Genomic DNA, 69,925 nt, shown 5'->3' with positions numbered 1-69,925 from the left:
GACGCGGAGCGGAGCGGAGCTCCCGGGCTCGCGTAGTCTGTGCGGGCGAGGGGCCCTTCCCCGGGGGAGAGCGGGCCCGGCCGTGGCGCTGTCACGGTTCCATGCAGGCCTGGGGAGGGGTGCGCTGCGTTCGGCCCGGCCGGATGCGGCCCTCGGGCGGGCGCAGCTCGGGCCTGGCTCTGCCCTTGACGCCGTGGCATCAGCTGTGGCCCGAGGTGGGGCTTCCACCGGCAGGTTCGGGAGCCGCGCTCCACCCAGGCAGGAGCTCCTGCCCCCTCCCCGCTGCCTCCAGCACCCAGCCCAAGCGGGAGTTTGCCAGGAGCCCCGATGCTCAACTTTGGACCCCGGCAGTAGTTTCTGGTGCAGCGCAGGCGGCAGGCTATGTTGGGCCCACAGCTGAGGCCACCAACGCCTGCCTGGCACGGCACAATCTCCTGCCTTCACCCACAGCTGAGCATCGGCGCTTCCGGCAAACTACAGCTTCAGCCTGGTTCTGGAGGGAGAGACGGACAGACAGAGGGGAAGGGAAGGGAAGACACTGAGCCAAAATAATTGCCCACCCCGGACCTAAAGGCTGCCGGCCAGTTGTTTCCACAGAGCAGGGAATATGTGATCAAGCTGTAGCCTTTGATGCCCAGTGGGAAATAGCTCCAACTTTTGGGGCAAGCAGCAGCTGCTACTTACTCCATGTTTCCCAGCTGCTCCATAGGCAAAGAAGACTAAAGGTTGTGCGCAATGAGACGTGTAGACTGCAGGTGCAACAGAAGCCCACATTGTGAGTACTCAGTGTTTATATACAAGAATTGATCATCTAAATAATAAATCATGGAATCACAGAAAATGAGGGTTGTAAGGGACCTCAGGAGGTCACATCTAGTCCAACCCTCTGCTCAAAACCCCAATTACATCATCCCAGTGGAAGCTTTGTCTAGCCAGGTCTTAAACACCTACGAGGATGGAAACTCCACCACCTCTGGGGAGCCTGTCCCAGTGCTTCACCACCCTCATGAGAAAGTTTTCCCTAATACCCAACCTCAACTTCCCTTCCTGCAGCTTGAGCCCATTGCTCCTTGTCCTGCCATCTGCCACCACTGGGAACAGTTCAGCTCCATCCTCTTTGCAGCCCCCCTGCAGGGAGGTGAAGGATGCTATCAAATCCCCACTCAGTTCTCTCTTCTCTAGACTAAATTAGCCCTGTTGCCTCACAAGTCTTGTGCCCCAGCCCCTTAACCATTTCTGTTGCCTTCCACTGGACTCTATCCAATGTGTCCACATCTTTTCTGCAGTGGGGGGCCCAAAATTGGGCACAGGATTCCTGATGTGGCATCATCGCTGCCCTAGATCTTCTGGCAACACTCCTGTTAATACAGACTACTATACTGTTAGCCTTCATCACAACAAGGGCACATTGTTTGCTTGTATTCATCTTATTGTCTACTGTAACCCCCAGCTTACAGTCAAACCATAAGCAGTAGTTTGGGAAAACAGCACAATCTGTTTATCAGAGTCATCAATATTAGGCTGAGTCAAGAGCAAGTGAACTGATTTCTGGAAAGCACTCAATAGCAGGGACAAGTGATGTTTGGTTTAATAGGACCTGAATGTATACGTTCAGCTGGAATCTGATTGAAAGAATCCTGTGTCTTTGTGAACTGAATATGGAAAGGCCAGAATTTGAATTATATGTAGAAGACATGATTTAAAGTGGGATTTAAAGGTGCTCAGGGTCTGTACACCCAGAAACAGGGAAAGGAAAATTGGTATCTGCGGTAGATTCCACCTGCTGCACCTGCTGTCAGTGTTGGCCACTGTCAAGGAGCTTATGCTAAGCTGCAGAAATGTGACTAAAGCAGACCGCAAAGCCTGTTTCAGAGTGAACCTTTGCAGCTGTTACAACTGGTCTAGCCAGCAAGGGAAAAGAAACAACATGACCAGCAGCAGTCCCAAATGGTGAAAGAAAGAGACAAGCCCTCTCAGACCTGTAATTGTTAGAAGGACACAGATTCCAGAGAATTGGCATCTTCCACTTGCAGATTCTGTCTCAGTCCAGCTCTCAAAGTCTCTGTGAAATGAAGAAATAGGATTAAAACCAATCACAGAATCCATAATAAAATAAAATGCATGGGATTAATGAAGGGATTGTGGGGGGTGGGGGAAGGGGGGGACAGCTGTGCACAGCAGAGCAGGCCACCCTTGTCCTCTGCCACAATCTGCTAATTTTTTAACGAGAATGTGGTGAGAGACAGTGTCAAAGGCCTTCCTAAAGTCCAGAAAGACTACGTCCACCACAACACCTGAAGATTGGAAGAGGGCCAATGTGGTGCCCGTCTTCAAGAAAGGGAGGAAAGAAGACCCAGGAAATTACATATTTGTACCACTGATCAGCAGATAGTGCTTAGGGATCGTTAAAGCACAATTAACCCTTAAATGGAATGTGAAATACGAACACAGACAACTCAGTGTCCTAAAATCAAAGTGTAACTTTATTAATACAACTAGTATTATCTCAGCAATTTTTATATTCAGAGAGAGAAAAAGAGTACAATAATCTCATCCAATTCCAGATGTTACTTTGCTTCACAGAAAAGATGGCCATTCAGTTTCTGAAGCAAAGGGTGTGTCGTTGGCTGGGATGATCCAGAGAGGTGTTGAAAGCTGGATTCATGATGTAAATGATGATGATGATGATGACTGATATGTAGGGAGTTGGAAAAGAAGCAAGGGTAACATTGGACCCCTGCTGAACCAAACAGAACAGCTGATAACCGACACTCAGGAAAAGGCCAATCTGCTCAATGGGTACTTCGCGTTGGTCTTTCATCAGTCCAATGGGACCGCCCTGCCTAGTAAGACGTGGGATGGCCAGGGTGAGGGCGTATTTATACCCAGCATCAGTGTTGATCTACTAAAGGATCACCTTGAGAGGCTGGACACCTTCAAGTCAGCTGGTCCTGACAGATTACACCCTAGAGTACTCAAGGAGTTAGCAGGTGTCATAGCCCAACCATTGGCAAAAATATTCAAAAATTCATGGCGCTCAGCTGAAGTACCTGAGGACTGGAAGAAGGCCAGTGTGGTACTCATCTTCAAGAAAGGGCGGAAAGTTGATCCCAGGAATTACAGCCCAATCAGCTTGACCTCAATCTCCAGTAAGATTCTGGAGAAAATTATCAAGGTGACTGTGCCCGTCTGGCCTCGAACATTCGGTCTCGTGCTGCTGTGGCCCGGATGTTCGGTGGTGTTCGCCTGTCAGTCCCAGGTATGCCGTTGAGTGGGTATTTACCTCTGGCGTAGTCTTCCCCAATCTTACCTGCCATGACTTTGAATCTTACTTCAGCGGAGAGTCCGACCACTGGGAGTCTCTCGACGACGGGACGTTTGTCTAGCTGTCTTCTGCGAGACTCCACCTCCCCTCTACCTGGCCCTGACGCCCAGCCTTGACGGGTCAACGATATTCTCTTGGCCCAATCCTCGACTGTTGAGTGCCTGAATGCGTTTGCCTGGGTGGTCCTCTCTGCCTACGTGTAAACCGCCCACGATATCCTAACTGTGGCCCGAGGCCATCTCCTCTTCCCTGAGGCTACCCCCCTACCTAAAGGCTCAATTAACAATCAGGCTCCATGAGCCCTGCTCGTCAACTCCTCCGACCATGGGAAACATAAAATACAAAAAAAAGATCGCTGATAGACTCAGAGGGGCCCAGCTGCCCCTTTTTCCCCTGTCTCCCCTGACCTAGTCACTAATACCCGCCCTCAGATACTAGTGGCCTATGTTAGGCCCTATATGTGTCCATGGTAGCCTACGGGCTACTACACACTTCTTGTTCCTCGTCACCCAGCTTTCGGTTACGCTGGACCCGCTGTGGTCCTCCAGCGGACATTTGTCCCCATGTCACCTGCTGGGTTGGCTCTATGCCCCTGAGGGCTGGATTTCGCAGACCTGCATGCTGCTCTTGCCTCCCGTCTCCCACCTGGTGCACCTCTTTGGTTCTCCCACTGCCCTCAACAGTCCCGTCTGGTCTGACGTCTCGAGATGGGCGGGCCTCTCCAAATCCTCTGTGGTGGCCACTGGCATTGGGATCCTCTTGCTCCCCTCTACTCCTTCGTCCAGGTCCCTGGTCTACACCTAGATCAGGGGTGTCCAACCTTTTTGAACATGGGGCCGGAGCACAAACTTTTTATCACCCAGTGGACAGGCGAGCCATATTCAAAGACCTCACAGGAAGTGGTATCACATCAGGAAGTGATGTCACATGACCTTTGACACCAATGAAGTTGCAGGAAGTGACAATGAAATGGGTCTGGAAATGTGGTTTAAAATCCAAAATAAAAGCAATATAAAAGCAAGAATGAAATAATACCAAACACTTGACTAAAATAAACACTTTCACTTCTACTCATTTCTCAATGAATGAAAGAAGCTTAATGTAAGTCGACAGATCAAATGTGGAAAAGATATCAGCCAGAGTAGAAACTAATCAAAGCAACAAAATATAGGCATTTTTGAGAATAATCTTCAAGAAGATTTACTTTTATTGAATTAATAACTTGTTAGTAACACATTTTTAACAAGTAGTAACAAGTTGAACCCCCAATCCCGCACAAAGAGAAATAGTATTAAACACAATCCAAACACTAGACAGTATTTTTACAAAGATTTTTCCCTGCTCCAAATTTACGATGGAGCCCAGATGCTCTATTCTTGAACATATTGTTCAGTCTTAAACAAGCATACAGCACAGTGTCGGAGAAATTATTCGCTTAAGCTCCCATCCTGGTAAGGGAACACCTGCGAATACTCCTGACCCCAACGGGGCTCGTTTCCTAGCTGAGACTCAGATAAGCAGGAGACAAGGGTGTGGTCTTTCCAGTTTATTCGGCCGAAGGTCCCCCCACCTCAGAAAGGCAGAGGGGCCCTGGTTGCACTCTCACACACGTATTTATATTCTCTGGTTACATGAGATTTTCGCATGCGCAAAGCTTTAGCGGAAAATTACTAGTATTGCATGACTCTTCTTCAACCTACGGGGGTAAGCTCCAATCACAATACAATTTTAAACAATTTTACCAAATAAGGTACAGGTCTGCCATTAAGCTTATTGATCATGCTTAGTTACTATGGGGGAAGTTGTGGGCATCTGAAGGTGCAGGCTGTGCTTCCTGTGTTGCTAGAGAAGGAACCCCTCTTCTCTGCGCACAATTTCTAACAACAGTTAACCAGTGAAGGTTGTAATTGGGGACATTCTGTTACAACAGGAACTATCCAGGCAAAAAAAGAGACAGGTGGCAATACAACTGTTGTAAAGTCTCAAGAAAACAAGCAGGCTCCAATCCACACTGTAAGTGTACAAAAACAGTGTAAAAACAATGTGTACAAGTCTACTCTTATTAACTTTCTGAAAACTACAATGAACACTGATTTCTTTAGTGTGATACCTGGCATTGTTTTTGCTTGCACAAGTTACTAATATCTGCTGGCACACTTGATGTGGCAATGCGGAGTATTCCAGATAAATGTCCGTCTGTCAAAAGTGATCTTGATTTTGTTTTTATGTTCTTCATTCTTGAGAAAAGCTGTTCACAGCAATACGTGCTGCCAAACAGTGCAATGAACTGATGTGCATGATTCAATAGATTTGGGAAAGAGTGCCGTGTAACATATTGACTATAAAATGTCAGTAGGTCATGTTCTGCAAAAGCTGTCTTCAAGGCACCGTTATTTTGGAAGTCAATTAGTTCCATTTGGAACGTGTCAGGAGCATCGGTGGCATTTGTTCCAAATGGATCTGCAAACAGCTTCAGCTTATCACTGTGTTCCCTGAAATCCACAAATCTTTGTTTGAATTCATCCAGCAGATGGCCGATCAGTGCAGAATACTTGTCATATTGAATGAAATAGTTTGAATCTTTGTAATAGTTGCCCATTAGCCAGTTTAGGAAGAAGACAAGATTCATCTTCTTATCTAGGCCATTGTTTTGGTCTACGTGTGGAAGGTCCTAGCTTTGCTCAAAGTCTTAACTCTTGAATTTTATCTTTAGAGGCTTTTAACAAAGTTAACCTAAAAATGACCCTTAAGCAAACATCCCGAGAGATCAAACTCTAGGGCCTTTGAAAAAATTGGAAAGAAAAGGTCACTTTCAGTGGTATGGAAGTTCTGCAAAGTAATTAAAATGGTCAAGAAAAGAAACTGATTACCAAGCAAAAGAATCTGTTGAGTAAGATCCGAGCCCAAATTTGGGAGTAGTGACAGGTTTGGGTAGGAGGGGCCGAAGACGGCAACTCACTCAATAAAAACTGTAACCTACTGTCCCAATTTGGAGGTAACCTCACTTGCAGAACAGCGAAGGAAGAATCGCAAGTGTAGGCTGGATCAGACTGATCACCTGAACCACCCTCTCCGTGAACACAAATTTCTTAGTTCACGCTGAGGCTGCGGAGTGCCCGAAAGAGACTGAAGGAAGGGGACTCAGTCCTATCAGTATTGAGGCGAGCCCATTGAACTGTATTGCTGAGGCGAGCCCATTGAACAATACTACTGAGGCCAACCCATTAAATTGTACTACTGAGGAATGAAACCATATCTAGGTGTTTGGCTTCTCAGAATTCTAGGATTGTAAGTATATCATGAAAATAATAGTATTGATTCAAATTTAACTTTTAGTTGTAATTGTAGTTGTTTTTGTAATACAAATTCTTATAGCATTGTTTGAGAAGGAAGTGCATTTGGAGCCTTGTTTCTGATATATGTCGTTATTGTGTTCTTAATGTTTGTGATATTTCTTAAAGCTAAGCAGTGTTATATGCGTAACAAAGAATTTTAAAATAAAATTGTGTTGTATGAATTAAGTGTGTAATCATTGTGAAATCGTGCAAGTAGCTAACAATTTCCCCAGCCAGTGCATCAAACGAATCAGTAAGTTGTGTGGGATCTTCTCTATTCCATAACCCACTAGAGACACTTGTCAGGGGTCACAGTCTCAGCACATCTTGTTAATAGTATTGTGAAACAGGTGACATTCTTTTTATTCAACTGTTTCTGAAACAATTCCAGCTTATGAATGAAGGATTGGATGTGTTCATACAGTCTGTTGACAAATTGATCCTTCCCTTGTAGTTTTATATTGAAATCTGCAAGATACTTGGTGATGTCAACTAGGAATGCCAAGTCATTCAGCCATGCATCATCGTCCACGAAGATAACATCTTTTCCATTGTTTGTCATGTAGGTTTTAATTTCGTCAAGCAGTGACCAGAATCTGGCTAGTGTGGCTGCCCTGCTGAGCCAACGAACTTGGCAGAAGTAAATAATGTCATCATGGTCTGATCCTATCTCAGCAAGAAATGCTTGGGACTGTCTATGATTAAGCCCCTTTGACCTTATGAAATTGTCTGTAGAAACAACCTTTTCCATCACGTTTCATCTCCAGGGCCTTTGCACACAGTTGTTCCTGGTGAATAATGCAGTGATGTGTGATGACATCCTGAGGCACTGACTTGATCAGTAAACTGACAAATCCATTGTGCTTGCCTATCATCACAGGGGCTCCATCAGTTGTTAGATCACAGAGTTTGTCCTGTGGAAGATTGAATTTCAACAAGACACGTTTCCCTTCATTGAAAATGTCCTGTCCTGTTGTTTTGCCTTTCATTGGGCAGAAGTGAAGCAGTTCTCAGCAACATGGAATTGTTTGGTTACTCCTTGTACAAAGATTGCTAGTTGAGCTGTATCACTCACATCTGTGCTTTCATCAACACCCAAGCTGTAAAACTGACAGGCACCGAGTCTTTTTATCAGTGAATCTTCAGTGTTTGATGCCATGTCGTCAACTCTTCTAGCAACTGTCTGATGTGAAAGGCTGATATTCTCCACTATTGACTGTTTAGCAGGGAATACCTCAGATGTAAATATGCCCAAGCAATCTTTCACAAATTCTCCATCAGACAATTGTTTCCCTCTCTTAGCTATTGCCTCAGATATCGAGAAACTGATCTTGGTTGCTGCCTCAGAATTCTGCCTTGTAGCTTTGAAAAAAGACAGTTGCCCGTTTATGCTCTGTTTTAGAGAGTTCACCTAATCACTTCTAATCTGACGCACCAGGCTGTCAAATTTCTTTGCATGTTTTGTAGAATAATGTCGCTTCACATTGTACTCCTTGCAGACAGCTACTTTCTCTTGGCGAATCAGATACAGGATGTTCCTGTTTTGTTCAATAACAAAAAAATCAGAGGTCCAACTATGTTTGAAAACTCGACATTCAGCATCAATTTTTCGTTTTCTCTGATTTTCCATTTTTTGAGCGTAGCGTAGGCCCTGTAGCTAATAGAGCCAAAATTAATTGTAGTCATAGAAAAACTAGTTTGGTAGAGACAGGTGAAGTTAAAAACAACTCACTAGTTCAACATCACCATTTTATTACTATGTAATAACACTGTGGTATCAATATGGACCCCTCCACCCATCAGGTATAGTATAATATATAAGGTACAGCCTCACATGTGCAGGTGCTGCCATCATATGCCAAGTGCAACCTCAAATGCCGATGGGGAGTCAGGGCAAGACTAGGACTTTTGTCTCCTGGTGCCAGTCCCGGTGTCTCTGTCTCATGGCTGGGGCAGCCCAGCCATCACTGGGTTTGGGTCCCATATGGGCAGCGCTGTCAGCTAGCACCACAGGCCAGTCAGTTATTATAAACCAAGGCAAACACCCCTTTACACCCTCTGCCCTGGGCCAGAGAGACTCTGCCTGTGCAGCCCTACTGCAAGGTTCATGGTAGCTGCTGGTGTATTTCATAGAGTTTATTTCATAGACATTTGGGCTGGAAGGGACCCCGGAGGATCATCGAGTCCAGCCTCCTGCCCCAGGGGCAGGAAGTCAGCAGGGATCATAGGATCCCAGCAAGATAAGCATCCAAATGTGTTTTGAAGGCGTTCAAAGTGGGTGCCTGAACCGCCTGCAGCAGCAGTCTGTTCCAAACCTCGGGGGCTTGGACAGTGAAGAAGTTCTTTCTTATGTCCAGCCTGAATCAGACGCGGTGGAGTTTGTGGCCGTTCGATCTTGTCATCCCTTGGGGTGCTCTGGTGAACAGACGTTCCCCCAGATCCTGGTGAGTACCCCTGATAAACTTAAAGGTGGCCATCAGATCACCCCTGAACCTGCACTTTTCCAGGCTGAAGAGCCTCATGGCTCTCACCCTCTCATCATAAGGTCTGTTTTCCTGACCTCTGATCATGCACGTGGCTCTTCTCCGTACCCTCTCAAGCTTCTCCACATCCTTTTTGAATTGTGGAGCCCAAAACTGGACGCAGTACTCCAGCTGCGGCCTCACCAAGGCTGAGTACAACGGGAGAATGTTCCACACTTGTTCTTTCATGTTTCCAGGAGCTGTTGTGTGTGTATCTTTGCAGGTCATGCTGTGTGTACGGTGGTTACTGTGATACATCACGTTTTGAGTGCCTGTGACTATCCAGCTCCGGGAGGCCGCAGACAAGCCTTTGAGAGCTCGGGTAGCGAGTAGGGGGGCTGGATGTGTGTGCTGGAGGGTGGGAGAGGAGCTTTCCCTGTCTATTACTTTGTGCCCTTGCATCCCCTCTTTGGGATGACAATATTTCTGTTCTTTTTTCAGAAGCCTGTATGCATCTTGTGGGGCAAGAGGTATGCAGGGAGTTCTGTGCCATGCTGGTGGAAGAGGAAGGAAAACAATGCTTAAAGGTGGGTGTGGTTGGAGCGTATGGGGGGGTGGTGAGCATTGTTTGCCCTGGGCTTTTTTGGGTGGGGGGGGGAACCCCTAATGTCTGATAGATAGTGTCTTGAGCTTCTTGTTTCCAGCAGGGTTTTGGCCTCCTGGGTTGCCCCAGAGCTGGGTGGTGTAAGCCTGGGTTGGGTTTAGGCTGCCTGCGAGTCCTTGTTCTTTTGTAAAGGCTGAAAATAGTCTTTAAGTATATAGGTGGTTTCAGGGTTTGCCCCTGGTATGTGGGTGCAGATCTTGGCCTTGTGTGCTGAGGCAGAGGAGCGGGTGCTTGTGTCCCTGCCTGTGCTGCCACTGGCCTCCTTTCAGTTCTGGGAACTGCACTTTGTTCTGTCTCTCTGGGTTTGTCACTGGTGTTTCTTTCTAGTTTGATTTTTAAAATCACTGCAGCACTTTTTATTCTTCCTTTGCTTTTCCCAGATCTGGAAAGAGGGCCATGTTGGCACCTAAATTGATGCCCTGCTTTGGGGAGGGGCTTGACTGCACCCTGCCTGCCTTGTTTGAGGGGGGTTGGCAGTGTGCTGCTTCTGGAGCCCTGGGCTGGGGGGGGGGGGAAGGGAGGGGTCTTCACTTCACTACAATGAGAGATGAGTACTCTTCCATGTAATAACTGCTTGTTGTTTTGGGGCGATGCTAACGTTTGGACCGTGAGCGGAGGCGAGGTGAGGTAGAGGTAAAGCGACCTAGAGCCACAACGTTTTGGGAGGTGGAGGACACAGGGGACTGCGCACCGATGGTGACTTCTGGGTCACCTGGAAGGAGGCCTCTGCCCTTTTGCTGGAGTTGTGTGCATGAGCAGAGCGTGTGGTGAGTAAGATGTTACTTGGATCGGTGTGGGATTGTGTTCCAGTGGGGCAGTTGTTTGTCCTTTGCCCTTCTGTTTGGGAGTGAAGTTAGCTCTGTGCCCTCAGGAGGTGCCTGTGTACCCTGTGCAGAGAGGAAGGCAATTGGGGATGAGGCTGGGCTGGAGAAGGAGCAGAAATATGGCAGGTTGGGTGAGTGTTGTCTCTAAGGGCTGAGGCTTCTGTCATGGCTGGAGGGGTGTGTCTTGGCCAGGCACCGCTTGGGGAGCTTTGAGCTGGGTGGGTGGGGTGGGAATTGTACCTGACAGTCCCTGCTTTTGTTCACTTGTGCCCTTTGGGGTGAACTGCCTGTTCTGTCCCTCGTAGGATCCTGCCCCGCGTGGAGGGAAATGAATGCAGGTTCAGGGAGTGGAGCCAAGCAGTGCCCATGGAGGTGGAAGCAGGAGGAATTGAATGCTGTGACGTGTGTTGGCGCCCAGTCCCTAACCCAAACCCAGTCCCGGATTCATTTGTGCACCCTTTACCTAACCCAAACCAGTACTCATTGGCAAACCTGTTCCCTAACCCTAACCCTTTGCCTCACCTTAACCTGGACCCGGATTAATTTGTGGACCCATTCCGTACACCGAACCGACACCGGACTCATTTCTGAACCCATTCCTTAACAGTAACCTGGTCCCAGATTCATTTAAGAACCCATTTTGTAATGCTAACTGGTTCCCTAACCATAATCCAGACCCAGACTCATGTCTGGAGCTGTTCTCTAACTGTAACCCTTTGCCTGACCCTAACCCAAACCTGAGCTTATTTCTAGACCCATTCTCTAACCCTAACTGACGGCCCGATCCAGTTGTGGATCCATTCCCTAACTAACATGCACCCCAACCCTAACCAACACTAAGATACATACGTGGACCCATTGTCTGACCCTAAAGCACACCTGGACCCGGATTTGTTTGTGGACCCATTCTGTACCCCTAGTACTTGGCCTAAGCATAACTAGCCCTAGATTCCTTTCTGAATCTGTTCCCTAACCCTAGCACTTGGCCTAACCCTAACTGGCCCTGGATTAATTTGTGGACATGTTCCCTAACCCTAACACTTGACGCAAGCCTAACAAACCCTGGATTTGTTTATGAGTCTGTTCCCTAACCCTGGCACTCAGCGTAACCCTAACTGGCCCCAGATTCAGTTCTGCATCTGTGTTGTAACCGTAGGATTCGGTGTAACCGTAAGTGTACTCGAATTCATTTCAATCTGTTCCCTAACCCTAGCCCTTTGCCTTGACTTGGATTCATTTGCGGACCTGTTCTGTCCCACTAACCTTCGGCCTAACCCTAACTGGCTCTGGACTTATATGTGGACCTGTTCTGTGCCCCTAGCTCTTCGCCTAACCCTAACTGGCCCCGAATTAATTTCTGAATCTGTTTCCTAATCCTAGCACTTGGCGTAACCCTAACTGGGCCTGAATTAATTTCTGAAACTGTTCCCTGACCCTAGCACTCGGCCTGACCCTAACTGGCCCCGGATTCATTTGTGGACCTGTTCCCTAAACGTAGCGCTTGGCCTAACCCTAATGGGGCCTGGATTGATCTTGGAATCCGTTCCCTAACCCTAGCACTTGGTATAACCGTAACTGGCTCCGAAGTAATTTCTGAATCCGTTCCCTAACCCTAGCATTTGGCGTAACCCTAGCTCGATCTGGATTAATTTCTGAATATGTTCCCTAACTGTAGCACTCGGTGTAACCATAACTGGGCCCAGATTTGTTTCTGAATGTGTTCACTAACCATTGCACTCATCGTAACGGTAACTAGACTTGGATTTGTTTCTGAATCTGTTGTCTACCCCTAGCACTTGGCCTAACCCTAACTGGCCCGAAATTCATTTCTGAATCTGTTCCCTAACCCTAGCAATTGGCCTAACCCTAAGTGGCCCCAAATTCGTTTCTGAATCCGTTCCCTAACCCTACCACTTGGCCTAACTCTAACGGGGTGCAGATTCATTTTTTAATCCATTCCCTAACACTTGGTGTAACCCTAACTCGATCTGGATTCATTTCTGAATATGTTCCCTAACCCTAGCACTCGGTGTAACCGTAACCTGGCCCAGATTCATTTCTGACTCCATTCCCTAACCCTAGCACTCGGCATAACCCTAACTGGCCCTGGATTCATTTGTGAATATGTTGCCTAACCCTAGCACTTGGCCTAACACTAAATGGACTCGGATTCACTTGTGGACCCATTCTGTCCCCCTAGCACTCAGCCTTAGCCTAACTGGCCCTGGATGTATTTGTGGCTCTGTTCTGTCTCCCTAGCACTTGGCCTAACCCTAACTGGCCTTGGATTCATTTCTGAATCCGTGGCCTAACTGTAGCACTTGCCCTAACCCTAACTGGCCCCAGGTTCATTTCTGAATCCGTTCCCTAACCCCAGCACTCGGCGTAAGCCTAACTGGACTCGGATTTATTTGTGAATCTGTTCCCTATCTCTAGCACTCGATGTAACCCTAACTGGGCCTGCATTCATTTCTGAATATGTTCCCTAACGCTAGTAGTCTGCGTAACCGTAACTGGCCCCGGATTTGTTTGTGGACCCGTTCTGTCCCCGCTAGCACTCGGCGTAACCCCAACTGGGCCTGGATTCATTTCTGAATCTGTTCCCCAACCCTACCACTCAGCGTAACCCTAACTGGCCCCGGATTTGTTTCTGAATCCATTCCCCAACCCTAGCATTTGGCGTAAGACTAACTGGATGTGGATTCCTTTGTGGACCTGTTCCGTAACCATAGCACGCAGCGTAACCCTAAGTGGACCTGGATTCATTTGTGGACTTGTGCTGTCCCCCTAGGACTTGGTGCTGTTGGAGAAGAAAACCCCAGGCCTTAATATGTTTGTAAGGAGTGTTTAGTGGAATGTTCCTTAACCACTGAGCAGACCTATGTTGTCAATAGGTCAACCCATAATTTTCCCAGGTTTGCAGTTTGCCGCATTTGCAGGTTCTTTGGTCCAACTAGTTCTTTGTTCAACTTAGTATATCTTTTGTCATGTGACCTGCAATTGAAACGTATAAAAGGTTTGCTTTGATGGTATGTGGGGGACAGGCTCAGTGCCTCCCTCCTGCAGCTGCTTGTAAAGAAAGGTCTCTGACAACTTTGTGAGTAAAGAACAGTGACGTTTGTTTTTTCCGCTATTCTTGGTGCTGTGAGTCGGATGGCAATGCCTGGCTGTGAGTACCGAGATCCTTGTGGACCGTTCCCCTCTGAATCCCCAGTCACCAAATCATGGTAAGAGCCCTTTTGAAATATCTAAAGGGGTTATTGGTGGAGGACTGCCTGTGCGGGTCGGGAAACCAGCTCGAGCTTACGTCTTCTTAACTTCTGAAACAATCTTTAGACTGCCTGCCTTGTTTGTATGTATGAAAGTGGTTTAAAATTAAAAGGGTAACAAGAAAGTCTAGAGTAAGGAATATAGAAAGCTGGGGAATAGTGTGGGTGTTTTCCCTGGTATTGCTGACCAAGGCTGGGACTAAATAAATATTGTTGAGTGCTGTGCCTTAGTGCAAAAGTTCCTTTGTGTGAACGAATATGAGTCGCTGACCAGGTCTGAGACTAAGGTTGGGTCTAGCCGCCCCAAGGCTGTCTAGAAAGGCAGACTTGAAAGCAAGGGGGCCCAAGTGGAACCTTGTGACCCAGTGGACAGGTTTATCCTTTCCCCATCCATGGTAATTGTCCAGGTAAGTGGTGGTTTGTGTTCCATACCTCCTGAGATTAACATCCATTTAGCTGATGATCTTGCGTTATAGTATTGTCAAGCATTACTGAAGTGTGTCAGGTCTGTTCATTCGCAGGTCCAAGAAGCTTTACGTCAACCACCAGATGTTCCCTGTCACAACCTCAAACCAGGTGATTGGGTGTATGTAAAGGTCCATCATCTGAAAAATGTGCTTGAGCTGACATGGAACGAACTGTTCCAGGTGTTTTGGACTACTAACACTGCTGTTTGTTGCCAAGGTCACTAGATGTGGACTTGCACTGTAAAAAGGTATCACCTCTATTGGACCCTGAAACAGTTGAATTGCAACCTGGGCTAAGACCTTTCTCTGAGGCCAAGGACAAAGAGAGTCAAGACCTCAGTCCGGCAAATGAGGAGCATCAGGGTGCAAGTGCTAGTAACCTCTCCCCTGAACCCAACACTTCAGCCTGGCCAGATTCACCAGTTGGCGATCGAAGATATCATCTCTGACCCCAATGAATAATATCCAGACTTGATACGTGTATATACCAGATGCTTCTAGCGCTATTGAGAACCCGGCCGAAATTATTGAGAAAGAAGCCGCTAAACTTCATCAAACTGATCAATGGAGTGTTTGCGACTGGTTTGGCACATTTGGGGCCAAATTATTTTATAGTGCAATCATGGTCCTGGGGTTTATTCTTTTTCTACAAGTGTTCCTCTTGTTGCTATGGAATTGGCACCTTAGTACATCCCACCAAAGGTGCAACAGTTGTGTCTAATGTGATACTGGGTCAATTGAGATTAGTCTGTCAATTGTTCTGAAGGGAGCATTGAAAGATACTCTAGCTAAGAACAAGTGTCACTGTGCCTCGCAGGATGCATAAATCAGAATGTTCTCACATTGGCCCATTTTGCAGTTTGTCAGCCAACACATGGTTACAAATCTTATCAGTTGTACTATAAGTACAAAAACGGGGCAATGTAAAAGAAAACCCCAGGCCTTAATATGGTCTAAGAAGTGCTGTGTGGAATTTTCCATAACGACTGAGCAGACCTATGAGGTTAGTGGGTCAACCCATAATTTTCCTGCGTTTCCAGGTTCTCGATTCCAGCTAGTTCTCTGTTCTCCTTTATTATATCGTTTGTCAAGTGATATGACATTGAAACGTATAAAAGGTTTGCTTTGATTTTCTGTGGTGGAGATGTTCACTGCCTCCCTGCTACAGCTGCTTGTGAACAAAGGTGTCTGACAACTTTGTGACTAAATAACAGAGTGATGCTTGTTTCTTCCACAGCGTTACCCCTAACTGGACCTGGATTCATTTCTGAATTTGTTCTGTAATCCTAGCACTCGGCCTAACCCTAAATGGGCCTGGATTCATTTCTCAATCTGTGGTGTCACCCAGCAGTTGGCATACCTCCTAAGTGGACCCGGATTCATTTGTGGACTTGTGCTGTCCCCCTAGAACTTGGTGTAACCCTAAGTGTCTGTGGATTCATTAGTGGCCCCATTGTGTCCCCCTAGCACTTGGCCTAACTCTAACTGGCCCGGGATTCATTTCTGCACCTGTGGTATAACCCAGGAGTTGGTGTTAACCTGAATGGGCCTCGGATTTATTTCAGAATCTGTTCCCTAACCCTAGTACTTGGTGTAACCCTAACTGGGCCCGGAGTCATTTGTGAACCCATTCTGACCCTCTAGCACTTGGCATAAACCTAACTGGACCCGGATTCATTTGTCGACCCGTTCCCTAACCCATAGCACTTGGTGTAACCCTAACTGGCCCTGGATTCATTTGTGGGCAGGTTCTGTCTGTGTCGCACTTGGCCTACCCCTAACGGAGCCTGGAATCATTTCTGAATCTATTCCCCCACCCTAGCAGTTGGTGTAATGCTAAGTGGGCTGGATTCATTTGTGAATCTGTGTCCTAAGCCAAGCACTTGGTGTAACCATACGTGGAGCTGGATTCATTTGTGGACCCTTGCTGTCCACCTAGCACTCGGTGTAACCCTAACTGGCCCTGGATTCCTTTGTGAATTCGGTCCCTCACCCTAGCACTTAGCGCAACCCTAAGTGGCCCTGGATTCGTTTCTGAATCTGTTCTCTAACCCTAGCACTCGGCCTAACCGTAACTGGCCCCGGATTCACTGGTGCACCTGTTCTGTGTGCTTAGCATGTGGCGTAACCCTAAGTGGCTCTGGATGTATTTCTGAATCTGTTCCCTAACCCTAGCACTCGGTGTAACCCTAACTGGACTTGGATACATTTTTGTACCTGTCCTGTCCCCTTAACACTCGGCCTAAGCCTAACTGGGCCCAGATTCGTTTGTGGACCCATTCCCTAACCGTAGCATTCTGTGTAACCCAAACTGGCCCTGGATTCATTTGTGGACCTGTTCTGTCTCCCTAGCACTTAGTGTAATGATAACTGCGCCTGGATTCATTTCTGAATCTGTTTCCTAACCCAAGCACTTGGTGTAACCCTATGTGGACCTGGATTCATTTGTGGACCCTTGCTGTCCACCTAGCACTTGGTGTAACCCTAACCGGCCCTGGATTCATTTGTACATCCGGTCCCTCACCCTAGCAGTTCGCGTAACCCTAAGTGGCTCTGGATTCATTGGTGCACCTGTTCTGTCTGCCTAGCACTTCGCGTAACCCTAAGTGGCCCTGGATGCATTTCTGAATGTGTTCCCTAACCTCAGCACTCGGTGTAACTCCAACTGGACTTGGATACATTTGTGGACCCGTTCTGTCCCCCAAGCACTTCGTGTAACCCTAACTGGGCCTGTATTCATTTCTGAATCCGTTCCCTAACCCTAGAACTCGGTCTAACCCTAATTGGGCCTGGATTCATTTGTGGACCTGTTCACTAACCCTAGCACTTCGCCTAACCCTAACTGGGCCCGGATAAATTTCTGAATACGTTCCCTAACCCTAGAATTTGGTGTAACCCTACCTGTATCCGGATTCATTTCTGAATCTGTTCCCTAACCCTAGCACTCGGCCTAACCCTAAATGGGCCTGGATTTGTTTCTGGACCCATTTCCTAACCCTCGTACTCGGCGTAACCCTAACTGGGCCCGGATTAATTTCTGAATCTGTTCCCTAACCATAGAATTTGGTGTAACCCTAACTGTATCTCGATTCATTTCTGAATCCATTCCCTAACTCTAGCACTCAGCGTAACCCTAACTGGACCCAGATTTGTTTGTGGACCCGTTCTGTAACCCTAGCACTTCCTGTAACCCTACCTGGCCCTGGATTCATTTGTGGACCTGTTCTGTGTGCCTAGCACTTGGCCTAACGCTAACTGAGCCTGGATTTATTTCTGAATCTGTTCTCCCACCCTAGCAGTTGGTGTAAAGCTAACTGGGCCTGGATTCATTTGTGAATCTGTGTCCTAACCCAAGCACTTGGTGTAACCGTACGTGGAGCTGGATTCATTTCTGGACCCTTGCTGTCCACCTAGCACTTGTTGTAACCCTAATTGGCCCCAGATTCATTTGTGAATCCGATCTGTCACCCTAGCACTTAGCGCAACCCTAAGTGGCCCTGGATTCGTTTTTGAATCTGTTTCCTAACCCTAGCACTCAGCCTAACTGTAACTGGCCCCGGATTCATTGGTGCACCTGTTCTGTCTGACTAGCATATGGAATAACCCTAAGTGGCCCTGGATGCATTTCTGCATCTGTTCCCTAACTGTAGCACTCGGTGTAACCCTAACTGGACTTGGATACAATTGTGGACCTGTTCTGTCCCCCTAGCACTCGGCCTAGCCCTAACTGGGCCCGGACTCATTTCTGAATACGTTCCCTAACTGTAACAATCAGTGTAACCGTAACTACACTTGGATACGTTTCTGAATCTGTTCCCCAACTCTAGCACTCGGCCTAAGCCTAACTGGGTGCGGATTCGTCTGTGGACCTGTTCCCTAACCCTAGCACTCGGTGTAACCCTACCTGGCCCTGGATTCATTTGTTGGACCTCTTCTGTCTCCCTTGCACTTGGCCTAACCCTAACTACGCCTGGATTCATTTCTGAATGTTTCGTAACCCAAGCACTTGGTGTAACCCTACGTGGACCTGGATTCATTTGTGGACCCTTGCTGACTACCTAGCACTTGGTGTAACCCTAAGCGGCCCCAGACTCATGTGTGAAACTGGTACGTAACTGTAGCGCTTAGCGCAACCCTAAGTGGCCCTGGATTCATTGGTGCACCTGTTCTGTCTGCCTAGCACTTGGCATAACCCTAAGTGGCCCTGGATGCATTTCTGAATGTGTTCCCTAACCTTAGCACTTGGTGTAACCGTAAATGGACTTGCATACATTTCTGGACCCGTTCTGTCCCCCTAGCACTTGGCCGAACTCTAACTGGCCCTGGATTCATTTCTGAATCCGTTCCCTAACCCTAGCACTTGGCCTAACCCTAACAGGGCCCAGATTAATTTCTGAATAAGTTCCCTAACCCCAGAATTTGGCGTAACCCTACCTGTATCCGGATTCATTTCTGAATCTGTTCCCTAACCCTAGCATTTGGCCTAACCATAATTGGGCCTGGATTTGTTTATGCAACCGTTCCCTAACTCTAGCACTTGGCGTAACCCTAACTGGCCCTGGATTCATTTCTGAATCTGTTCCCTAACCCTACCAGTTGGTGTAACCCTAACTGGACTTGGATACATTGTCCCCCTAGCACTTGCGCTAACCCTAACTGGGCCTGGATTGCTTTTGAATACGTTCCCTAACCCTAGAATTTGGTGTAACCCTAACTGTATCTCGATTCATTTCTGAATCTATTCCCTAACTCTAGCACTTGGCCTAACCCTAACTGGACCCGGATGTGTTTGTGGACCCATTCTGTAACCCTAGCAATCGGTGTAACCCTAACTGGCCCTGGATTCATTTGTGGGCCTGTTCTGTCTGCGTAGCACTTGGCCTAAATCTAACTGAGCCTGGATTCATTTCTGAATCCGTTTCCCCACCCTAGCAGTTGGTGTAAAGCTAACTGGGTGTGGATTGATTTCTAAATCTGTTTCCTAACCCAAGCATTTGGTGTAAGCCTATGTGGAGCTGGAATTGATTTGTGGACCCTTGCTGTCCACCTAGCACTTGGCCTTATCGTAACTGGCCTTGGATTCATGGGTCTACCTGTACTGTCCGCCTAGCACTTGGTCTAGCCCTAACTGGGCTGGATTCATTTCTGAGTCTGTTCCGTAACCCTAGCACTCGGTCTAAGCCTAACTGGACTTGGATTCATTTGTGGACCTGTTCTGTCCGCGCAGCACTGGGCGTAACCCTAACTGGGGCTGGATTCATTTCTGAATATGTTCCCTAACTGTAGCAGTTGGTGTAACCGTAATTGTACCTGGATTCCATTCTGAATCTGTTCTTCAAGTCTTGCACTTGGCCTAACCCTAAGTGGTCTTGGAGTCATTTGTGGACCTGTTCCCTAACCCTAGCATTTGATCTAACTGTAATTGTGGTGTGCATTTGTATGTTTCTAGCTTCCATCTGCTGCCTGTTTGCAGCTGCTGTGGTTAGGGTTGTGGTGCTGGAAAATTCTCCAGCTTGGAGCACCTACTGCTGTAATGCGTAACTTTTGTAGGTGGTGCAGAGCCATCGTGTGTCTTTTCCATACCCAGAGCTCCTGGTTAAGAGACAGATTTTCCCTTAGTCCCAGTGTCCATGTGAAGCAGGTACCTTTTCAGTTGTGCTGTAGCTCTGGTTGTAGTTGCTTGCTCTGTGCTGGGGTGCTTTCCTGTTCTGTAGGCTTTGGGCATTGCCTTTTAAGTAATTGAGATCAATTAAGCCGTCATAACTGGTTAGCCTCAGTTGTTCAGACTAGGGAGCTCTAGTTTACCAGTTCTATTCTGCATGCTAGTGAGTTTAAGTTGTTGCACTTGTACTGTCTTACCTTTACTTTTTCCAGGTATCCCATGTACAGCAAGCACATACATATCATGATACTGAACTTACATACATACCACTTACGTACAGATAGGAACATACATAGATGCAGATCAGTTGGTTTAGAGTCCAGGTCCCAGAGACACTTAATCTGAAGTGTAACAAAAGCCTGTAAGTGTTGGTGTTGTTTGAATCTGAAAGAGTAACCTGAGTGTTGTCTCAGACGGCCGGAGCCGACTTGAGGAGGATCGCTGATTACTCAGCCGTCAGGCGGGCTGGTGGATGGAGAGGCGGGACACAGCGTATTGGTTGCAAAATAACTTTTACTTTAACTTTACTTACGCTGCTGGTGGTCGCGACGCAGGTGGTAAGGTTGCTTACGTAGTTACAGGTAACGAGTTGCTTGCGTAGTTACTGGTAACTGGCAACAGAATGAGCCGGCGAGTTTGTAGGCAGAAACGAGCATGCAGGATACGTCGGGAACAGACAGTGATGGGGAGATGTTGGTGGGTGATCAGTCCGCCAGCTTTTCTCTGCCACGTGGCAAAGTTCTCCGTACTCTACCACGTGCTCAGAGCTCTCCAACCTGGGCGGAAGCTGCACGGATTTTTATACATTTAGAGTAGCCAATAACAGGCTGCCAGGTAGGAATAGCTAACGAGGCAGAACGTACCAAATTTGAAAGTGACTGCGGTTATTCAGGGCAGTTCTATTGTGACAGGGGCACTCAACTCATTTGGTTATGACAAGTGTGAGCTGTTAATAGTTGTCCTTACTGGGACTTGAACTTGTAATATTACTTGTGTTGTGGACCCTAACCCTAAGTGAAATCCTGGTGCTAAGGCTTCCTGTCTATGACAGTTGGAAAAGGTGTTATTGTGTTTTGCTGAGGGAAAGTTTGATGTTTTTAGGGTTGTGTTTTGGGTATGAGTTGTTGTTTGGTTTGTAGGCTGGCTTCTAAGGGGCAGAGGGAAGGTGGAGTAGGAGTTTGGGTGGATGTGTGTTGGGCTGAGTGTGGCAGCTAGGTGGATAGTTCAAGTCAGGGCAAAGGGCAGGGGTTGGGTGTCAGGGTTAGGGTGTTGTGTTAGGGTTGGGTCAGGGTTAGGGTTCTTAGTAGTGTTATTGGGCAGGAAACAGATCATTTTGTTGTTTTTTTTCTTTATTCCTGGTGTTTATTGGTCCTTTGAAATACTCATATACCCTCTAATACTTTACAAAACTAATTGCTAGTTGCATATTTTTGTGTGTAGGTCCACAAGCACAGAATGTAGCATTAAAAAGGTAGGACGAGAGCATAGAGCTTACTAAGCTTTAGTAAAAGCATGCCAAATGAGTGATTTGGGAGAAAACCATGAGAACAGAGAGTCTGTTCTGGGTGCAAGCAATGATGTTAAATTGAGTTTAAACCTTTTCATGGGGGGAAAGAAACAAGAATTGCTTTTAGAAGTGACGTGCATTGAATTTAGTGTCAGATGCATAAAAAAGTGCCTGTTTTTAGCAGTAAATTACTTTGTTCTGTTTCATGTTAGGTGTCCAGACTTGGCTTACAAGTTCTCTGCAAAAAGTAATGCACACTGTATAAAGCTTATTAAAAATAGAGCTTGAAAAATAAAAGTACGGATAAGTGAAAACATGTATTGTGCAACAAGATAATGTCCGCTTCTTGTAAACAGTGTGCACTGAATGAAGTTATCTTTGCATGCAAGTGTGTTTCACTACATCGTGAAATGAACATATAGAGCTAGGGCCCAGTAGAAACAGATCTGAGTTTGTTTCTGCTGTATGAATTATTAAAGCAATTCAGGAGGAGATACAGTTAATGTGAACAACATGGTTGTATATCATTAACATTAGTGGGTATTGCATGCATCTATTTCAGGGTCATAGTTTCAAGACATTTGAACTAGGCCAACTAGAAAAATCCTTGAACTGCGATTGTTTCACAGAAAAGTCAGAGTTACAAGACCAGATCTTCAAGTATTTAATGGACTCTGTACCAGCTCTCACCCGTCGAGAGTCTGGCTAGTAGTGTGCGCTATTGCAACCATTAATTTAATTTTTTTTAAGTGAAGTTATTTTTTTTCCAGTTTAAATGTGTGTATACATAATGAGAAGGAATATAGTAAGAAATAACCATTAAAAATATAGTGGAGCAAAGTATATTGGACAAACACTGTTTTCTCTCTGCAGATTTCCTGTTCCTCAATTCCAACTGTAGCATCAAGCTCTGGTAGCAGTAGTTCTTTGTCACCTGTTGGGCCCCTTTGAAGGCAGAGACCATTAACAAATGGTGCGTTGTGTTCTGAGTCTAGCCCATCAGGTGTTTCCTCACCAACTTCTAACTATCCGAAAGCACCAGGCTTTGAACGAGAGGATCAGGTATGTAGAAGTACAAATAAAATCTTAAATAAATTAGATTCTTTAGCAGATCCGTTTGTTATATGTCTGAGATAAGTTTTGATTAGTTAATATCAAGCATGTCAAGATGACTTCTCTGCTAACAGCCATGTTTTTGAGCTAAACAGCTCTTCATAGAAGAGGTTAACATATTAAAAAGGACAATTCCAGATGTAAAAGCTGAAACATTTTCCAAGCCCATTTGCCTTTAAAAATGCAGAAAAATATTATCCAACTAAGAGTTCATAGGATTGAATTTTATCTTTATTCTAAATTTCATACTACTAGAATTATTCAGTAATAGCAAGGAAGGTAGATTTTTAGTGTAGAAGCTGTCAGGTTGGTTATAAAGTTAAAACACAGATGTGTTAAATGTGATGACAACCAATGTCATATGTAAAAACATATAATGCATTCAAGTAATATTTGATTTATTCCACCATCAGACTTGTGTAAAAATTACTTTGTAGGCTTTAAAATATTCAACATGTTTTTTATTTAAGATTAATTTTTTAAAAATCCTTGTTCATTTTGTTTAATTTTATCCTTGCTACAAAGTATTACTAAAGATAGTGTCTTTAGCACATACTAGTCCTCAGTATACAACCCTGAACAAGGTAATATTTTAAGTGAAAATATCTGGTAGGTCAACTTATTTCAAATGATTGAAGTGTTAGGGAAAAAGGCTGTTTCTTCAATGGAACAGGAAAGGAGAAACTCGCAACATAGAAACTGTTGGCATTGCTAATAGGAGACTTTGCTGCTGTGTGACTGCCATTTATTGGTACACGGGGAAACCACTCCGGCATTCAAGCACATTGATTCTAAATGAAGTCTGCAATGAATACCAGGAGTTTGTCCCATTTGAGTGTATGTGATGTCTGCCATGGACCTTACCAACTCTCCTTTTGTAAAACGACAGACATGATTAGTGTGCCTGTGGCTGCCCTCCTCTTCCTTACTTTTGATCCTTACTTTTAAGCTAGCTGCAAGAACCACAGCAACAAACACTGCTGGTCAATTTTGTGTTTATTAAATAATGCTCATTTTGAACTGTCAGATGTTTTGTTTCCTATGACCATCTCTTTATTCATTCTTACTCCTTATTACTTTACCTTAGCCCTTGTCTGAGGTTTGAAGCAGCTAAAACGCACAATTTTTCTCCCTCCTCTACTTTGTTAACCACTGAATCTCTAGTTCTCCGCCCCCTCCCAGCTTAGCACAGCATGTCCTTCTTGCCTCAGCTTTCACCACACTTGAGTTTTTTAATATCGATTCCTGGGTTACTTCTTGAGGAAGTCCTGCGACTTCTTTTTGGTTATGGGGCTCCTTTTGAAATTACTTTTAAGCCTCATGCTTTTGTACGATGCTCGATGCTCGTTTTATGCCACAAGGAAAATGTAACTTTCAAAATCAGCCTTGCTTCTTATACTTCACTTAAGTTGCAGTAGCGAAAAGCTCATGATAACAATATTAATAATGGAAAAAAATGTATAGGTTGCAGCCAAACTATTTCCTATCTTAACTGAGATTGGTATACAGACAAATGCAGATTACAAACAGGCTGAATAGGAGAGAGAGGAAGGAAAACTGCTTTGGCTTGGGCATGGGCATGTGCAGGTAGGTGGTAGCATGCTTGTCACTTCTGGCCAAAGTTGGCGCACTTTCTTAGCCAGATAGTAATGCTCTCCTCTCCAAATATATTTAGTCCAACATTAAGGCCATGGAGGTAGGTGCAGGGTGAAGGTTTCCTCTCCCGACATTAGAATTGGCTAAGGCAACAGCATATGAGAAGGCAAGGTCAAAATCAGGGTAAAGATAGCTCTGGTATAACTCCCTTTGTAGGATTAAAATGACAGAACTATGAACATCCTCTTCCAGCTGTAAAGATCAGACTGGTGCTGGACCTGCTCCCAGTAAGTAGTTACTGACACCATCTGCTTATTAAGATTATATTTTACCAAAGTTTTTCTTTGTTTCAGGCAAAACAGAAAAGCCTGCCAGGTGAGAGTCATCCAAAAATAAGTGAACAGGACAGTAAGCAGGTAAGGTCAATGAAACACCATTATAGATATGTTGGCTTTCCTATAGCATCAGAGTCATGTTTATAGAAGTAATTGCAGTCTAAGATGGAAGTAGAACCCATGGGAATCTACTATGGGGAATGTCTGGTGCAAGGAAGAGAACTGAGACAGCAGTGTGCCTTGATCATGCTGCTGACTAGGTAGTTCCTGGGTTTGGGAGTTGGAAGTTGTTGTTAGAATTAAGGTTGGCCTTAGCCTTGTTGATAGGGAGGAAGACAAGGAACTCCCGAGCTTCTTATATGTGTGGGGCAGTGTGGGGAATGAGAAAAAGGAGCCCTCCAGCTGTGTGTCTATAGTGGGTTATGGAATAGAGAAAATCCCACACAATTTACTGATTCATTTTGATGCACTGGCTGGGGGAGTAGTTAGCTGATTGCACAATTTCACAATGATTACACACTTAATTTATACAACACAATTTTATTTTAAAACTCTTTGCTACGTATATAACACTGCTTAGCTTTAAGAAACAACACAAACATTAAAACACAATAATTACATATATCAGAAACAATGCTCCGAATGCACTTCCTTCCCAAATAATGCTATAAGAATTAGTATTACAAAAACAACTACAATTACAACTAAAAGTTAAATTTGAACCAATACTATTATTTTTCATATTAAACTTACAATCCTAGAATTCCGAGAAGCTAAATACCAAAAAATGGTTTCATTCCTCAGTAGTACAATTTAATGGGTTGGCCTCAGTAGTACAGTTTAATGGGCTCGCCTCAGCAATACAATTCAATAGGCTGGCCTCAGCAGTGATAGGACTAAGTCCCCTTCCTTCAGTCCCTTTCGGGCGCTCTGCAGCTTCAGCGTGAACTAAGAGATTCGTGTTCATGGAGAGGTTGGTTCAGGTGATCAGTCTGATCCGGCCTACACTTGCGATTCTTCCTTCGTTGTTCTGCAACTGAAGTCACCTCCAAATTGGGACAGTAAGTTACAGTTTTTATTGAGCGAGCTGCCGTCAATGGGCTCCTCCTACTCAAGCCTGTCACTACTCCCAAATTTGGGCTCGGATCTTACTCAACAGATTCTTTTGCCTTGTTGAGCATTTTAAATTACCTTTGGGAAACTTCCATATCACTGCAAATGCCCTTTTCTTACCAATCTGGTCAAAAGCCCTTAGGGTTTGATCTCTCGGAACTCAGAATATTTGCTCTCTTTGTAAAAGACTTCTAAAGATAAAATTTAAATTAAGACTTTAAACAAAGTCAGGACCTTTTGCACGTAGTCCCAAAACAATGAGCTAGATAAGGAGATAAATCTTATCTTCTTCCTGAAACTGGCTAATGGGCAACCTTTACAAACATTCAAACTATTTCATTCAATATGACACTGTGAACATAATAGTAAGGGTTATAATGTCCGAAGGAACCATTCTTAGGCCTCTAAATGCTGGAAGCTGTAAGATTCATAGATTCATAGATGTTAGGGTCGGAAGGGACCTCAATAGATCATCGAGTCCGACCCCCTGCATAGGCAGGAAAGAGTGCTGGGTCTAGATGACCCCAGCTAGATGCCTATCTAACCTCCTCTTGAAGACCCCCAGGGTAGGGGAGAGCACCACCTCCCTTGGGAGCCCCTTCCAGACCTTGGCTACTCGAACTGTGAAGAAGTTCTTCCTAATGTCCAATCTAAATCTGCTCTCTGCTAGCTTGTGGCCATTATTTCTTGTAACCCCCGGGGGCGCCTTGGTGAATAAATACTCACCAATTCCCTTCTGTGCCCCCGTGATGAACTTATAGGCGGCCACAAGGTCGCCTCTCAACCTTCTCTGGCGGAGGCTGAAAAGATCCAGTTTCTCTAGTCTCTCCTCGTAGGGCTTGGACTGCAGGCCCTTAACCATACGGGTGGCCCTTCTCTGGACCCTCTCCAGGTTATCTGCATCCCTCTTGAATTGCGGAGCCCAGAATTGCACGCAGTACTCCAACTGCGGTCTGACCAGCGCCCGATAGAGGGGAAGTATCACCTCCTTGGACCTATTGGTCATGCATCTGCTGATGCACGATAAAGTGCCATTGGCTTTTTTGATGGCTTCGTCACACTGCCGACCCATCTACCACGACTCTCTGGGTGTGACCCTCCAGCCAATTCGCCACCCACCGGACTGTGTAGTCATCCAAGTCACAGCCTCTTAGCTTGTTCACCAGTATGGGGTGGGATACCGTATCGAAGGCCTTCCTGAAGTCTAAGTATACGACATCCACCCCAACTCCTGTGTCCAGGCGTTTCGTAACCTGGTCATAAAAAGAGACTAGATTACTCAGGCATGATCTGCCTGCTACGAACCCGTGCTGGTTTCCCCTCAGCATAACTTGTCCTGCCGGGCTCTCGCAAATGTGAGCCTTTATAATTTTTTCAAAGACTTTGCCCAGGATGGAGGTGAGACTGACTGGCCTATAGTTGCCCGGGTCCTCCTTCCTCCCCTTCTTGAAAATGGGGACCACGTTGGCCCTTTTCCGGTCCTCCGGGACTTGGCCCGTGTGCCGCGAGCGTTCGAATATTCCCGCCGGTGGCTGTGCAATGACGTCGGCCAGTGCCTTCAGCACCCTCGGATGGAGCTCATCCAGGCCTGCCGACTTAAAGGCATCCAGTTCTTCCAAGTGACTCTGCACCATCTCAGGGTCTACGCATGGTAGTCTGGCACCTTGCTGCTGCCTCTCTACAACCCCCATGAGAGACTTGTCGTGCCCCTCACTTAGGAACACTGAGGCAAAGAACTCGTTGAGGAGTTCAGCCTTGTCCCCCCTGTCTGTCACCAATTGTTTCTGCCCATTTAGCAGGGGTCCTATTCCTCCCTGGGCCTTCCTTTTACTCACAATATATCTAAAAAACAGTTTCTTGTTGTCTTTTACTTGGGTTGCCATCCTCAGCTCCATGGTAGCTTTGGCCCGCCTAACTGCCTCCCTACAAGCACGTGCAGAGGAGGTATATTCATCTTTGGTGATCTCTCCCTGTTTCCACTTTTTATGTGCTCCCCTTTTGGCCCTTAGACTGCCCTGGATTTCTCTGGTCAGCCATGGAAGCCTCCTGGCCCCTTTCCCTTTTTTGTCTCGCTCGGGGATCGTCTTGCTTTGTGCCTGAAGGATCGTTTCCTTAAGGCACAGCCACCCTTCTTGGGCTACCATCCCTTCAAAACTCCAGATGGAGTTATAGATACTGCGGAAGGTAGGATCCAGAAGGACTTGGACAAACCATTGAAATATTCCAAAATCAGTCTGATGAAATTCAAAAGGAACAAGTGGAAAGTCTACTGTACCTGAGCCAGAATAATTGCATGCACAGATACAGACTGAGGAGAGACTGCCTAGGCTGTGCTATTGCTGAGTGGGACCTGGTGGATTATAGTGGACTATAAAATGAAAATCAGCCAACAGTGTGTTCTTGTTGCAAATAAAGCCAACAGTATGATGGGTTGTATTAACAGGAGTGTTACCTGTAAATCGAGAAAAATGGTTCTCCCTCTCTGTTTGAAGCTGGTGAGGCCTCACCTGGAGTATTATGTCCAGTCTTGGACCCCAGACTTCAAGGAAGATGAGGACAGATTGTAAAGAGTCCAATGGAGATCAACCAAAATGATTAGAGGCTTGGGAAGCATTATTTATGAGGAAAGACTGAAAGAGCTAGGATTATTAAATCTGGAGAAGAAAAGATTCGGAGGGTGGGGGTTGATAACAGTCTTCATATACCTGAATTGTGGTTATAAAAGGGTGAAGATGGACTTTTCTCTTTGCTGTAAGAGACAGGACTAGAAGCAATGGCCTCAAACTGCAGCAGAGGCAATTTAGATTGGAGATTAGGAAGAACTTTCTGACTATAAAGTTGCTAAATTTTAGAATTGGCTACCTAGAGAAATTGTGTGACCTTCATCCCTGGAAATCTTTAAGTGCAGGTTAGATAGATACTTATCTGGGATGGTTTATTCAGGCATGCCTTGAGCATGGGGCTGGATTAGTAGATGATCTTTTGAAATTCCCTCCAACCTTATTTTCATACAGTCCTAAAATCTTCAGTAAAGTAATGTATTGGGGGGTTCCTAACTTTATCCTTTCAGCTGTATCCTTATACTGTATGCACCTGTCGACAGTTATCTCCAACTTTCTTTAGTTCTTTGGCAGGGGGGATACAAAGTCACAAGGGAGGGGCCATAAAAGAATTTACTTTAAACTTATAAATAGTTAAGTATTACAGAATCACTAACGTTGTTGTTTACAAAAACCAAAAATGTGCTAGTAGGTGGTTAGCAAGCAGTAAATAAAGAGTTTAAGTAGTCAGTGTACAAGTGTGGATGTTAAAATGCAATGATATTAGAATGATAGAGCAAGGAAGATTAGTTTCTGTTAGTTAATTCCATGTGTGTGGATTAGATTTTTAACATTGATTTTTAACACATTTTCTATTAACACGTTTGCTATTGTCTGTTCCGTTAACAGTTCTTTGACAGATACCTTCAGTAGTTTTTTGTGTAGTTTGTGGCGGGCCAGTAGGGGGCGCTCCTGCGTTGAGCCGCCCACCTTCCAGGCTCCGAGTGCCTCCCACGCTCGGACTTGACGAGCGTGAAGCTGATGCTGGTCCTGACTCGCCGGTACACAAGAGTTTAATCAGCTCATCCTTCTTTAGCCTTCCCTTCCCTCTCTGTTTTGCCAGTTCTTTCAGTTCGGGCACAGTCATCCGGACATACTCGTCCGCCATCCTGACTCTCTACCCTATCCAGTCAACCTGATGCCAAATTAGAAATTGTTTGCTCAAGGGATTTCAGTGGCTCTATTCCTTTCCCCAAATTATGCCTCAATACAGCAGGGTATTTGGATCCCACTGCTACCACCATGTGTGGCGGGCCAGTAGGGGGCACTCCTGCGTTGAGCTGCCCACCTCCCTGCACCCGACCGCCTTCCAGGCTCCGAGTGCCTCCCTTGGGGTGCCTCCCGTCCGGCCGACCCCTTCCCTGGAGCACACCCGCTAGCCTGGGGTCCCGCTGCCACCATCCAAGGCTCTGGACTCACTTCTGGCTCTGCGCACCTTGGAGAACACAGGCCTGATTGTCCAATGGGTCCTAGACCCAATACCAGCACTTGGGGCATTTCCCCAAGTCAGGGGCTGATTAGGGAAGCCTCCCTTAGTCCACAGACCTAAGGGGCCTCCTAGGCATAATTTAGACCCACCCCTCAATAAGTCTCCCACACCGGTCACAAGGAGAACTTTATGGATTACAGGGGGTAGGGCGGAAACAGGGTAAAAGGTAGAGCAATATCATAGAAATATCAGAGGAATTCCATACAGCAAACTAGAATGGCTGATGGTAGCCGTTTAAACACGCATCTGAGTTACTGTAAGCTAAATATCTAATCGGATCTCAAGCAGCTTACTCACACTCATCGTCCAGAGGTGGTTGGAGTTTCCCTCTGGAGGCAGGGCACTCTTGGAGCATGCGGTGATGAGGAGAGAGCCCGGTTCAGATTCACCTGGATGACTGCATGGCTAATGGCTGCCTTCTTCCTGGCCCGGGCCTTTTTATAACCTCTCTGACCTCAGCAGCCCGGTCCAATCGAAGCTGCCCATACTGGCCACTAGCACTGGCCAATCTACAAAGCATCCCTGGCTACCTGGGCCCACGCGCAGGGCCGGGCTTTTCCCCCCTGCCCAGGTGACCAGAGCATTTGTCATGCAGACCAGGGAGGGAGATCCCCGCCCTGAGGGATTCAACACCAGCCTCTCACGCTGGCAGAGACAGGTCTCTTGAGAGGGGCACAGATGGTGGCATTTCTGCCACATAGTTGTCCGGTCATATTCTGCTTCTGATAGCTATGCACGGGAGACTCTTCTTGGGCTGGCAGTGCCCTCTGGGACCATGTTTGTACCTTCCATGTTCTCTGGTGCTCTCTGGTCATGAGCATAAAGGACAGAGAAACTACAACCATTCCTGTTCCTTACTGCTTGAGAATGCAAACCAGAACACATTTGGTAATCGCATCTCTATGCGTGTGCAATGTATTGGATAGTTGTCAGTGAGTTAGTTATTACCTTTAGACTATTGTCATAAAACAAGCACCATTCTGTATTACATTTGAAGATGTCTGAATCTACAGCACCTATAATATCAAGACCTCCCTGGACATGGCAGAGTCCAAGTCTCAAAGACTCTTCCTCTTGCAAAGGAGCTGATCCTATTATCAACAGTGGGCACTAAGTGCCTTTAAATTCCTTGGTGAAATTTGTATGGCGCCTTGGTGTGTTATGCATGACTCACCTCAGAAACAAAGTAGAAATCCAAAGAGAGGTCCTTTGTAGCACTTCCTCCTCAAGAGCTCCCTCCTTAGTACTGGAAGGCAAGAAATCTGCTATGGACCAGTCTACCACTTTCATAGTTTCATAGTCTGTAGGTTTGGAAGGGACCTAAGTAGATCATCAAGTCTGACCCCATGCCATGGCAGGAAAGAGTACTGGGGTCAAATGACCCCGGTGAGGTGTTTGCCCAGCCTCCTCTTAAAGACCCCCAGGGTAGGAGCCAGCACCACGTCTCTCGGAAGTTGGTTCCAGATCCTAGCCGCCCTGACAGTGAAGTAGCACCTCCTGATGTCTAGTCTGAATCTACCCTCTGCCAGCTTGATACCGGTATTTCTAGTCACTCCTGGCAGTGCTTGGGGGAACAGGGACTCCCCCAATGCCTGTTAGTCCCCCCTGACTAGTTTGTAAATGGCCACTGGATCCCCCTCAGCCTTCTCTTGTGGAGGCTGAACAGGTTCAGGTCCCGTAGCCTCTCCTCGTAGGGCCTGCCCTGCTGCCCCCTGACCATGCGGGTGGCCTCCTCTGGACCCTCTCAATGCTGTCCACATCCCTCCTGAAATGCGGCGCCCAGACCTGGACGCAGTACTCCACCTGCGGCCTGACCAGTGCCGCGTAGAGGGGGAGGATCACCTCCTTGGCCCTGCTCGAGATGCATCTGTGGATGCACGACAAGGTGCGGTTGGCCTTCCTGACCGCGTCCCCACACTGTCGGCCCATGTTCATTTTGGCATCAGTAATGACTCCAAGATCCTTTTCTGCCTCTGCACTGACGAGAAGGGAGTTCCCCACCTGTAGGTCTGCTGCTGGTTCTTCCTCCCCAGGTGCAGCACCTTGCACTGGTCAGTGTTGAAACCCATCCTGTTTTCATCTGCCCATCCCTGTAACCTGTCCTGGTCCAATTGCAGCCTATTCCTCCCTTCTAGTGTGCCCACATCCCCCCACATCTTAGTGTCATCTGCAAATTTGAACAAGGTGCTTTTTACCCCCTCGTCCAAGTAGCTGATGAAGAGGTTGAACAGTGCGGGCCCGAGGACCGAGCCCTGGGGGACCCCACTGCCCACAGCCCTCCAGGTCGAAAAAGACCCATCCACCACCACTCTCTGGGTGCGGCCCTCCAGCCAGTTCGAGTGCTCCACTAAGCTGCCAGCCCTCTCTGGACTATAGAGCACATAGGGGTTGAGAAAATCCCACTTGAGTCCTTCACACTTTTAGCCCAGCTCTTAATTAGATCCATCCCGGGATCTCCAAAGTAGATGTGTCTATATCTGAGCAGAATAAGAAGTGTCACAGATCCTGTTGGAGACGGATAGCCAGTCCTTGCTCTTTGCTAGTTGTTTTTTCCGATTCCACGGTCCCCACTCTCATACACATCAACCCTTACGGCAGGGGCTGAGCCCTGTCACAGCGTGGCCCAGGCAATTCTGGTACTCTGCCCTCATGAACTTGTTAACACAGACTCTAATCGTACGCCCTATAAACAAGTTTGCCTTCAAACTGTCAGAGTCATGCAAGTGGATGGACACATTTTATACCTAAGCCACTATTTATTTATCCATTTCATTTCTGTGTACTAAATGGCTGACAGTGACTGACAGAGTCATTTGCTTATTAATAGTTCAGAACATCCTGGCTAGCAGCATAAAGCAGGGGTTGGCAACGTACCAATTGCGGGCTGCATTTGGCCCATGGCAGCATGGAGAATCAGCGGCACCCTCCAGCCATGGCAGCAGAGGTGGCACCCCCAGAGTCCTATTACCTGGTGCTTTCAGTTTATTCTCTGTGCTGCATCATTAGGATGGCATCCCAGCATTCTAGCATCTGCCTTTTGCATCCATTCCCTTCCCAGCGTATGCTGATTGCCAAGGGGTATACAGCCCATGGCAGGGGCTGGGTAGCGAGCAGCGGCCTGCAGTGGCAGAAAGTTGCCAACCTGTGGCATAAAGGATTCTACCAGAATAATCTTTATTGGGCACAAAGGGGATGTCTTTACACATGCTCTGGGGGTGGGGGAGAGTGGGCACTTTTAACTAAAGCCCATTGAACCACTAAAGCTCTTGGGGCCACTCTAAGTAAAGTGCCCCCACCGCCATTTTGAAGCGCGGGGATGCTGAATAGATGAGACGTGGAGGCTGTTGGAGTGCGCTAATTAGTACGCTCCAGCAGACTCTATTGATTGAGTCTGTTCCAATGCGCTGTAAATACAGTGCGTCGGAGCAGCGCCCCTGCAACAGGCACCCACAAGGTCCTCAGTCTGGTCACTGATCCTTGGAAGGTCCTGTGTTGGCCATTCAGACTACCTGCTTGCCTTCAAATATTCAGGCCTTTGCATCATCTCTATAATAATGTGCATGCAGCAGATTTGCCTGATCAGCTTCCTCTGAGAGACGGTTATATTTTCTCCTGGCAGGCAGTAACTAAATTTCTTAAGGGGCTTAGTTATGTCTTTCTACCAATAATTTGGCAGGCTTATATCCCAGACAACAGTTTACTATAGACAGTGGTAATGGGTTTAATGTGACTTCTTTTAACCATGTTTTGAATTTATAACTTTTATTATATTCCAAAAGATTGATTCTCACTAGTTAGTAACAAAACAAGTTCTCAAAAACAATCAACTGTAAACTTGGCATTTCTGCTAACAAGGAAGATAGAGTATATGCATGCTATATGCATGCTCATTCATTGACACAGTTGTATAGGTTGAAATATGATTATTTTAGATTCTTAATTTGTATTAATCTAAATGTAGTAAATAATATATTTCTTTTACTAGATTATTGTTAATTTTTGCTTGGTTTTTGTCAAACCCTTTGTGGATAGAAACTGGAAAACAGTTAAATGCAGCAAACTTTATAAAGATCTTTTTTTCTCAATAAAACAATTTATTTGTTACACGAGAAAAAAGTTTATTTAAAATTTTTACATTTAAAACTTATTTCTTAAATAACAGCATGGTGAGGATTTTTATGATATCTTCTGTTGGGCCAACTGTATAATTGGGAGACAAGTTAGACGAGCTTTTGTGCATAAAATGCCCTGCAGCAGGTCTGAGAGAGAAACGGACACAGACTGAGCTAAATAACAGGAAAAAAAGTACTTTCGCTGACAAGGGCTTTGAACTGACTGTTTTGGGTACCATGTCCTGCACTAATTTAGAGACTGTAGATTCCATTCTCTTTGGTCTAGGTTTTATTTATAAATTTTTGGGGCTGAGGAGGGTTATTTTATGTTTATTTTTTAATTTCCATTTATGTTCTCAACTTCAAGTGAATTAGTCATTAAACTGAATTATATAAAATGATCCAAATAAAATACTCATTCTGCAACTGCAAAACTCTGTTTACAGAAGTAAGAGAATTGATCAACCTCTTTTAGTGGGGATGGGAGTTATGAAGTAACACATGGTTGACTTCCTAACATTTTTTTTCTATTTTTACATAGGTCAAAGATTACTGGGAAGTTCAGCTCCTGTCAATATTCCAGGTTCTCTTGCTCATTCCTCATCTTTACATTCATCATCTTCCCTTTCAACCTCTCCACTCAGTTCTCTTTCACAGTTGTTGTCTCAGTCTTTTATTTCATCCACTATGGCTCCTCACCAACAGCAGCCTCAGCCTTTGAAATCAGAACATAGCGTGTTAGGCACCTCAGCCTCTTCTCGTAACTCTTTAGGTAAGTCATTTTAAGGGCTAATCCTTTACTTTGCAAGTGGCTGAAAGGCACTCTAAAAATGAGTGGACAGAAGCAGCACAGAATTAAATACTGCAAGTCAGCCTGAAGTGTATATCAAATAACTGGATGAAACCAGGGATAACTTTGAAGTACTTCAAGTTAAATTTGGCCTTCCCCCGCAAGCATAGCTGGAGGGTGGTCAGCCCCAAAGCATTCCACGGTGCCTTGCTTTGCCAGTTTGCTTCCTGAAGTAGCCCCTCTATCACGCACAACTTTTCAGAGGGGAAGGGAAACCATAGAGAGGTTTATTAGCAGAAAGAAGAAAAAATTCTGGGAGAGGGTACTTGGTGCACAAGCAGTGGGCAGCCCATCCAACAATGGAGCTGGAAAAAGTAAGAATCACCCTGGTGCCTTGAGATGCAATCAGGGGTGCCACACAACGTTAGTGTTGTTAGGTATGCAAGCATGATTCACGTGATAAACGCATGAGATTTAAAACAGGATTCCATAGTATCAAAAACATTCTGCCCTGTTGGAGTCCTCCTGAGTTCTTTGCCACAGGAGAATTGCTCTAGTATTTTTCTGTAGTCAAAAAACAAGTAAGAACTAAGAGCTGGCTTTTTCCGAGGGGTGCCTTGAGTCTATCCATAGACACCTCGAGCCAAAAAGAAAAAAAAAAAGGTTGAGAGCCATTGAAGTCGGGAATGTGAAAGAACTGAAGCCAAATGTGATTTTTTTGGCTAAATTTGTTTGCAATAGAAAGACCCTCCTAGTCTTCCTCTTTCTTTGCAGGGCTCTGTTTTGTTAAAAAGAAGCAGATAACAATGACTAAGTATTTAGAAAAAATCGTTTTATGTAATGCTACATGTCTTTGTTACAAATCTTGAAACCAGCATAAACAATTAGTGGTTATCTATTTTTTCAGGTTTTTTGGAGATGCGCAGTGTGTTTATTTTTGTCTGTCTTGTGCTTGGCAGGTTTAAATGGTGTTACAGGTAGCGTTTGGGATTTTGTAACTGGGAGCTTCTCTCCTAGTCCCTCTCCTGTCTTGAGCAGTGGTACCACACCCTCAGCAAGTTCAAGTACCAGTAGAAGTGGGTTAACTAGAGTTAGACAGGAACTGGATGACGCCAAAAGAAAAATAAAATAATGGAAAGATTCTTGGCAACAAGTAAGGCAGGTATGTTAATATTAAATTGCATTTCGTTTCCTGAATAATTTTTAATTAAAATGTGTTTTACTTTGTTCTTTCTCTTTAAATCTTCATCTTTGGAAAGGAGAGATTTTATTTCATTCTGCCAGATTAATCAATCCTGACTTCTGGCCTTTCATCTTCAAATTTAGCTTGGGAGAATTAAGCTATAGCAGGCAGCTCACTTCCCTCAAGTCATTCTGCCTTTGTAAGCAAATGGCTTCAGGGAGCATATCTGACAGTGGCCTGTAGTACTGCTTCAGTAAATGGCAACATGTCGCTGAGGAGAGGAGAGAGCCTGGCCACAACTCTTCCGTGGCTGACGATATGGAGCAGATTAGACATGTAATCTAGTTTCCCCAGCATTCAGGAACTAGTGTTGGTATCTGCTTGACTCCTACAAAAGCACAACTGGGAGTAGAGTATAATGATAAGTTTTAGGTGTTCTCTCCTTTCTCCTAACATCACAGAGGACAAAGATGTTTTAATGCTTTCTACTTTAGGGGAATAGCCAGCAGAGTAGCTTTACTACCGTTTGAGTTTTCAACTCTTGCTATCAAATTAGGGTTGTTTGATCCATTTTTTTTTTCATGTATGCATACTCGCTCATGAGTGTTCTTAGTGATTTATAGACAATTGGAGATGAAATCCTTATTTAGACAAAAATCAAAAGGAGATGAAAAAGGGTGGTGAGAGGCATGGAGAGGATGAAGGAAACCATAAGCTCATGTGGTAGCTGAAGATCCATATTTTATGTATCTTGAGGACCTTTTATATTTAGGCCTCTGTTATTAATTTACAAAATATTATATCATGTTCCATAAATCTTTCTGTTATAGGCATGTGATGCATGGCAAAAAGAGGCCCAAGAGGCCAAGGAACGTGCTAATGTGGCAGACACGGAGAAACAGCTAGCCCTTTGGAAAAAAGAGGAAGTGGAAAATAAGTTTAAAAACCTTCAGGAACAGTCTATCCACTCCATTGCCTCATCTGAAAAGCTATGGAGATATAGAAACAATACCCTTACCAAAGCTTCATTCTTTACGAAGTCAGCTCCATTTGGATTTAGAAACCATAGGGAACACTGTGGATAGTGTTACTTCTTTGTTACTTCTGTTAAATGGATAGTTGTGTATATATAGATGTATATGTAGATGTGACTATATTTTTATTTAAAAATGGACAGTTTAACACCATTATATAGAGTGTTTACAGAGAGTTTTTAATTTCACTGAAAGAATACTAAGTTCATGTACATTGGGGCTTGAAATATGCCAGACTGAATTTCCCCAACTCAAATGATTCTTCACAGATTTCTCAGTGATAGAAAAATAGTTTTAAACCAGCTTTTAGCTTCAGTGCAGTGGACAAACAGTTTGGCAATTAAAGAGCTGTAAATATTTATCCTTGCATTACTGCCAAAATGAGACGCTGCACATTGGATTTTCTTTATTGAGCAATTCTTTTTTTCCAGGTAATTTTTCAGATCCATTCAAAGAAGTGTGTTGCATGCCGAGAACATAACCATAGCGTTGTCCTGCAGCCATGCCAACATTATGTCCTTTGTGAACACTGTGCAGCTAAACAACAAGAATGTCCTTGCTGCAAGACAAAAAAAATAAATGTGTGTCATGGTACTCATGTAATGTTAATGAATTAAATATTTTATGTTCTAGTACTTTATATAAAAATTGTATATGTAGTTATTAATCCATTTACTAGTGCTAGACTGATCTCCATTTTGACTTCTTAAGAGACGTTCTTTCCTGTTCCCCTAATATAGGAAAAGCAGTTTGGCTGCCTTTACTTGATTTCTTTCTATGATGCTGTTCTAAAGTTCCATATTTATTCCTTTCTTCACTTGGCCTTTTCAATTTTCACTTGCATTCCTGTTGCACAGGCTACTCAGGTTCAGTTCTTCAAACATAATCATGTCTTAAGGGTCCTTACCCACAATGCCTGAATGAGGGATTTATGCTTCTACTCTGCATCAGAATTCATGGAAGTTACCATGTAAGTACAGTGCTTGATAATAGGAGGACCCACCCTTCACCTTGTGTCTATGGTGTGCTATGTAGTCCAGTGCCAGTATTCTGGAGTCCGTCTGACACTACTGTTTACTGTTTACTACAAAGAAATTTGATTACCGTAAAAGCACTTTGTTAACTTTTTTTAAAGAGGTTATGTTATAAATTGCTTTAAGCTGCTTTCTAGGTTTTATGTTTGTTTTTTAATATGTGATAAAATGAAGCTTTTTATGTGTACTGTGAATTTAAAATATTTCATATCAGTTTTATTGTTAAATCATAGTATGGTAAATATGGAGTTAGATTTCATACTTTGACTTTATTACTTATTAAATGAACAATTAAAGAAAAATGGGAATTGCCTAGAATTTTTACAATTTTCGAGTTAACTTCAAACTAATAGTGTTTATAAGTATACCAGCAGAGAGGATAACTCTGAAAGGCACATAGGCTTACATATTCAGATATATTTCTAATTTTATTAAACAAATCAGTTTTCTCAAATGCTTGTGCATTTTGCATTACCCAGTTTGGATGTTTGTAGTCTGAAGAGAAGTATGCCTATAACTCCTAGCTGGTGTGGTACCCAGTAGGAACTGGTCACTTTTTTCAGATACCTATCCTTTGCATCCACTAAAATTGCAAACGACATGAAGGAAATGTCTCGTGTAAACAATTTCTATTACTTAATTCAAATGATCACCTTTGTATAATAATAGAATTTCAGTATAATACCTTGCAATGAACAAAATATCATAGTTTGTTTTTAAAGAAAGGGTGTGTGTGCATGTGTGTAATGTGCATGTGTGTACGTACACACACACACTCCCCCCTATAGTTTAACTGTAAAATTCTTAGAATATTTAATCAGGCAATGGTGCTCTTATACAATTATTTTTTAAGGTTGTTCATGTTTAACAATGATGATTAGGAGTAAGCAATTCAGGAGAAGTTAGTTACTGTATGTTAACACTGTCTCTTGTTATGTAACATTCTTTTACAAAAGAGTTAGCCTGTTTTTTCTTGTTAAGTGCAGGTGTGACACAAGTACAGCTTACATGGAAATGACCTACTACTGTGTTACGTAATGTATATACCACGATCGTATAGTATTCAATGCAAGAAGTTCATTTATATAAACAGCAAAGACCTTAATTTTTGAAGTTTAGTTGTGTTGCAATAAAAGCAAGATATACACCAAACATTTTCTTGCATCATGTCTTAGATATTTGTATCAGTGGTAAAGAATACAGGCCCCAATTCCAGGCTCCCTGAAATCACTGCATCTCAACTAAGATCAATAGACGTTGGGCAGACCCTTGGCTAGCAAAAATAAACATTTAATGTCGTCATTCAGTCTACAGAATGATCACCCCCTGATTACTGATATATCAACCTGTGAGAACATGGAGAATGTTTGAAAGCAAGAAAGGGGGGAACTAAAACTCCAAATGAATGAACTTTTTTAACAGAAACACTTAATAGAAAATTTAGAAATATAAAGGCACATGTAGCACACTTTTACAGGATTTAAATAGGGTTTAAACTTGGGCGTAATAGTGTAGCTTGATGCATTTTTTCATACAATTATAAAAAAAAAATCCTACCAAAATTGTTTATGAGATAAACGTAACATTACAATATAATTTCATTTTCCAAAGCATATTGTTTGTTTTGAAAGATTTTTCTTTAATATATAAGTGGAATTAGTTTACATTTTAAATTAAATGGTACTTCAATCACTAAGCTTTGCTGTGTGTATTAATGTACTTCTACACTTGTGTAATCTTTGCCAAAGATTTCTTTTGAATATTAATAACATTTTGGCTAAAGCAAAGCAAATAGGTAAGACATTTTAACAGTGACCAAATTAGGAAGTGATGTGTAAAATTACTGTAAATGTTTTTAAAACATGCAGTTGATTTCAGTGAATGTTATACTAAATCCATGTAGAATATGGAACAATGTTGTGCAGCTGTTGTTCTTTCAGAAGTAACTAAAATTCTTAGTGAAGATTTTCTTTTTAATATTTTAAATCCTGCCTAATGAAACATGGCCTCCTGCATCAATGTTAAGTTCTTTATTTAAAACATGCAGAAGTACAGTTTTGTGTTACCTTTGTTATATATATAGATATGTAGAGAGATATAGATATTAGGGCTGTGTGAAGCTTCGGTCCCTGATTTGATTCAGCAGAGATTCGGCCCGATTCGGTGGCCAAATCTCAGAATCCAAATCAAATTGGAGAACCCTTTAATCTCTCCGAATTGAGCGGGAACCTTCCAAATCGATTTGGAAAGATTCAGTGATTCGGACACAGACACAGCTTTAAATGTTTTCTCTACATACCTCAAGGCAGCAGGCCGGTCATGAATGCTGCAGTGCTGGGGTGGATGGACTGTCCCATAGGAGCACAGGGGGCTCCCCAGTGCGCTCAGCAGCAGACCCAGAAGCGGACCAGAAGCACTTCCAGTCCACTTTTGGGTCCGCTGGGGGGGGGGGGAGGTGCCCCCCCACCCCTGACTCGGCGACTGGTGCCTCCTGGGTCTGGGGGAACACCTGGGGTCTCTCTGCAGCTGATTGCAGAGCTGGGTGGGGGGGGCTGCATGCTCCCTGCCAGGCCTGGAAGCGTACCAGAAGTATTTCCAGTCCACTACCGGGTTTGCCACGGAGCACGTGCAGGCCCCCCCCCGGACTCCTGTGGGACACTCCATGCGCCCCAGCATCGCAGCGTTCGCAAGCCGCACCGGTACCTCGAGGTATGTAGAAAAAACATTTAAAGCTGTGTGGATGTCTGAATTGCTGATTCTCCCACTCAGCATCAAACTTCAGGTTCAGATTCAGCCAAATCAAGTCAGGGACAGTGATCCGATGCTTCTATATCTAGACAGATAGATGTTTGTGCATTTACCCATTATCCTGAAGCCTTTTCTCTGTTTTCTTTTTCTTTGGTCTTTTCTTTTTCATATATATAAAAAAAAATCTTTAGCGGACACCACCAAACGAGCTAACGGCAAGGGCAAAACAAATTGTCACAGTATCATTCAGAGTTTTGCAAGTGCCGCCTTCTTAGAATGAAATCAGCCACATTTTAAGTAATGTATAGTTACTAATGAGGAAAAAATTGCACGTTTCCCCTCAGCTTCTGTTGAATTGAATTTTGGATGCATTAAAATTTGAATCTTTTGTCAAGTGTGGAGGAAAGACCAAAGAAATGTTTCTGTGATTTAAATTCTCAGATGGAGCATCTTATTTTTAGTTATAATGAAATATCTTTAGGTAATTACACGCACCATGTTGAACATTCACATGAAAATGCTATAATAATTTTTTGAAGGAACACTTTTTTGCAAGGAATTTATAAGCAAGATTTTCTGGTTTTGTTTGTTTGCTCTCTTTCCAGCCAATGAACTCCAGTAAGGAATAATTGCATCCATTTTACAGTGACACTCTTAAATGCAGGATAATGAAATATGTGCCGTTTAAATTGATTGTTGAAAAAAAAATATTAAAAGGGAAATCTTTACATACGTGATTTTTTTTCTTGTTCTGGTGACATACTATCTGGAAACAAAATGCACTAAATGTATTTTAGCAAAAATACAGCATAATTTGTTGGAATAACAAATACTATATAAATATAAAATAGACTAACTTGTTAGGTTTGTTTTTGTATTTGAAGAAAATGTGACCAATGATCATGTAAGTGTGTGGAAAAGTACAAATTTTTATGTGAATGCCATTATGTTCTCACATGTATGACTATTTTATCCTGGGGAATAACAGATTAAAATTACAGTTTCTCAGGGTTTAACATTTAAGAACTGTAATCTTAACAGAATATTTGCTGATTTCAGATAGATCCCAAAATGCATGTTACTGGTTTGTTAAAATTAGTCTTTTTGAATAGCAAATTATTAAAACATATCTGTTTTGTTATGTATTGCCATGCAGAATATCCTAGTATTAAATATAAGTAGAAATATTATTGTCACAATATATTTGTGTAACTGTGGTCAACGAAAGACCTTAACTGAATATGAAATTTTCACTTGTATTAATTTATGGAAGCATTAATGTTCTGAGTGTATAGGCAGAAATGGTATTGTGAATTGAATTGTTCTTAATACAGAAGGTATTATTTATAATGCATAATCATATACTTGTAGTGAATTGTTTAAAATTGTTAACACTTGTTAAAACTTTTTTACACTATAGCATTTATGCAATGGTTTACAGAATTCATGGAATTATTTTTATTATCAATATGAAAATAAAAGTTTTGATTTTTAATTATTTTTGTCTTCATAGAATACTGACATTGAAGTCATCTGATTTACTGTCAATATATATAAATAGAACTTTGCATTTTAATTTGTAGACATATAATAGAGAAGGTTTTCCTTGCTAATTTGCTTTTAGACTAATCCTCTGGAATCAGATTTTGGCATCTCTGACATAATTGGGTTTCCTGATCTTTAAAGTAGAATCTATGCATATTACCATCGAAACAAATGATTTAGGCAGCACCGATTAGTGAAGATGTTAATCTGATAATGTAATTAGTGTTGTATAAAGTTTCTTTTCTTATTCCTTCTGTAATGACCTACCAGTAAGGACAATAGAATTGGGATGCTTTCTCTTTGGAGAGAATTGATACAAGCAAGGAACCTCTAAGGATTATTACAGGAGTATTGAAAAATCATGCAGCTACAGCAGTGGATAAGGTTAACTCTTAACTCCTCCATGTGTTTATGCAGTTGAAGTGACATTTCAGCAGCTGGGGAGAAAAAAATAAATTGTTGGAGAGAAGAATCTGGGACAGAAGTGGTAGCACCACCTTTCAGTTTTATGTTTGGGGTTTGAGATTGGGATGAGTTTGGGATAAAGGGTAGGGGAGCATTGAACTAAAGTTGGAATTAGTGTTGCACGTGCCAAAAGGCAGTATTATGACTTAGCCTGACCTTCAGTATAACATTAACATCTACTTAGCTACAGCTTGTCCCTGGAAATGTCTAAGGTCTGTAACCACTTTTCTTCCAGTAAACTTTTTAAGGTTTAAAAGAGCTGCAGCTACACACATGCAGAACTGGCTGTGTCAAACCAGTGCCTAGCATGTAGGTGCCTGGCTCATATCCACACCTCACTGGAATTCACAGATTAGGTCAGACCTCCTGATGTGGGATCTAGTGTGGCAGGCACTTTCTCAGTACATACCTACCCAGGTGGGTCCCTGACAAAGCACAGCTGGAATAGATGACACTACCTCTTTTGCTCAGATACCCGGGCATTAGAGGCAGTGTGTGGCAGCAGGGAGTCTTTGGCAACAAGGCCGGACCAAAACAGTAGGTGCAGGTACCAGTTCGGGGTTGGTAGGGTTGTAGAGGCTGTGCAACGCAGTGGCTGTGGTGACATGCTCTTTGGAAATGATCTGGGCTGGCACCAAGAGATTATACTTTTCCACTCTAGCATACTCAGTCTTGTTGTCACCGTACCATATTCTAAATAGCCATAAAGAATTGGATTTTTCTCATTAAAAGATAAAACATGAAATTATTACAGCTTTTACTTGTAAACACTATTAGTGGTTTCCATAAAAACATTTTATCTGTCGTAGCCAAATACAGCAAAAATCCATGCGTATACTCATACTGTTTAGGCTTATACAAATTCAGAGTCTGCGTTTTTCTTTGTGGTGGTTCAGTCATTGATCACGCTTGAGACCTATAATTCTTCGCTGGTGACCTACACTTGTGTGATCTGCCAGTGTAAGAAAATTATTTTACATTTTAGCCTTTACATAGCTGTGCATGTCTTGGGTTGTTTTCATCGTGCACTACATAACGTTGGGCAGTGAGAATCTTAAATGTCATTGACTGCTATCCATCTTTGAGGCTGAGGGGGAGTTATGGGCAGATTGATTGGAACATTTACTCCATTTTGCATTTTCTGCCTACATACACAAACATGACTACTAAAATAATGCATAGGGCTGTGATAGAAAGGAACAGTCCAGTAACGGGGGGTGAGCTTTCAAACAATATTTTCACCAGCTAGCTTTACTTGGTTCCATCATTTTCTTCTTTTATAACAAAGACCACTTACACTCGCAGTACTAGACTCTTTAGTGGTTTTTATTTACTTTTTTGTGCCGCGGGGAGCTGGGGGGCGGCGTCCCCCTTTGCCCGAAGCCGCGCGCCGCGCTTCCGGACCGGTGCTGCCTGGCGGGCTCCGGTCCGACCTGTGTCGGTGCCAGCAAGATTTCCACGGAGTTTCCCCTTTTTGAAGGAGAAAAGAAAAAAGAAAAACCCGTTGTTCAGTGAGAAGTGCAAGGAATCACTTCAAGTCTAGTGGAGAGTTGGGGAACGTCGCTGTAAATTAAGTAAAATATTGAGCCGAGGGGATTGAAGCGACAGTGTTAATGGTTGTGTGCTTGCTTTGGGAAATGGCGTGTAGGTTGTAGCCATGTTGGTCTAAGGATATAGGCAGACAAGGTTCCTTGGATCTGGTATCTTTTATTAGACCAACCCAAATTTGGTAATAAAAGATATCAGATTCACACAAGGAATCTGTGTGTGTGTGTGTGTAGGATAGGTGCCATAATTAGCAGTGACCCCATTACTGCCTACAGAAGGGGAAATCCAGATAGGTATGTCGATGTTTGCGTCCCGACCTACAATGATAAGTGCAGCTCATACATCTATAGCAGGGGCATTGTGCACCCACGGCGAGTGTCAGAAATACACTTGTGGGCGCGGCCTCCCGTGCTCCGAGCTGGGCGCAGCAGCCGCCACGTCGAGGCACCGAGGGGAAATCCCTGCAGAGTGCTGCCCTCCTGTGGCCACGCCGGGCATGGCAGCGTGGGGAACAAGCCGGCTCCGTGCTGCGGCTCACCCGCGGCCCTGCAGCCCGGCTTCAAGGCAGAGGAAATAAAGGCGGCTCCGCGCTGCCCTCCTGGGGCTGGAGCGGCGCTTGGAGCCCGGAACAAAGCCGGCTCCGTGCCGCCCTCCCTGCGCTCCAACCTGCGCGCTGCAGCTGGGTTTTCAAGCCAAAGAAAAGAAAATCTTCCCCTGCGCTACTTCCCTGTGCTTCCATGTGGGCTTTGCAGCCGCGAGAGGAGGGCAGCGCGAGCACGAAAAGCGGCTCCAGCCGCGCACCTGTAGCTCAGGCAGGCGAGAGATAAAAGCAGGGAGAGAAGAAAAAAGGCCTCGCTCGTTCGGGGCGGTACCGGAGCAGTGCCCGCGGCCGGGGCCAGGCGGGTTCGCGCTGCTCGGGGCGGACATACGATACCCGGGACATTGATCCCAGCCCGAGGAGCGCGGCAGGCCCAGGATCGGAGTCTCGCGTTTCTATTGGCCATATTAAGGCCTGAGGCGATTGGGTGGAGTTGTCACTTGGGCGGGATCAGGGCCGCTCCGCCCTTCTTCCCTCTGATTGGCCTCTGCTGGCGGAGGCGGGTCCAGGCGAACGCCCTCCTTGTTCGCATTTTGATTGGCTGCCGGGGAATGGTGGGTGGTCTGCACTCTTCTGTGTTCTGATTGGTCCGACTCCGATTGGATCCTTAGCGGTCCTCTTTGGCTGTTCGTCTGTCTCCCCTGGTCAGCTGTGCTCAGAGCTCACGTCCCGCAGCTGGCCCGGACACCCGGGCGGTCCCGGAGCGCTGCGGCAGGCTGTCCTGACGGCCACGGCGGTTCGTGCTGGAGATTGCGTTCCCCGCCCTGCGGGGCCTGTCAGGCTCTCTTCTGAGGTTGGTGTTGAAGCCTGAAGCTGTCTGTCCCAGTGCCCCTTTTCTCTCCTACTCCCGCCTGCGTAGCCTCCCTGTCTCCTAGATAGGCTGAGAGGTGGTCTAAGGGCGTGCACGGGGGCCCCCAGGAAGGACTGTTTGCTGCTAGGCTGACGCTGAAACCTCCCTAGAGAGCACTTGGCAAAGCACACTCTTCTGTTTTAAAGAGAAATGGCTATGAAAAACCTTGTTCAGGAAGCACCACGAGACATCAGTTCAATTCTACGGGAGAGTTTGGGATCTTTGGTGTAAAATAATTGAGATAATTGAGAACAGGGGATTCGATTCACCTGATGGTGTTATTTATTGCGTACTTACTACAAAAACCTGAAACTAAAGACATGTATCCAATCAGGATATGTTCGTGTGTGATCCTGCTACTATCTCTCACTCTGTCTCTATAGATGGGGATGGTGATATAGATATGCATGTATTCTCCCGGAGCAGCCGGGATTTCAAGCCAGAAAAAGTAAAATCCTGCCCTGTGCTGCTCCCTTGCTTTTGAACCTGGGCTTTGCAGCCAAGACATGAGGGCAGAGAGAAAAAAAGACCCGGCTCGGGCCGCGCACCGGTTGCTCAGGCAGGGGGGAGATGAAGGCAGCGAGAGAAGAACAAAGGCCCCCTCGTGCGCGGCGTAACTCGGACAGTGCCCGCGGCGGACGCACGAGTCACGGACGTGGATTCAGGGCGGGAGCGCAGCAAGGCCGGGATCGGAGGCTCGTGTTCCCATTGGCCACATGAGTCGTGAGGCGATTGGGTGGAGTGGCCGCTTGGGCGCAGTCACGACCACTCCGCCCTTCTTTGCTCTGATTGGCCTGTGGCGGGGAGGCGGGACCAGGAACCTGACCTCCTATTTACATTCTGATTGGCTGCCGGGGACCGGTGGGGGGGGTGTGCGGGCTTCTGTGTGCCGATTGGTCCGACTCCGCCCCTCAGCGGCCCCGCTCCGCTGTCCGCGTGCGCCTCACGGGTCCGCAGTGCCCGGAGCCCACGTCCCGCTGCTGGCCCGGACGCCGGGCGGGCCGCGAGAGCTGCGACCGGCTGTTGTGGCGACCACGTGCGGGAGCGCCCGGCGCGGCGCTGGTAACGGCCACGTGTGAGCGAGACGCGCGGGCGGGAGCGGCGCCCGGGCCGGAGCAGGCCGAGGCGCCGGGCAGGGCCCTCGTGGCTGCCCGGCCGGCGCTTGCCTCGAGGAGGCAGCAGCGCTGCGGCCGGGTTTGTGCGCGGTGCCGCCGCTCCTGCCACCGCTCGCCCCGCGCCTGCGCCGTGTCGCCGCTCCCGCCCCGCCCCCCGGGGGCCCGGCCCAGCCCGGCCTCGGGCCCCGGGGGGGGCGCGGGGGGCCCCGGTCGGGGGCGTCGTCTGCACCGGGGCGGGGCGGGGCGGAGCGGAGCCAGCGAGCGGGACGTGGGGCGGGGCGGGCACGTGCGTGGGCTCGTGGGAAACCCGCCATTTGGTGTGGTGATTTGGGAGCGTTTGTATGGAAACGTTTGTGGGTTAGGGTTGTGGGATTAGGGGGTTGTTCCTTTGTTTGTTTGAAAACGGATCATTCTGTGTGGTGATAAAGGACTTTAAAAAAATACTGTGACTAGAAAACTCATGATTTGGGAACTGTTTGTGAAAACGTGTATGGAAATATGGTGATTTTGTATAAAGAAAACGGGTGGATATTTTAGGGTCACTTGGGAATTTTTTTGTGTGACTGGTGTGTTGTGGGGCCGATGGCAAACTGTGTGGTGGTTGGGTAAGTGTACTGAAACGTGGTTATGGTTGTGTGAGGGAAATGGCATGGGGATTTGGAAACCTGTCTTGAGGGCATGTGGTGGTTTTGTGTGGAAAACCAGCCTTTTTATGTCGTGATATGAGAACTCTTAATGGAAATGTGCTGCACCGGGTCAGTGAGGGTCATCTTATCCCTGCGCTGCGGTAAACGGTGCGTGCGTTTTCACTCGCGTGAAAGTGTCTAACGCGGGTCTGCCCTTTCTCCCAGGCTGCTCCTCGTGCCCCCGTCCTTGGAGCCGGCGTGTCAGCGAGGGGCCTCAGCCACAAAGAATTGGGCCTTGGGGCCGAAGGACCCCCAGGAGCTGTCATGTCTGCAAGGGTCGCTCCAGGGACTCAGACGGGTGTGCGGGGCCTGCAGCGCTGCCTCGCCAACAGCCGAGGCGCCACGGGCGACAGGTGAGTACGTGTTTCTGCTTTGACACGCTCACTGGACACTCAGCTTCTGCCTGGACACACATTGTCCACATGTCCTGCTCCAGCCTTCCAAAAACAGTGACCTGCACGTTGGTTCGCAGGATACTGGGGGCCCAGACCCCACAGATTTTGTATTCTCCCTGCCTGTGCCTGGACCAGGTGCTGAGCACTTGGATCTGTGCAAGTTTCTGCACTTGTTAGGCACCCAGCCCCTGGGACAGCTTCTGTCAGCCTCTCCTAGTCTCGTGCTTCCTCAGAAGGCTTCCGTGAGATCCCCTGTCCCGTCCCAGTCTGCAGCAGGCCTGCACCACTGTTCCCCAGGTCCCTTTAGAGTTGTAGGGGAGGGGGGAGAATGCTTCTTTGCCCCCTGCTCTTTGCTTCTGTCAGCTATAAGCTGTTTATCTGTTTTTGTTTCCCTTTTCCCTCCTCTGTCTGTGCTGCCACTGCCCGGCCCCTCTGCTTCACCGTGGCCGTGTCATTCTTGCTGCAGCTGTCCAGAGTCTGCACCTGGGTTGCCCTAGGGCTCCTCTCTGTACATCACTTGTTTCCCCGGGCCAGGAGACAAGGACAGGTACCAAAACTGGCCCTATCTCATCCCTGCTTGGGGTCTTTCAAGCAGGGCCTGGAGCCTGGAGATAAAGGCAAGGGGGGGGGGAACGCCTCTCAGTGCTGGCACCCTGTGACTAACGCTGGGCTTTGCAGCCAGGAGACAAAGGGCAAAACACTCTGCTCTGTGTCAGCAGGGATCCGGGTTTCCCTCTTCCCATGGAAAAGTGAGATATCTGTAGGTGGCCCTGGCATTCCCTGCAGAAATGGGTCACCTGGTGGGCTGCAGAGGCCCTGGGGAAGGGCAGCAGGTTGGGAGCCCACAGCTAGCAGCCTGTCCTCAGCTACACACAGATCTGGGGGCATGGGTCCCTCTGCCCCTCAGGAGTGTGCGCAGCAGCAGGGAGCTGGCGCCCCCCAACCTGAGCCCACAGCAGGCAGGCAGTGGGTGGGGGGTGCTGGGCTTTGCTCTACTGAAGGAGCTGCTGCCTCCTGTCAGGGGCAGGGAGCTGTGGGCCTGGGTCCTGTAACCCTGGCAGCTGAGGGCTCCCCCTGGCAGGGCTGGGGAGGTCAGGGTGTGCAGGGGAGTGAGGGGCCTTTCACTTTAATCATGGATTTGGGGAGTTTTATCAGAGAATTAGCAGCAGGGTTTATTTATCGGAGAATAAGCAATTTTTTTATCAGGGAAACCAGGATCTCTGGTCATTAGAGCAGTGTATGTGAGGTGGGTGCCCGCAGTGTTATATGGTGTGTGTTGCACACACGCTTCCCGGGTACTGCTCTGAGACAGGATCCTAGTGTCAGAGCCCTGTGCCTGCCATGGGCAGCGGGAGCACTCCCACAGCAGCCCAGCTGCAGCACTGTTGTGTGCTCCGCGCATGAGTGGCAGCTTGGAGCCAATGCATTTGGGGTCATCCCTTAGGGTGGCTCAGGGTGGAGCAGGCTGAGGGTGCTGTGCATGGCCCTCGTGGCTGCCAGGCCGGCGCTTGCCCAGCGGAGGCAGCAGTGCTGTGGGTGGGATCTCCTGTGGGCACGTGCGGGGCAGGGCATGGAGTAGCATGTAGGGTGGGTAGGTGTTTTGTGCGCGGTGCCATAGCCTGGCCACTCCATCCTCGAGCCTTGGAGCTGGTGCTGCTGGGACACTGCTCTGCACCGCCTGTCCCGGCCCTTCTACTCACCGCATGCATGAGCAGTCACCGCTCTCCTGGGGTGGCCAGTGCAGCGAGGCCATGTGGTGCAGCTGTGGCCAGAGGGGTGGTGGTGTGGGTGGGAAGGACCTGGCACTGAATGGACACGGGGAGGGGGTGTTTCGGTAGTGTTGTGGGGGGTGTTTTAGCAAATAGGAAGCTAGGATTCTGGACTGGTCTAGGGATTGTCATGACACCTCCTTCAATGAGTGATAGAAAGGCTTTATGTACTAGAAGTATTCAAAGTCAAGTCAAATGAGCCCAAACCAAAGCAGAGTCCAGTAATTAGTTATAAGGTGATGATTTCTCACCAAACAGGCATCAAAGAGAAGGTCTGTTTCTCTTCAACTTCTCACGTAAACTGGGCACGGCAGCAGTTGGTGTCAATGATTTCTCACTGTTGAAGCGCGCGCTGTTAGCTGTTTCACTGGCTGTGTTATACCCTTAGTCCCGCATCTTGAAAGCATTCTTTTAGTTGTAGAGAAGAGAGTCCCCAGCAGTGATTGCCAGGAAAATCCTGTTAATCCTGCTCATTATTGGTATCAGAAAGTTCCAATTGGAATGAATGACCTTCCTCAGGGACAAGAGGTTATCCATTTCTACGAAGTTTGGAACGTAGCTAGAAACTGATTAACCACCAGGAAGAACACAAGTGTCGTTGGAAAACAAGGTAAATCACAGAAAAACAACAGAGGCAAAACTAAATCGGGAGGAGACACCTGTCCCAAACGGAGAATCTCTCTTCTTGCACATAAACACGAGTTAATTGCAAAATAAATATTTACCATAATCAGTAATCAAAGATAGACATTTCACAAAGTTACATGAAATCCCATGTCCTGTCCCGGCCTGCACTACTGTTTCTCAGCTTCCTTTAGGGAGTTGCAAGGGAGCGTAGAGAATGCTTCCTTGTCCTCTGCTCTTTGCTTATATGAGTTTTAAGGTGTCTATCTGTTTCAGTTCCGCCTTTCCCTCCTCTGTCTGTGCTCCCTGTGTCTTTTGTATATGCTGGACGTTGATGTAAGCCAGGGGCTGGTAACTATTTGGACCTGTGGACCACTGAGGTGGTTCTGGGGAGGTGCAGTGGGCTGGTCAGCACTGCCTACCCTGAATAGCCCAGATCCCGTGTGCCCTGTGGTTCCTCCCCCTACTGCCAGCAGTGCGCAGCCTGAGCCCCAACCCCAGCCCACTCTGCACCTGCTCTGGACTCTCCCTGGCCAGAGCGGATGAGCTGGAACTTGTGTGCATAGCCCTCAAGGAAACAGAAGGCTAAATATACATCATAAGAGAAACTTGTAAAAAAAAAAGTACAGAACAGATGTCCTGTACATGACAAACACTTCCCTCAGCAAACATCCCAAGGTATAGGGTGTTAAAAATGTCTGAACCATTCATTGATTGTCTGGGGTTTGACAAACAAACCATCACTTGTACAAGCTACTGCAAATGTGCCCATTTGATATTGAAATACCCCAAGACAGGTTTAGTGACACCTCTAAGTATCCAGTCTGGCTGCTCAGGCCCATCAGCTGTAAATTGACCTACGAGATGTACAAGGTTTACATGTAGACAATGCAAGAACAGGAGTCAGGCAATTAATAGTTACGGTGTGATGATAAACATCTTTTCCTCCCTGTTTGTTTGGACTCTAATTGGCCAACTATCAAGGAAAAATGCCTTGAAGTTGTACAATTGAATAGTATAAGAACAGAATTTGCAAGGAAAGTGTGTGCTATAAATGAACCAAAGTGTGTGCATGTGTGTAAATACACGCACACAGAGCACAAGGCTCTCATGGGCTGAAGTTCACTTTATCTAATTCTGTGTGTGCAAGTATATGTTGTCTCTGTCTGGTTAGTCTATAGGGTGCTAATTTACTCGGCCAATTACTTGACTTGAAGCTAACATGGCTAAGTGTCTCTTTGCTTACCATCCTTTGCTTCAAACAATACTTAAAAATATCAGGGGGGGGATGGGGCGGGGAGGAAGATGGCGAGGATGGAGTAGTTAACCTTGTTGTCAACTCTAAGTTCCTTGTCGCCGATCTTGCATATCTATAAGAGGGCTTTACAAATTCTGTATTCGTGAGTTGCTTCTCAGCCCTTGGCTAGAACATATTCTGTTAAGCATATGAAATCAACATGACGGCAATTAGTTGGGAGTTCAGGGCCAGAATTGAAACTGAATTCCATATGCACCTGAAGCTTCATGTACCAATTGCTCAGGATGAAATGGCACTTTCTCTCGGCTATGCTGCATCTATGGAGACAACAGTGCATGGGGACTCTGTGGTTTCTGGCACTTATGAGCAGATGCAGAACTCAGCTGAGGCATCCCAGTTCCTGGAAGCATCCTTCTCAGGACAGAGGTCCAGTCAGGAGCTGGATGAAACAACACGATCTGACATCTCTGAAAGACTGTCCGTGGAAGATGTCGAGTCTGAAACTGGCGCCCTTGAGACCACGAACTTAAAGGCCCACAAAGGTGAGGACCAGTGTTGCTTGAAACATGAGCGTCAGCCTTACAGACCTGAGTATAGCGTGATGGTCACATCTTGTGGCTGAGTAACTGTCCACTTGTGCAGTGGGTGAGGATAACTTCATTCCTTATCTGTTTTGCTAATCTACAAGGTGATATGCTTTAGGCAAGATGGTTGTGATTATTTCTGGAAGATATGTCAAAGCAGTCACTTTTTAGCAAACAAACAGCCAACCTGTGTTAGCAGCACAAATTGCAGGAATGGGACTTGGACTGGCATGTTCTCCAAGTAGGTGCGCAAAGAAAAGGAGCAAGCAAGGTGCAATGTCAAATACAAGGCAAATATGAAGTCAGTTTTAAGACTTATTTTGCCAAGTGTCCAATATTATAACTGCTAAAAGCAATGGGACAGTTGAGGGAGACCTTGCTACAGAACTTTTGGGAACTGGTGAAACTACTAATTGTGTGATGCAAGTTAGTAATGTAGCTTGCCTAATGAAACAAAACATGTCTATGTAGGTGAAATACTTACTGATGGGGAGATGCAATAGTTTATAAATGGCATTTTTTTTTTGAGCTCTAGAGTCGCAATGAAGTCAGCCTTATGACTGGAATGAAGTCAGCCTTATGCATGGAAATGCAAGTACAGATTTAAAAAAAAAATATTGATTGATTGATTTTTTTTGTAATATTCTTGTGTCCCAGGCCAAATCAATTCCAAGTCCGTGAGTCATTCAAGAACAATATGTGACCCTAGTACCAGCAAACATCCTCCACCCCCACCTGGGGCTTCAGATGCTTCCAAATCATTTGGCAGGCATCTTACGCGCAGCACCAAGCTCAGAGGTTTGGGGTTCAGATGCCCTCAAGTTTTGCTCGTCCTCAGCCATATGGCCTCAGGAGCAAACTAGAGAGTGTGCGGGCTGGGAGCGGTCCGAGGCTTTTGGGGGCGCGCGGCGGGCTGTGGCCAGCAGCCCTGGCACGTGGGTTGGGGAATTCAGCACGGCGGACTAGAATTAGGCACGGACTCGTAGCGGTTGATTAAAGATTATTTTACTTACACCATAGATGGTCACGGTGCAGGCAGGAAAACTTGCTTAAGTTGCAGTTACAAACGAAAAGAAAATTTGCACGAACAAGACCCGTAGAAAACTCGAGCCATTGAAATAACCCAGAAAGAGCTCTGGACACACACACGCACACACACACACAGTTTGCTAGGCTCCGTGGACCGAGCATGCAGGGAAGGGTACATCGAGGGATCAGGCGGCGACGGGGAGAGGCTAGAGGTTGGTCAGGCCCCTATATCCTTCTCTAAGGCACACTGGGTTTGTTAAGCTCCACAGCACGCTTAGAGTTCTCCATGAGATGGATGTGGAATCCTCCTAAATGAGGTCCTCCCCGGAGATCTCCGGCTTGGGCGGAAACTGCTCAAGCCTCTTATACAGCTAGCAAGCCAATCGCTAGCCGCCACGTGGGAATAATTTAGGAACAGCCAATAGTGGGGAACAAATTTACATGCGAATGGCGGGAACTCCTTTACCGGGGTTTTCTCTTTGCAACTGAGAATTGCACTGTGCAAAGAAAGCTACTCGTGGCGGGAAATAATTCTGCAGTGCTGAAGCACACACACAATCATACCCTTTGGGTCATGACAGAGAGGAGTCTCCCATCTCAGTAAAGTGGGCATAAAGCCAAGATCTTCCCAGGGGAAATGACCATCGGAGGTTAACTACATGTTACCTCCGCAGGTACTACCCTGTGCCAGAAAAGCAGTTATCCTGAGCAACTAGGAAAACCGTCTTAGTGGTCATGGTATTTCCGCTGCCGGGTAAGTATGGAAATGCAAGTGCAGATGCCCTGTGCTAGTACTTCCAGAGCTAGTTGGGAGTGGGGTGTTTAGGGCGATGTATTTAGGGTGGCCATTGGTCCTGTTTTATACTGGACTATCCTGTTTTAAACACTTTGCCTCCTCTTGGTTTCTGAATGAGGAATGGATGGGAAAAGTCCCATTTTTCAGTTAGTTGGTGGCAATTTATATGTTAATGATTTGCCCTCACAATTCTGTGGGCTGTGCCCAGGGGTAGGGCAGTGCACAGCCAGCAGGAGCAGGGTCCTACCCAGCCACAGTGGGCCCACCCCTAGCTGCTGGTTGGCTAAGGTGGTTGGCACTCCTCACTGCTGATTGGCAGTGGGGGCTGCCTGTGGTCAAAGGGCTGTCCTGTGTTCTGGGGATGCTCTACTGCAATAGACCCTAAGGCAGGGGCTTTCAACCTTTTTTGGTTGGGGTACCCCCCATGGCCAGCCCAGAAGCAGGGAGTCCCCTGGCCGGTGGGTGGAGGGGTTCCTCAGTGGCAGATGGAGGAGGAGCGGGGGTCCACCACAGCAAAACAAGACGCTCTGGTGGCAAAATCAGAAGTGCTGCTGGAAGTGCCCCCAGCTTCTCCACTCCACTGCCACGTGCCCCCTGCGGGCTTCCCAAGTACCGGTTGACAAGCCCTGTCCTAAGTCGTTCTGAGGTCATAACTTGCTCGGGAGCATCATGACAGGCCGAAAAGCAACGGGATGAAACTAAAGAAGAGAACTTCAGCCGAGTGTTGGGAAAAGGGTTTTTTGTAACAGAAAGGGAGTCGTCTTGTCCATTCCCAGTGGGTTTAGATTTATGCTGCAGGGTGATACTGCGGTCCGTGCCAAAGAGGGGGGGTTTGAGAGTGTGAAAACCTAGGAAGGAAATAGGATATTAATTAGTGAGCTGTACACCAACACTCCTGCATCCTGTGCCATTCCTTGGTCACCTCCATTGCAGGACATTTCACTGCCACAACTTGTCCTCTACAGCCTCCAAGTTGTAAGGGTGTGCCTGTATCCCTGGCACGTCACATTTCACTTTTAACTCTCTCTCATTCCACCTGTCTCCTGCCCAGTCCCCACAGAAAGACCTTTCACAGGTAGTTTTGGATCAAACGTATATCACGGCCTGTGCACCGATTCCAAGAGAGGTTTGATAACATGAGACATGTGAAGCCTTCCAGTGGCTACTGAGGACAATTTCCCTTGATGAAATACAAAGTCTGAGAATCGGTTGGACACACGGGTCTGACGCACAAGGGGCTCAGAGAAGCGGAAACGAGCAACTCTAATTTGCAGCCAAGTTTTCCACGAAACCAACGCGGGGGGGAGGGCGGTTGGACGGAGACCCGCAGGCGGACGACGGGCCCAGCTCCGGAAACGCCAGTGCCTCCGGGCGCCGCGAGAGCCCCGCCCCCGAGCCGGTCTTCCGCCCGCCCGCCAAACCGTGGGTGGGGGCGGGAGCAGCGGTCGAGCACGGGGCTGGGAACGGCCGGAGCGAGACACCCAGGGGCGCCGGGACCATCCTCCCGCCTCGGCCACGGTCTCCTGTTCAAGGCGGTTTTGCGGCCGCCGAGCTCAGGCGGGAGCGGAGGCGCCTGATCCGCAAGACGCAGCAGCCAGGCCGCAGGGCCGACAACTGATGCGGGTGCGGGCGCTACGCAAGCGCGCTAACCTAGTATCGATAAATTCGGCGTTCAGCTGATCCGCCTGTCAGTGATGCGCATGCGAACTTGCCTTGCCAATTGATGGGCAAGCGCGGTGCTCACCCGTACCCAAGTGCGCATGCGGGCAAATGGCGGCTCACGGCCACTTTCGTTATCTGGCAGCTCTACTCCGCATGCGCAGTGGTTTAATGACCCCCCCCCCCCCAACCCGCCCCGCGTTGTTTTGACGACCCGGCCGCTTTCCGGCACACCGGCTCCGCTCGGTGACGGTTGCGGAACCGGAGTGACGGGAGGGAGCGTCCCTCTCTTCTCCCTCGATTAATGACTGGACGCGGGGAAACTATTGTGTTTGTTCCCAGTACGCATGCGCGTTGGGACTCAGGCCTCGATAATTTTGGAGGTCAGCCCTGTTGTCACTGCCTCGGTAGCCATGGAAACCTCAATGCGTTCGGCACTTGGCAGCGCCCCGCATTACCAGGACGCATGCGTTAATCCACAATACCGGTAATTGATGTGTTTGGCCTCCAAGTGAAACGCATGCGCACTTCTCCGTGTTCAGCCTCTAACAGCCAGACACATGCGCACTTGCTTTGCCTATTGATCAGCGAAGGTGGTGCCGCCTATTCCCAAGTGCGCATGCGTGCTCATGGCCAGTCCCTACTGGGAGACGGCTGTGCGCGGCAGATGCACACTGGGTCTCCCCAGTGATGCTTTAACAACGTGGTCATTTGCCCTACGCACACACGCGCGCTGGGTGTCCCCTAGTGATGGTTTAACGCAGCAGTCGACTTCCCACATAGCGAGCGGCGCCGGGGTCAGCCTGCGGCCCCTTCCCGTTGCCCTTGTATTGGTCCCAGAGGGAAGTGTAGCGCTCATTTTCTACTATAGTTTCGGCGCTGGTTGTGTCGTCATTGCCGTGGTGACTTTGAAAACACCAGTAATTCCTACTCGGCACCGCCCCCTGATTTCCAAGACGCATGCGGCAATCCGCAATATCGGCGATCGATGTCTTTGCACGGCGAGCACTGCGCATGCGAACTGACCGCTATGGATGAATGCAGTGTTCTGCTAATCAGCCCATAACCTCCGTGCGCATGCGTACTTGATTCGCCCACTCGTGGGCAAAGGACATGTGCTGTCTGCGCATGCGTACTCATGGTCAATCATCCATGTTTTCGTCCAACGATTGCGAACCAGCTTTGGACTGGTGCTCGCACTGGGGCCGCCGGAGAAATGGCACTCAGGTCGCATTCCCGCACACGGGCTTCGCGACCCGTGCAGCTGCGGCTCCGGCCCCAATTGACAGAGAGAGGTCGGGGGGGGGGCATTTCTGCCCCTTCGTCTTCCCGCGAGAATTGGACGCCATCGATGTCTTACTCCGCATGCGCATCGGAACTGGCGTCGTGATCGTTTCGATGCTCGTCCTCTCGTCATTACTGCTGTAACCATGGAAACGCATCAATGACTCCCTTTCTTGGCACCGCCCTGTGATTCCAAAGACACATGCGAATCGACAGTATCGGCGATCGATGCATTTTCACTGCCACCACTGCGCATGTGTAGTAACCAGCGCTATCGATAAATTCGGTTTTCAGATCATCAGCCTGTCAGGCCGGCATGTGCGGAATTCTTTCGGCAATTGCTGGGACAACGCGGTGGTCACCCGTACACAAGTGCGCATGCGTACTTATAGCTGCTTTTGGTCATTGGATTGGGAGCTGGTGTTCTACTCCGCATGCGCACTGGGTCTCCCCAGAGTTTAACAACGTGCCTGCGGGTACGTGCCCGGAGCGACAGGCTAGGGGACGTCCCTGCCTCTTTCTCCGAGTATTGGCACTTGGTAGCGGCCCCTGATTCCCAGAACGAATGGGCGTACAGCTTCCCCAAACTATATAATAAGGGGTCGATGCGTTTACTGCAAGTACAGCGTAGGCGCACAGTAGAATGGATGAATTAGGTACCTAACTGGCTGGGGGGGGGGGGGAGCCCTCTCCCCGCCCAGCGCATGCGTGCTTCATTTGCCCAATGAAGGGTAAATACCGCGCACCACCTCTTCCCACTTGCACATGCGTACTCATGGCCACGCCTCGATGCTGACACTTTTTCTATGGGGCGCCAATCCTTTACTGCGGATGTGCAATGGGTGTCCCCCAGCGATGGGTTAAAGCCACATGTGTTCACGTTCGGCAGCTTCGTGCCTCGGACTGGCTGAGGTTGCGGGTCCGGAGTACCGGGGGAACGCCCTGCCTCTTCCCCGAAGTATTGCTCCCCAACCAGAGCTGACTGTAGCAATTATTCACACAACGCATGCGCAGCATACACCCCCAATCTACAAGATCAGCGTTCGATGTATTTTGCCTGTGGCCAGCGTACATGCGCGAGTCATCCCACTGTTACTAAATTCCGTGTTTTGCTGCAAATCACCGCGCGCATGCGTATTTGCCTTGCCCATTCAAGGGCAAAGGCGCTGCAGCGCACCTTTTCAAATGCGCATGCGTGCTCGTGACTGCTCTCTAGCTCTTCGCCTGAGTGGGAGCGTGCCTTTTACAGCGCGTGCGCACTGGGTCTCAAGAAGCGCTAGTTTCATGCCGTGACCGCTTTCCCAGGTACCGCCGCTGTGACCTCGGTAGCTGCAGCTGCGGCCCCGGAAAAAGATGGGCGGGAGTGTCCCTGTCCTTTCCTACGAGTCTTTCCCCCAGACAGAACTGTAGCGCTCATGCCCAGTCCACATGCACATTGAGATCGGCGCCTTGAGAATTTCAGCGCACGTCATGCCGTCACTGCCTCTGTAACCATGGGAACGCATGAGTCTCACGACGCATGTGCCAATCCAGGATATCGGCAATCGACATCTTTTGCTTGCGACCGGGCCGCATGCGCTCCTTGCAGTACCATCGATGAATTCGGAGTTCAGCCGGATCAAGCTGTCATTCCAAGCGCATGCGTACTTGCTTTCCCACATGAAGCGAAACCCTATGCACCGACTCTTCCGTAGTGCGCATGCGTATTCATGGCCGCTCATCGATGTTTTCGTCGCACGACTGGGAGCCTGGCTCGTGAAGCTCATTTCTTGCTGTTCTTGACGTCAGGGCCCAACGCTGGTTTCACGGCCCGCGTGGGTGTGGCTGGGAGAGACGTAGGGTGGGGTACACCGCCAGGGGTATTGATCCTAGTGGGAATTGTAGGGCTCATTTGCAGTCCGCATGCATACTTAGAGTCGGGCCCTGACGGGTTCGGCGCTAGTCATGCCATCACTGTCCCTGTAACTATGGGTACCCGTCCATAACTCCTGCTCTGGCACAGCCTCCCGATTCTCAGGACGCACGCGCCAATTCGGAACATCGGCCATCGATAGCTCTTGCCTGCTCCCATTGAGCATGCACCAGTTTCCTTGACATCGCTACACCAGGCATTCAGCTGATCCGCGTATAACAGTCTTGCGCACGCATACTTGCCTTGCCCACTGACGGGAACCGCGAGGGCCCACCTTTTTCAAAGTGCGCCTGCGTATTCATGGCTGTTCATCGATATGTTCGTCGTGCGACTGTGAGGCCGCCCCGTGCTGCGCATGCGCGCTGGGCCTACCCCAGTTATTCCTAAACGCCACTGCCGGTTTAGCATACGGTAGTGCCGTGCCCCACTTGGCTGCAGCTGCGGGATCGCAGTGAGAGGGGAGGGGGTGTCCCTGCCTCTCGCTTCCCCTGAGTATTGGCTTGGCTGGGAGGAGCGGCGGGAACTGTAGTACTCCTTTCCAGTGAGCCTTGAGAAACTAGTGCCTCGATTAGTTTCGGCGATCGTCCTGTTGTCAGTGCCTGTATAACCATGGAAATCCATTAATAATTTCAATGCCAGGCAACGGTTCCTCATTCCCACAACGCATGCGCAAACGGTTTCACGAATCCTACCAAGGCATGCGTGCTTGCGTTGCCCATTGATGGGCAGGGGTGATGCACCACGTCCCAAATTGCGCATGCGTGCTTTTGACGTCTCCGTGCTACGCATGCGCACTCTCTCCCCCAGCGATCTTGGAGCGGCGAACACGTGTCCCCGCAGAGCCGCGCTTCGCTGACGGGGGGCATCCCTGCCGCCCTCCCAGCTATTGCCCTGCCCCCTGGGGCGGGGGTTGCAGCCTGTCCCGGATGCGGCCAGTGACTGCGCGGGCGGCCCCGGGGCGGGCGTGGTGCGGCAATCCCGGCGGGTCGCGGGGAGCTTGGACCCTTTACGGGCAGTGCGGGTGGGAATGGCCGGGGGAGCGTGGTGGTGCTGGGGGAGTCCGGTGGGGTCTGGGAGCATGTTTCTGCTAATGTGTGAGAATGTGATTTTTTGGGGGAGAGTAATTGTGTGTGGTGCCTTGTTTTTTGGAAATATGGTGGTTTTGCATGGAAAACTGGTGATTTGGGTTCGTGGAACTGTTTGTGGAAATGTGGGTGGATATATTGTCACTGTGTGTAGAAAATTGTGTGGTAATTTTCGGGTCATTTGGGAACTTTTTTTGTGTGACTGTGTTGTGGGACCTGTGCAAACTGTGGCAGTTGAGTAAGTGTATGAAAATATGGTTTTGCTGTGTCATGGAAATGGTGTGGGGATTTGGAAACCTTTTTTAAGGGCACTTGGTGGTCTGCGTGGGGAAAACTGGCCATTTTGTGTGGTGATTTGAGAACGCTTAATGGAAATGTGCTGGGTCGGCCTACAAGGGTCATCTTACCCACTGCGGTGCGGTTAGTGTGAAACTGTCTAACGTGGGTTTCCCCTTTCTTTCAGGCTCCTCCTCGTGCACCCGTCCTTGGAGCCAGCGTGTCAGCGAGGAGTCGCAGTGTGACAGAAGCGGGAATTGGGGCAGAAGCACCCCCCCAGGAGCAGTCGGGTTTGCAAGGGGCACTGGGCACTCAGGCAGGTGTGCAGGGCTTGTGCCGGTCCCTTGGAAACGGGTAAGGCACCACGAGCAACAGGTACGCTCAGCAGACAGAACGCATCAGCAGTTGCCTAGGCTTCTGCCTGGATGCACATCATTCCCATGCCCTGCTCCAACCGTAACGCCTCCAGTGACTGCAGATCTTTCCTGTAACTCAGGGGTAGGCTGCGCTGCCCTGAGGTGCATACGCAGTCACTGCTGTCATAATCCAAGGGTATGATTTTGTGTGTGCTTCAGCACTGCAGAATTATTTCCCGCCACAAGGAGCTTTCTTTGCACGGTGCAATTCTCAGCTGCAGAGAGAAAAACCCCGGTGCAAAGGAGTTCCTGCCATTCGGATGCAAATTTGTGTCCCACTATTGGCCAGTTCTAAATTATTCCCACGTGGCGGCTAGCGATTGGCTTGCTAGCCGTATAAGAGGCTTGAGCGGTTTCCGCCCAAGTTGGAGAACTCCGAGGAGAACCCCGCAAGGGAAGACTCCCTAACCATCTTGTGGAGAACTCTAAGTGCGCTGTGGAGCTTAACAAACCCCGTGTGTGCCTTAGAGGAGGATACAGGGGCCTGATCAACCTCTAGCCTCTCCCCGTCGCCGCTTGATCCCTTGACGTACCCTTCCCTGCGCGCTCATTCTACGGAGCCTAACAAGCTTTGTGTGTGTGTATCCAGAGCTCTGCCCGAGTTATTTCAAGAGGCTCGAGTTTTTCTATGGGTCTTGTTCTTACGAGTTTTGTAACTGCAACTTAAGCAAAGTTTTCTCCTGCCTGCACCGCGACCATCTACGGTGTAAGTAAAATAATCTTTAATTAACCGCTACGCGTCCGTGCCTAATTCTAGTCTGCCGGCCTGCATTCCCCGACCCACGTGCCAGGGCTGCTGGCCACAGCCCGCCGCGCGCCCCTGAAGGCCTCAGACCGCTCCCGGCCCGCACAGCTGCCAGCACGGAGCTGATGCCGGAGCTGTGGAGCCAGAAGCTGCTTGCTGCAGCTGCCCAGAGCTCAGGCTGACTACAAACAGCTGCGTGGAGCTCGAGAGCTCAGTCATCAGCTCTGTGCTGGGAGCCGGGGAGAGACTGCTGCCTCAGGCCCCTACCCCACTGCCCGCTCTGATGCGCGGGTGAACCTGCCAGTATAGAGCTCATGCCTGGGCTCCAGAGCCTGGCACAGCTGTTCGGAGCCTGCCGGCTGCAGCTGGCCTTGGCTCTGGGTAACTGCTGCCAGCCACAGAGCCCGGGTTGCTCCCAGTGGGCAGCTGGCACACTGCAAGCCCTGCTGGGAGCAGCCCAGGCTCCAGCAGCCACCCAGAGCTGGGGCTGGCTGTGGTGTGCCGAGCAAAATGGCCTCGCATGCCATGCTCGGCATGCGTGCTGGGGGTTTCCACCCCCTGCTCTAACTGCTTGTAGCACCCTGCAAAAGCAGCTACCTGCCCTTTGGCTTGCTGGACACTGGGGGCCCAGACCCCACAGACTTTGTATTCTCTTTCTCAGCACATGGGTGAGGTGTGAATGTCTTTGATCTCTGCAAGTTTCAGGCCTTGTTAGCCACCCATCCTTATGTGCTTAACAACCAGCCCCTATGACTGTCCTACCTGACAGCCTGTCAGCCTCTCCTAGTTTCATCCTTCCTCTGAAAGCTTCCCATGAAATGCCTTGTGTATCAGTCTGCAGCAGAGCTGTACCAGTTTCCCAGCTTCCTTTAGTGAGTTGTAGGGGATGTGGGGGAGAATGCTTCCTTGATCCCCTGCTCTTTGCTTCTGTCAGCTTTAAGCTATTTATCTGTTTCAGTTCCCCTTTTCCCTTCTCCTCTGCCTGTGCTGCCATTGTCTCCTGTCTGCACTGGGCTTTGGTCTAACCCAGGAGTGGACAAGTATTTGGGCCTGTGGGCCTCATAAGCAGTTCTGGGGAGCTGCAGTGGGCTGGTCAGCACCCCCACACCCTGAAGTTTGGAGTCTGTGTCCCCTATTTCTTCTCCCTGCCATTGCCAATACTGCACAGTCCCAGCCCTGACCCTGGCCTGCCCCATGCCCACTCCCGACTCACCCTGGCCAGGGTAGACCAGCCGGAACCTGTGTACAGACCCGTGACCACAGCCCTCCTTGCACCTGTTTCGGACCACCTGCCCATGCTGAGGAGTGGCAGCAGCAGGACAGAAGCTGCTGCTCCAGCGTGGGAGAAACATGGCCACTCCTTGCCCTGGCCAAGCCCTTCTTGCTGAAGCTGCCTGGAGTCCCCACCTAGGTTGCCCTGCTGCATGGCCAGGGGGTGGCAGGATGCGCCATGGCCTGGATGGTGCCTGGGTCAGGTAGGACCAAGGGACCCACCACAGGCCAAACAGAGTCCCTCTACAGGCCAGATCCGGCCTCCGAGCTGTATTTTGCCCACCTCTGGTATAATGGGATGCAGGTGTTACACCCAGGATGTCTGGAGAAGTACAAGAGAACCAAAGCAAGTACCTGAACCTGTTCAGCCTCCACAAGAGAAGGCTGAGGGGGGATCTAGTGGCCATTTGCAAACTAGTCAGAGGGGACCAGCAGGCACTGGGGGAGTCCCTGTTCCCCCGAGCACTGCCAGGAGTCACTAGAAATAACCGTCACAAGCTGGCAGAGGGTACATTTAGACTAGACATCAGGAGGCGCTACTTCACTTCGTTTGAACCCAGTACTCTTTCCTGCCATGGCAGGGGGTCAGACTTGATGATCTGCTCAGGTCCCTTCCGACCCTACCAACTGAAACCTCCATAAAATGTACACCAGATTATTGGGACATTACTAATCAGGCACGTTTGCCAAGAGTAGCTACATACAGCAGAGAATACAGAGGTAGGCCCTTTGAGTAGAGAGCAGGGAAACTGAGTCATGGCCTGGGACCATTGTTCTTTCCTGAAGTTGCCTCATGAGCAGCAAGTGTCATCATTGGACTATACATCCCTACTCCCTTGAAACTTTTCTGCCAAGCTCCTCTTGGCGTTTTTAGACTGAGCTGCTTCTGGGATCCGAGTATCTGGAGGGAGGAGTAATGTTGTGGAATGTAGCCTAGCAAAAAAGAGGTCCTTGCCATGGGCTACAACAGACCCTTGGCACTTTAGCAGTCACAGAATATAGTTCTGCATTGAGGGGCCTTGTTTGACACCTAAGGATAACCATTCAAGATAATAATTCCCAGATATTGCTTCTGAGAGTATGAATGGGGGAAGAATGTACTTGTTTTTTTTTCTTCTTAGCTACTAGCGGTAAGTTTTTAACTGAGGGTGTCCTTGACTGATCTCAGCATATCCAGTGCTGCACTTGTGCCCATTGCTGCTGGGCACTGGCATCACTTGGAGTTTAGAAGATGATCTTCCTTTATACAGTTTCACCTGTGTGCGATGGGACCCTTTAAATAGAGGGGTTTTTAATCAGTGAGGCACGTTAGAAAGAACCAGGTACTGTTTAGTCTTTTGATAGACAAGACTATGGCCCCTTTATGATCGGGGGAGTTTTGCAAGTTCAGAGCCAGAATTCTTGGAAAGTAGCAATTATTTTATTTATTACTAGGGTTCCTGGTTTTCTCTGTTAAAAAAACAAAATTGCCAATTCTCTGATTAAAATCCTTGAAATTATAACCTGCCTTTTCCTGTTACTACAATGAAACGTTGGCTTGTGCCCCTCAGTCCGTCCCGTCCCCCTCCCCCATGCTTGCCAGCCCTGCTGGTGCCCTTAGTCCTGCCAGCCATGCCGGAGGGAGGCCCGAGCTGCCAGGACTATGCCTCTTGCCCCTGGGAGGAGGCTGCGGCTGCTGCAGTGGAGCAGAGCATGGAGCCTGGTTCCCGTCTGCTCCCTGTCTGCTGTGGGACTGGGCAGGTGGTGAGGCCAGCTCCCCGCTCCTGTGTGCACTCCTGGGGTGCAGCGGGGACTCCTGCCCATTAGATCTGTGCTCAGGGTGGGCGTGTGCTCCCGCCCTGGTATCCTCCCCCCGGGGCCTCTGCAGCCTGGTGGGTGCAACCTGGCATGGCAGGGCACAGCAGAGCCACACAGGGAAGCTGCTTGCCACTATGACCTCCGCCCTGTTCTGGCAACATGTCCAGTGCATGCGTGGGGGTAGCGGTGCAGGGTTGCGCTCCTCACTGGTGCCACTCCTGCCCCACAGACAGGTCTGGGGGCACAGGTCCCCACTGCCCTCCAGGAATGTGCGCAGCCGTGGGGAGCCAGCCGGCCCCACCCATCCTTCCTGCTCCCCACCAGGGCCTTGCAGCCACAGACTGCAGCCCCCGGCCCCATGCACCGCCAAGCTGGGCTGCAGCCCCAGCCCTGCCCAACTCCCTGCCTCCTGATGGGGGCCTCACTTCCTCCCCAGCTCCCCACCACTTACCTCCAAGAGCGGCAGCAGCGGCCGGGGGCAATCGTGGACCCCTTTTTGCAGGGGGTGCGCCGCCACACTCGAGGGATGCACGAGGACCTGCGTGCACCCCGTGCACGTCGCTTCTGCGCTGCGTTTGGCTCCTGCCTCGCAATCGGTGTCGAGGAGGGGAGACCAACCCGCTGCTCGGTGCTGCCCTCCGGTGGTCCCGGCGGGGCCTTGACCCAGCGCGTGAAGGCGGAGAAAAAGCCCTGCTCAGAGCCGCCCTCCTGTGGCCGCGCCGGGCATTGCGGCGGGGAGACCCGGGCAGGCACCCAAGCCGGCTCCGCGCTGCCCGCCTGGGGCTGGCGCGGGACTTGGAGCCCGAAGACAAGGGCCAGGAACAAAGCTGGCTCCGTCCCGCCCTCCCTGCCCTTCGACCTGCGCCGAGCAGCCAGGCTTTAAAGCCAGAGAAAAGAAAAACCTGCCCTGTACTACTCCCTAGGGTTCAAACCGGGCGTTGCACCCGAGAGATGAGGGCAGAGAGCGAGCGGCTCCGGCCCCGCAGCTGTAGCGCAGGCAGGCGGGAGATGAAGGCAGAGAGAGAAGAAGAGAAAAGACCTCGCTGGCTCGGGCAGTCGCTAGAGCAGCGACCGGAGCCTTGCATTCCCGCCGGTTGCGTGGGCCGTGCAGCCATTGGGTGGGAGGGTTGTGTGGGTGGAGTCAGTGCCAGCCCGCCTTGCTTCGTCCTGATTGGCCTCTGCTGAAAGAGGCGGGTCCAGGAGCTCTCTGATTGGCTGTCAGGCATTAGTGAAGGGCTCCCTGCTTTGCGTGCCGATTGGTCCGACTCGGATGCCCAGGGGAGATTTTCAGCTGGCCGGCGCGGGGGTGTGCCGAGGGCAGCGGAAGACCCGGCCCGGCCCGGCCCAGCCCCGCCCCGCCCCGCCCCGCCCCGCTTTGCCCGAGCCCTCGTGCCCTGCTTCCGCTCCCATGTGACTGTTCAGTGGTATATGTTGCTAGCTATATTTGCACGGACTTTCCCATTTGTTTAAGAGAAATGGAAGGAAAGCCCCTGGTTGTTTAGTAAACACCGCAGGACGTCACTTCGGTTCTAGTGCGGAGTCTGGTATTCTTCGTGTAAAATAATAAAACATGGAGGAGGGGGGATTGAAGTGGCAGTGGTCTTCATTGCGTAGTTACTTTCGTGAACTTGAAACTGTACAGAGATGCGTCTAATAATTATGTGTGTGTACACAGATGCTCACATAAGGTGTGTGCAGAATACGTGCCATAAGATGCATAGTGATCCTGTTTCTAAGTCCCTCTCTCTGTCTGAAACAAGGGAAATCGCTTTAGGTATTCAAATACCACGACGGTTGCATCTCAATATATATGTGTATGGACAGGTACTAGGGTTTTAGGTTGTAGCCGTGTTGGTCTAAGGATATAGGCAGACAAGGTTCCTTGGGTGAATTTGATATCTTTTATTAGACCAACCCAAATGGTTGGAGAATAGTTATTAAGCAAGCTTTCGGGTTCAAAAACCCTTCGTCAGGCTAAGGACGCTGCAGCAGGTACTGGACACATAAGGGGCGTGTCCGGCATCCATCCCTAGAGTATTAAAGGACTCCTCTCAGTGCTGCCCTCCTGTGGCTCGCGCTCCGCGTTGCAGCCAGGAGAGACTGGCGGATAAGAAGGGGTTAAACGGTCGGTGCGGCCTGCGAGTTTCTACCGGGGCTTCGCGGCCCGGGGATCCTGGCACGGCACAAAACCGGCCCGGTGCCGCGGTCCGGAGCTTCGCACTGGGCACGGCAGCCAGGAAATTCAACCGGAGAAATAAAAACAGGCCGGTGCTGCCGTGCCGTGCCGTGCCGTGCCGTGCTGTGCCGCACAGCGAGCATTGCTGCCGGGCGACAAGGGCCGAGACAGAGAGAGAGAGGGGCTCGGTGCCTCCGGGCTGTGGGTCTTGCAGCACGTCGCAGGCGGCAGATAAAGGCAGAGAGAGAAGAGGAAAAAAGGCCGCGCTCGCTCGGGGCGTAAATAGAGCAGTGACCGCGGCCGCGGCGGACACACGATTTACGGGGAAGTGATTCTGGGCCGGGGAGCGCGGCAGGGCCGGGATCGGAGGTACGAGTTTTCATTGGCCACTTTGAGGAGTGAGGCGATTGGGTGGAGAGGCCGAATGGGCGGGGTCAGGGCCACCCCGCCCTTCTTCACTCTAATTGGCTTTTCTAGGAGAGGGCGGGCCCAGAAGCCCGTCCCCACCGGTTCGCATTCTGATTGGCTGCCCGGGAACTGTGGGTGGTGTGCACGTTTCTAGGTGCCGATTGGTCCGACTCCGATCCTCAGAGGCCCCGTTTAGCTGCTTGTCTGTCTGCTGCCGGGTCCGCTGCAGGCCCGGACACCGGACCGGTCCCGCAGCGCTGCGACAGGCTGTTCTGGCAACCGCGGCGGGTCGTGTGGGAGACGGCGTTCCCCACTGCACGGGAACTTCGAGGCTCTCCCGCGGTCCCATCCGGGCCTGGACCCAGCACGTGGAGGCGGAGAAAAATCCCTGCTCAGAGGCGCCCTCCTGTGGCCGCGCTGGGCATTGCCGCCCGCAGACCCGGGCAGGACCCCAAACCGGCTCCGCGCTCCCCGCGTGGGGGCAGGAGCGGGGCCTGGAGCCTGGAGATAAGGACCCGCAACAAAGCCGGCTCCGTGCCGCCCTCACTGCGTTTCAGCTTCTGCGTAGTAGCCACGATTAAATACAGAGAAAATAAAAGCCTGCCCTGTGCTACTTCCCTGCGCTTCAATCTGGGCTTTGCAATGAAGAGATGAGGGTAGAGAGAGAGAGAGAAAGCTCCCGCCGCGCACCTGTAACTCAGGCAGGCGGGAAATACAGGCAGAGAGAGAAGAAAAAGGGCCTCGCTCGGGGCGTAACTAGAGCGGTGACCGCAGGCGGGGTTCGCGCTCCTCGGGGCAGACGCGCGATTTAGGGGACATGGATCCCCGGACGGGGGAGCGTAGAAGGGCCGGGAACGGAGGCTCGGGTTTTCATTGGCCATCTGGAAGGAAGTGGCGATTGGGTGGAGTTGCCTCATGGGCGGGGTCAGGGCTCTGCTGCTCATCTTCGCTCTGATTGGCCTCTGCCGTTGGAGGCGGGCCAAGAAGCACGCCCTCCTTGTCTGCAGTTCATTGGCTGCCGGGGAATCTTGAGAGGGGTCTGCACTCTTCCGTGTGCCGATTGGTCCGACTCCGGTCCACAGCGGCACCGGTCAGCTGTTTGTCTACCCACTGCCCAGTGCACGGAGCCCACGTCCCGCTGCGGGCCCGGACACGCGGGCGGGCCCGGAGCGCTGCGGCAGCTGTTCTGGCAACCACGGCGGGTCGTGCGGGAGACTCCGTTCCCCACGGCACGGGGCCTGTCAGGCTCTCCTCTGAGGTTGGCGTTAGCAACACAAGCAGCATTGGATTTCCCTTTGTAGAGATGAGAAAAGGAAAACCCGCTGTTGTTCACTAAACACTGCCAGGAAACCCTGAAATCCTAGAGGTGACACTGAACCCTACTAAAATAGTATCAGGTGTCAGCAGGGGGCGGGTGTGACCTGCTCTTCACCCTGTGCCAGAAGCCGCCTGATGCCGCCTATTGGGCTCTGCTCTGAGGTGTGTCGTTGCTGTCACGATTTGCACGGAAATTCCCTTTTTTAAAGGTAAAAAGAAATTTAAAAAAAACCCTATTGTAAGAAATCTATTGAAGTGGAGAGTTGGAGATCCTTGCTGTCAAATAAGTACCATGTTGAGAACAGGGGTTTCAAGCGTCGGTATTATTCGTTGACTACTGACTTGTAACTACAGCAATGCATGTAACAGAGGTGTGTGCGTATGTGTATACAGTGTGTGCGCGCGCGCGTGCGCAGAATACATGCCGTAATGAACAGAGTAATCCTATTACTGTTTCATTGTGGGTGTCTATCTAAAAGGGAAACAGAGGTATGCACTTATAATTATGTTTGTATTTAACTACATATTCATGTGTGGAATTCAAACATATACCGTAGGTATGGTGTGCACCCCTGTAGAGTATTAGGAAAAAAGAATACGCTGCTGTCGGTGCCGCCGTCCTGCGCTTCCCCCGGCGCCGCAGCCAGGGCTTGAAGGCGGAGAGGAGGAGAGCGCGCTCGGTGTTGCCCCGCGGTGGCTCAGGCCGGGCACTGCAGCGGGGAGGCGCTGCCGGCTCCTGAGGCCGGCTCAGTGCTGCTCTCCTGTGGTCACGCCGCGCACTGCAGCCAGGGGCAGGGACAGAAGCGGCTCCACGTGTCCTCCTGTCCGACGCAGCAGCGCTGCGGGCGGGTTTGTGCGCGGTGCCGCCGCCCGGCAGCGCCCTCCGCCGCTCGCCCCGCGCCTGCGCCGTGTCGCCGCTCCCGCTTCCGGGGGGCGCCCGGCTCCGCCCGCCCTCGTGCCACGGCGGGAGGGCCGCGACGGGTATTGGGGGGTGTCGTCTGCACCGGTGCGGGGCCGTGGGGCTGTGCGGGCACGTGCGTGGGCTCGTGGCGGGGGTGGGTGGAAAACCCGCCATTTTGTGTGGGGATTTGGAGGCGTTTGTATGGAAACGTTTGGGCAAATCTGGGGACAGCGGGAGAATTCTGCGGGGATTTGGGAACTTTTTTTGTGGAAATATGTGGAATTACGTGGTATTTTGTTTGTTTGCTCGTTTGAAAACGGGTCATTCTGTGTGGTGATAAAGGACTTATTTGGAAAACATGATGATCTTGTGTTGAAAACTGGTGATTTGGTTACGGTTGGTGAAACTGTTGTGCCCCAGCTCAAGTCTGGGATCGTGCCCGGTATGCAAAGGCCAATAAAGATACCAGGGGTGAAAGTACAAAGAAGGTTTATTGCTAGCAATAAAAGGTGCGAGCGGAATAATTTCACGTACCAAGCACACCAGATTACTATTTCTAAGCATCTTTTATACAGGAGTTTTTGAACCTTCATAATCGTGCTTGTTTGCTGATTGGTTATAAGGAGTGACGCAAGAAGTTCTTTACTGAGCATGTCTCTATACCTGTGTTTTAGCCATGTATCTCATTTACATACATGTGTGTTTCATTAGCATACTTCTTCCCCACCTAGGGGCGTGATTTTTAGTATTTTA

At 48.5% G+C, this 69,925-nt stretch overlaps 1 protein-coding gene, 3 long non-coding RNA genes and 1 pseudogene across 12 annotated transcripts; 4 read left to right on the top strand and 1 right to left on the bottom strand.

Annotated features, from left to right (window-relative positions):
• Positions 1 to 10,314: 10,314 nt before the first annotated feature.
• On the top strand, positions 10,315 to 15,480 carry LOC132249206 (uncharacterized). Its single transcript, XR_009460597.1, has 4 exons — positions 10,315 to 10,553; positions 10,658 to 10,741; positions 10,916 to 13,837; positions 14,401 to 15,480. It is a non-coding gene; the product is annotated as an uncharacterized LOC132249206 (long non-coding RNA).
• Positions 15,481 to 34,341: 18,861 nt separating this feature from the next.
• LOC132249205 (putative E3 ubiquitin-protein ligase UNKL) lies at positions 34,342 to 42,157 on the top strand (annotated as a pseudogene).
• Positions 42,158 to 43,980: 1,823 nt separating this feature from the next.
• Positions 43,981 to 45,086, bottom strand: LOC132249204 (uncharacterized). The gene is made up of 2 exons (XR_009460596.1): positions 45,022 to 45,086; positions 43,981 to 44,142 (listed from the first exon to the last, which is right to left on the bottom strand). It is a non-coding gene; the product is annotated as an uncharacterized LOC132249204 (long non-coding RNA).
• A 450-nt stretch (positions 45,087 to 45,536) lies between these two features.
• LOC132249203 (uncharacterized) lies at positions 45,537 to 52,903 on the top strand. 8 transcript variants are annotated; one of them, XR_009460594.1, is made up of 4 exons: positions 46,385 to 46,730; positions 47,635 to 47,822; positions 48,331 to 52,057; positions 52,629 to 52,729. XR_009460594.1 is itself a non-coding variant. In XM_059723571.1 (4 exons), exons 1-4 carry the CDS (start codon positions 46,385 to 46,387, stop codon positions 52,643 to 52,645), a joined length of 810 nt encoding a protein of 269 aa, XP_059579554.1. In that variant the 3' UTR covers positions 52,646 to 52,903. The 8 variants fall into 8 exon arrangements, 5 of the variants coding, with proteins under 5 accessions (XP_059579554.1, XP_059579555.1, XP_059579556.1 ...); XR_009460593.1 differs by having other exon boundaries at positions 52,635 to 52,728; XM_059723571.1 differs by having other exon boundaries at positions 51,799 to 52,057; positions 52,629 to 52,903.
• A 5,129-nt stretch (positions 52,904 to 58,032) lies between these two features.
• Positions 58,033 to 61,286, top strand: LOC132249202 (uncharacterized). Of its 2 annotated transcripts, none has more exons than XR_009460592.1 (2): positions 58,033 to 59,746; positions 60,328 to 61,286. It is a non-coding gene; the product is annotated as an uncharacterized LOC132249202 (long non-coding RNA). The 2 variants fall into 2 exon arrangements; XR_009460591.1 differs by having other exon boundaries at positions 58,033 to 59,800.
• Positions 61,287 to 69,925: the final 8,639 nt, after the last annotated feature.

This window comes from Alligator mississippiensis, chromosome 3 (genome assembly GCF_030867095.1).
Source record: "Alligator mississippiensis isolate rAllMis1 chromosome 3, rAllMis1, whole genome shotgun sequence".
NCBI classification, from domain to species: domain Eukaryota; kingdom Metazoa; phylum Chordata; order Crocodylia; family Alligatoridae; genus Alligator; species Alligator mississippiensis.
This window is presented reverse-complemented; position numbering and strand designations above follow the sequence as displayed.

What these genes read in the sequence shown, in the direction of transcription:
- LOC132249203 (XM_059723569.1), top strand. Translation starts at nt 46,385, where the DNA reads ATGAGTCGTGAGGCGATTGGGTGGAGTGGCCGCTTGGGCGCAGTCACG. An exon ending in GAGCGCCCGGCGCGGCGCTG is followed by an intron (nt 46,731 to 47,634) that starts GTAACGGCCACG and finishes CCTTTCTCCCAG; the next exon opens with GCTGCTCCTCGTGCCCCCGT. An exon ending in CGAGGCGCCACGGGCGACAG is followed by an intron (nt 47,823 to 48,330) that starts GTGAGTACGTGT and finishes TTCTTGCTGCAG; the next exon opens with CTGTCCAGAGTCTGCACCTG.